General features: G+C 49.7%; 2 protein-coding genes across 7 annotated transcripts; both read left to right on the top strand.

The window, feature by feature from the left end:
* The first annotated feature begins 1013 nt into the window (after positions 1-1013).
* LOC116952937 (monocarboxylate transporter 10-like) lies at positions 1014-18584 on the top strand. The gene is given in 9 exon segments (XM_032972679.2): positions 1014-1122; positions 1735-2143; positions 2146-2286; positions 8347-8491; positions 8979-9245; positions 10595-10751; positions 11660-11809; positions 11982-12210; positions 12920-18584. Coding segments are annotated over 9 exon segments (1770 nt in total). The 5' UTR covers positions 1014-1110; the 3' UTR covers positions 13180-18584.
* A 3437-nt stretch (positions 18585-22021) lies between these two features.
* On the top strand, positions 22022-45694 carry FIG4 (FIG4 phosphoinositide 5-phosphatase). Of its 6 annotated transcripts, none has more exons than XM_032972666.2 (24): positions 22022-22120; positions 23203-23273; positions 24456-24554; positions 27395-27530; positions 27781-27937; positions 29086-29136; positions 29430-29608; positions 30064-30195; positions 30656-30756; positions 30889-31051; positions 31445-31542; positions 33130-33263; positions 33430-33546; positions 33658-33703; positions 34052-34200; positions 36644-36810; positions 37731-37869; positions 39925-39983; positions 40592-40760; positions 41226-41315; positions 43410-43611; positions 44471-44553; positions 44688-44768; positions 44962-45694. In XM_032972666.2, exons 2-24 carry the CDS (start codon positions 23211-23213, stop codon positions 45137-45139), a joined length of 2793 nt encoding a protein of 930 aa, XP_032828557.1. In that variant the 5' UTR covers positions 22022-22120; positions 23203-23210; the 3' UTR covers positions 45140-45694. The 6 variants fall into 6 exon arrangements, with proteins under 6 accessions (XP_032828557.1, XP_075930735.1, XP_032828556.1 ...); XM_076074620.1 differs by having other exon boundaries at positions 22045-22160; positions 44492-44553; XM_032972665.2 differs by having other exon boundaries at positions 22045-22160.
* The last annotated feature ends 15983 nt before the right edge of the window (positions 45695-61677 follow it).

The following is a 61677-nucleotide window of genomic DNA, read 5'->3' as shown; positions in this document are numbered from 1 at the left end:
GCCGCCCGGCGCGCTACACCCGTACACCGACACCCACTCGCCCAACACCATTACCGAGCTCCAGTGCTGCTGCAGGAGCTACTAGCACGCGACTGTCCCCCGCTCCGTCTCCGTCCCCCTCCCCCCGTCTCCCTGTCCCCCCCCGTCTCCCTGTCCCCCCCCCTCGTCTCCCTGTCCCCCCCCCTCTCCCTGTCCCCCCTCCGTCTCCCTGTCCCCCCCCCGTCCCCCCCGTCTCCCTGTCCCCCCCCCGTCTCCCTGTCCCCCCTCCGTCTCCCTGTCCCCCCCCCGTCCCCCCCCCCGTCTCCCTGTCCCCCCCCGCCCCCCCCGTCTCCCTGTCCCCCCCCCGTCTCCCTGTCCCCCCTCCGTCTCCCCGTCCCCCCCCCGTCTCCCTGTCCCCCCCCCGTCTCCCTGTCCCCCCCCCCCGTCTCCCCCCCCGTCTCCCTGCCCCCCCCGTCTCCCTGTCCCCCCCCGCCCCCCCCGTCTCCCTGTCCCCCCCCCCCGTCTCCCCCCCCCGTCTCCCTGTCCCCCCCCCCGTCTCCCTGTCCCCCCCCGCCCCCCCGTCTCCCTGTCCCCCCCCCCGTCTCCCCCCCGTCTCCCTGTCCCCCCCCCGTCTCCCTGTCCCCCCCCGCCCCCCCGTCTCCCTGCCCCCCCCCCCGTCTCCCTGCCCCCCCCCCCGTCTCCCTGCCCCCCCCCGTCTCCCTGTCCCCCCCCGTCTCCCCCCCCGTCTCCCCCCCCCGTCTCCCTGCCCCCCCCCGTCCCCCCCCCCCCGTCTCCCTGTCCCCCCCCCGTCTCCCTGTCCCCCCCCCCCGTCTCCCCTGTCCCCCTCCCCCCGTCTCCCTGCCCCCCCCCCCCCCCCGTCTCCCCCCCCGTCTCCCTGTCCCCGTCTCCCCCCCCCGTCTCTCCCCCGTCTCCCTGCCCCCCCCCGTCTCCCTCCCCCCTCCCACGCCCCTCCCCCCCACCCCGCGCGCCGATCCCCCCACGTGGAGCCCCTCACTTCGGAAGTAACCTGTCGCGCGCGCGCGCCCACGTGACTCGGCGCGACCAGTGGCGGCGCGCGCTGCCTCCTCGCTGCGGCTGCGTGGTGGAGCGAGTCGCGGGGTCGCAGTCGCGATGTCGGCCGCGGTGAGCTGCGGTCTCTCTCGGACCCCCTCCTCCCCTCTCCTCCCCTCGAGCCTAACAACTTATTTGGGCCTCCTTCCTGCCCGATTAAAGACAATGTGAATGTTCCTTCCCTCTAGTTTGTCACTGCGTGCCCCCTACCCCACCTCATCTCCCACCCCCGTCTTTCCCCGTCTCTCCTCGCCTCTCCCCTCCGTCCCCGTGTGAGTCCACGAAGCCCCCCCACCACCACCACCCCCCCCGGCTCGGACATCCCTCGAGCAGGCCGATCGCTGTCAGACGAGGAGCGGAGCTTTTTGTGCCGTGGTTATAATTAGTTGGCGCTCGTGCGTGCGATAGACGATCATTAATTAAGTGTCATGGAACGTGGCAATGCACTGGCACGGCTCGAGGGGTTTTGCAGCCTGCGGTGGCGGCGGCGGCGGCGGCGGCGCCACCGACTCCCCCGCTCCCCGTCTCGCCGTGTCGCCCCACACTGCGCTTTGCGCTTCTCTCCAGCGTGTCTCCCAAAGTGATCTCAACCCCCCACCACACCACCACCACCCCCATCGCTCCCCTTCTCCATCCCCGTACTCTCCCAGTGACTCTGCCCCCATGCCCCCCTCACTCCGCCAGGACTGCCCGGCACACGTTGGTGGCCGTGCCCCCGGCGAGCACGCCCCGGAGACCGTGGCTGCTCGCCAGTCGGAGCTGCCCCGCCGCCCTGCGGCTGACGACGACGACGGCGGCGACCCGAAGGAGGACATCGATGCCGAGCAGTCGCCAGGCAACGGGAGATGCCCGGCGAAGATGACGAGCCCGTGCCGTCGTCGAAGACGACCGCGTCCAGGTGGCCGGCGTCTACCTCGAGGAAGTCGACGGCGGCCGCCAGCAGCAGCAGCAGCCGCAGCCGCCGGGCGCGGATCGTGCAGAAGACGCCTGGACGTTGAGGGGAGTAGCAGGAGCAGGAGTAGCAGCAGGAGGAGGAGGAGGAGCAGCAGGGGAGGCGATGAGCAGCCTGGGGGGGCCTGCGACTTCCAGCCTCCGGAGGGGGGTTTGGCTGGGTGGTCATGGTCGCCTCCATGTGGTGCAACGGAGCCATCTTCGGGATCCACAACTCGTTCGGGATCCTCTTCCTCGCCCTGCTACAGTTCGGGGACGACAGCGGCAGCAGCAGCAGCAAGGCGTGTGAGTGGTGGGGGGTGGTGGTGGGGGGGGGGCGGTGGTGGTGGGGGGGGGTGGTGGTGGGGGGTGGGGGCGCGGTGAGTGGTGGAGGGGGTTGGTGGGGGTCGCTCACTTGGGGGGGGGTGTGTGAGTGGTGGGGGCGGTGGTGGGGGTGAGTGATGGGGGTGTCCACTCATTGGGGGGTCGCTCACATGGTGGGGGTGTGAGAGTGGTGGGGGTCATCCCCTGGGTGGGGGTGTGTGTGGGGGCGGTGAAGATGGTGGGGGGTGGTGATGGGGGCATTGGGGGGGGGGGGTCGCTCACATGGTGGGGGTGTGAGAGTAGTGGGGGTCGCTCACGGGGGGGGTGAGTGGTGGGGGTCGCTCTCTCCTGCCTGTGTGTGGTGTTCATCGTCGGTACAGCTGGGTGCAATGCGAATCAGAATCTGTATTTATACAGGAGGAATCCGATGAGCTATAAAGCTCTTTTTTCACAGATGTCCAGTCGGGGCGGGTAAGAACGTTACAACAACAAACAATTCAAACACACGATAGTAGTGCAAAGTACAACAAAGTTAAACAAATCACCCGAACACATCCCAATAAAACTAAACCATCCCCATCCTACCAGACAAACCCCAACTGAGGTATTATTAACTTATTTTTTTTTAAAGGAAGCTGGCCGCACATGATAGCTCGACAAAGTGGCACCAGCATTTGGACATTCATAGCACATTTATACACGTGTCGCCAGTTCGGTTCTGTCTCCCGGCACGGCAGAGTTAGTGGGTCAAACTCGCGCACGGTCAACTCCGAACAGCTCGACCAGATTCTACCCTCCACGGTGGTGAGATGTTAACTACCTCGCCTTGTATGCAGGAGGTCGTGGGTTCGATCCCGACCCAGACCCCTGCTGCTGTATATTTGGAGTTTCCCCGTGGTGGTCGCGTGGATTTTCCACACGACGATTAGCCACATCGTTGATTCATCATTTGTGGCTAGTTCACGTCTGAAAAAAGAGATGTATAACTCAGTGGGTCTTATCTGGTAAAGCACAAAAAAATTAATTGCGTGGATGCGCCTTGACCACGTTTGGGGGAATGTGCCATCCCAGTGGAATGCGGGAGGTCTCTGCCGCCAAACTGTATTCATAATAATTTTATATTAATGCTGGTGTTTCACATGTGGGACTTTTGTATTGGCTACTGCTGCACTAGACGAGCACACGCCACATGCACCCAGATGTGGTTTTAATTGTTGACTCTGTTAACAGTCAACACGAGCATTGTTCAAGGCTGCAGTCCCGATGTCCGTTCCTTTACACGGGCAGTCCTAATGATGATGAATTGGAGCTGGGCGGGAGTGTGTGATGAGTTGGTTTTGGGAAAACAGAACTTGATGAAAAGCATCTGCATGACAATGTGTCCAAGGTATGTCATCGGCTCATGTTGCCTACTGTGACTTAATAGATCAGATACATGGACATGTATTTGCAAGGTGAAAGAAACGTGTACCAACAAGAGTGGAGAGATGCACACTTGGAAATTGTGCGAAACAAAGAGGGAGGTCTGGATTAGAGGATATCCACTGTTTTTTGATATAATTCTAACTGCAGGATACATCGCTAGGAGGGACGGTTGGGTGGGAGATATTATTCACGAAATGGCAAAGCACGAACTCGCCCGAAAGAACGTTCCACTGCAGAGATGGAGCAATGAAGTCGGCCCGTGAGCAGGAGCTAAATGGACTTTTGCATCACAATACTGTGATTATATGGCGACGGCTTGGGGGGCACCAACAGTGGATAGATCATGGCTGAGGTTGAATGTCATGAAGAGCCCATTGAGACCAGATGTCTCTTCCGCACGGCAGACTTGGGGAAAATTGGAACATTTAAGGTTGTAGAGTAAAAAATAAAAGTGCAGCGTTAAACAACTTAACAGCACTGTACATGGGTTCTGAACACGTTTTTGAGGTTATTTTATCTTTAACCAGGTGGGAACTCTCGAAACAAGGATAGTCCGATTTGCAAGCAAGTGGTGACGCTTAACAATGCAGATTGCAGCAATGTAAGAACGAAGGAAAATGTATTTGAACTCATAGATGTCCCACAGTGTGTGGACCTGGCTTTGGCTGTCGTGCGGCTGGGTGCATGAGGGTGTTCCGGGCTCACTCGGGTCACGCCAGGGCTTTCGGTGGAACTGGGAGCTGGGTTGGGCGAGATTCGGCTGGATGTCGGGTTGAGAGACGATTCAACCCCCCCCCCCCCCACTGTAACCAACAAAGCCGCTGTTATGTTTTTTTAGCGCCTTTTTAAGTGGTGGTGGACAGAGGAATGTTTCGTTAAGTTAAAGTGTAACGAGAGATTTTTGTCATTGTGCAGTGGTCTGCACCACATGTGCCTTATTGCCAATTACTGTGCATGGCTCTGTCGACAGTGAGTGATTGTTTGGAAATTATGTTTTTAATTGGGTTAAATTCCTGAGTACATTACTCACATTAAGCAACTTCCAGTCGCAGTGAGTGGCAGTGGATTTTGGGAGATTAGGGGGCTTTTGCATGCCAACGTTGTGCAGTTCCACGGCTACGTTGGACCCTGGCCAATGCCTGGGGACCCAGAGGGAAGCCATCGGCTTGTGATAAAGGGAGGAAGACGCCATCCTGTTTTACTGTGCAGGTATCCCTCGATTTACGAACGTTTAGCTTTTACGGCATTTTCATGTTTTACACAATTGACAAACCACGAACACTTTGCGATTTGACGAAATCGAATTTCCACGTGAATTAAATTTCACGTGACAGGCGCTGTGAGGTCAAACAAGAACGACCCAGGAGGCTGTGTAGTTTACCCGCGACAGTGTCGCGGTATCCCTGCAGTACAACAACAACAACGCCTCCACATCGCCTTGCCAGTCCATTACAACATGCATATCGTTTGTTGAGTTCGAAAATACTGATTATTCAGTTGTTTTAATAATTGTTGTTTTATTATTTTTTATTGTGAAAAGTACGGGTGTAACGGTGGCGAGATGTTAACTACCTCGACTAGTATACAGGAGGTCGTGGGTTTGATCCCTACCCTGAAGCCTGCTTTATAATTGGAGTTTGCATGTTCTCCCCGTGGTCACGTGGTGTTTTGTCTGGGTCCTCCCGTTTTTCCCTCCGCATTTATAAACTTGCGTTCAGAGTATTTGGCTGCTAGAAATTTCCACGTGATAAGCCACTTTCGTTGAGCTATAATTTGTGATAGTCAGGTCGCTTCTGCAGAAAGAGTCATATCGCAGTTCGGTGGGCGTTACCCGGTAAAATAAAAAAGTAGTTGGGTGTTTCTTTTTTGATACAGATGTATATTTTTAGGTTAGGAGTAGCGTTTGAATGACTCTCTGAACTCTGAAACATCTCCTTAATTTTCTGTATAAAATATAATTTTTCATGAAATTTCGTTTTACGCGTTTTTTTAACCTACGCATCCCTATTTGTAAATGGAGGGTTATCTGTGTTTCACAGGGCCTCAGTAACCACAAGTATGCGTCGCAACAATTCTGGCATCATTTGAAAACCGTCTGGCTACTCCAAAATCCAGAGGAAATTTTGAAAAATGTTCTGGTTAAGAAAAGAACCATTTTTTTTATACATATAAAACAAAAAAATCTGTTAAACTCTATTCCTATTTGTGCGACAAACCCCCGAGAATTTTCTTCAGAACGGTGTTCCAGTTTATTTATGGAGCCAGTGGGCGGGCCCACAAGGGGGAATTGACACGAAACGTAAGCCGAAGCAGCGCACGAAGATGAGTGGGGGAGATGGCAGCTTGGATTGAGTGGCACTGAGATAGAGAAAAAAAGGGGTCACGTGGGCCAGAGAATGGAGAACAGAGAGCAGAGCTCGATGTGGCGTTGTCAAGAAAAGGAACCGGGCTTGCAAAGATGGCACAAGAAGAGAATGTTGGCCGCTAGTCGGGACCAAGGATGACACGAGGGAAAAATGGCCAATAACGGCAAACGTCGGTACAATAGAATACAATGAGTAAAAAACAATACAGGGTAAACACAAACAATGCAAGTAAGCTGTGCATATACAGGGTGCTTCAAAAAAAATGTTAACGCTTCCGAGAATTTGCAGCAATACCGGGCTCTAGAGACCACCTGGAGAAGATTCCAGGCACGTGTTGACTGATGGCGAACAAGTGGAGACTCGACTTTTTGAAGCGATTAACATTACATTTGTTATCATGTTACAGTGTATTATCCGTTTTCCACTAAAAACGATAGTCCCGTATACAGTGAGGGAGAAAAGTATTTGATCCCCTGCTGATTTTGTACGTTTGCCCACTGACAAAGAAATGGTCAGTCTATAATTTTAATGGTAGGTTTATTTGAACAGTGAGAGACAGAATAACAACAACAAAATCCAGAAAAACGCATGTCAAAAATGTTATGAATTGATTTGCATTTTAATGAAGGAAACAAGTATTTGACCCCTCTGCAAAACATGACTTAGTACTTGGTGGCAAAACCCTTGTTGGCAATCCCAGCGGTCAGACGTTTCTTGTAGTTGGCCACCAGGTTTGCACATATCTCAGGAGGGATTTTGTCCCACTCTTTGCAGATCTTCTCCAAGTCATTAAGATTTCGAGGCTGACGTTTGGCAACTCGAACCTTCAGCTCCCTCCACAGATTTTTTATGGGATTAAGGTCTGGAGACTGGCTAGGCCACTCCAGGACCTTAATGTGCTTCTTCTTCTTGAGCCACTCCTTTGTTGCCTTGGCCGTGTGTTTTGGGTCATTGTCATGCTGGAATACCCATCCACGACCCATTTTCAATGCCCTGGCTGAGGGAAGGAGGTTCTCACCCAAGATTTGATGGTACATGGCCCCGTCTATCGTCCCTTTGATGCGGTGAAGTTGTCCTGTCCCCTTAGCAGAAAAACACCCCCAAAGCATAATGTTTTCACCTCCATGTTTGACGGTGGGGATGGTGTTCTTGGGGTCATAGGCAGCATTCCTCCTCCTCCAAACACGGCGAGTTGAGTTGATGCCAAAGAGCTCCATTTTGGTCTCATCTGACCACAACACTTTCACCCAGTTGTCCTCTGAATCATTCAGATGTTCATTGGCAAACTTCTGACTGGCATGTATATGTGCTTTCTTGAGCAGGGGGACCTTGCGGGCGCTGCAGGATTTCAGTCCTTCACGGCGTAGTGTGTTACCAATTGTTTTCTTGGTGACTATGGTCCCAGCTGCCTTGAGATCATTGACAAGATCCTCCCGTGTAGTTCTGGGCTGATTCCTCACCGTTCTCATGATCATTGCAACTCCACGGGGTGAGATTTTGCATGGAGCCCCAGGCCGAGGGAGATTGACAGTTCTTTTGTGTTTCTTCCATTTGCGAATAATCGCACCAACTGTTGTCACCTTCTCACCAAGCTGCTTGGAAATGGTCTTGTAGCCCATTCCAGCCTTGTGTAGGTCTACAATCCTGTCCCTGACATCCTTGGAGAGCTCTTTGGTCTTGGCCATGGTGGAGAGTTTGGAATCTGATTGATTGCTTCTGTGGACAGGTGTCTTTTATACAGGTAACAAGCTGAGATTAGGAGCACTCCCTTTAAGAGTGTGCTCCTAATCTCAGCTCGTTACCTGTATAAAAGACACCTGGGAGCCAGAAATCTTTCTGATTGAGAGGGGGTCAAATACTTATTTCCCTCATTAAAATGCAAATCAATTTATAACATTTTTGACATGCATTTTTCTGGATTTTCTTGTTGTTATTCTGTCTCTTAATGTTCAAATAAACCTACCATTAAAATTATAGACTGATCATTTCTTTGTCAGTGGGCAAACGTACAAATTCAGCAGGGGATCAAATACTTTTTCCCTCACTGTAAGTGTTATTATTTTTTCAAGCACCCTGCACATAAAAAGGTTGTTTAATGTTAGAGACAACAGTCTTAGCCTGCTCGCTGTGTGCTGAGCTCTCTACGGATAGCCCTGTGTGGTTTGTGTGTGCGCGCCGTTAGTTGTGCCGTGCATTGCTGGTGCCGTGCGCTCTATAACCGCATGTGCTGTGGGTGGTGGTGTGCCGGCAGCGTTTGTGGGCGCGCTGGCCATGGGCATGCTCTTCCTGTGCGCGCCGGTCGTGAGTTTGTTCACCGGCCGCTTCGGCTGCCGCATCACGGCCGTGGGTGGGGCCACCGTGGCCTTCGCTGGGCTCCTGTGCAGCTCCTTTGTGAAGTGAGTTCACGCGCATCGCCCCGTCCGTGCGCTTCACGCTCGCACGTGCCTACAGCCTGCTGCCTCAATGTGCTTTAATGTAAGGCTTCTTTCCCGGGTCCGTATGTCTGACGTGTCTGGATTTCATTTTCCTTTCTCAATAGTGGGAAGCCCATGGTTCCCTCTGCCTCCACATTCACCCCTCTCCAATGGCACGTGCCTGTTTTGTTGTATTATCAAAAAGGGGGATCAGATCACGCATCAGGTTTATCGGAGGTGCTAGAGCGGATAAGCACCACTGTGGCCAATAAGCCACGTGATTGAGTCAAAGATCAAGAGTTCCGTATTATTAGCATCGTTCACATAAACTGCGCAGGCTTTCTAAAACGACTTCGGCAGATGTAGCCCGACTCTAAAGCCTTCTTACCCGGCGGTGCGGAGGTTGCTGTTTGTCGACATCTGTGAGATGTGGTTAAAGATTGTGGCTTTCTGTGGTCACGGCCTGCAGGCAGCTGGACCTGCTGTACCTCACCTACGGGGTGGTGTTCGCCGTGGGTGCCGCCTTCGCGTTCCAGCCCTCGCTCGTCATCCTCGGCCACTACTTCAAGCGCCGGCTGGGGCTGGTGAACGGCATAGTAATGGCGGGCAGCAGCGTGTTCACCGTGGCGCTGTCCTACATCATGAAGCACATGCTGGTCTCGTTTGGGCTGGTGCTCACTCTGCAGGCGCTCGCCGCGCTCATGCTGCCGCTCATCGTTGCGGGTTTCGCTTACCGGCACGACCCCCACCCCCCACCCCCCACTCCCCGCCCTTCCCCGTCGCCACGTGCGTCTCCTCGTGCTTTGTGCCCCAACGGGCCTCGAATGATTCCGATCGCTACCGTCCAGCCCACAGTACGGTGGGGACTGTCACGATTTAAGAATCTATTTATGTTTTATGTTATCGTAGGGGCCTGTTTACAAATCCATGTTCGACTCATGACCAGGCGGTTCATCACTCTCCCGGTAATTGCCTGGCAGAACAATCTGAAGGTTAAAGTTTAACAAACCGGCGGGACTTTCTTCCCACTTTCAGGAAATATATTCACGAAAATTTCAAATATCAATGTCTTTGCTTCAAGTGCTGTGTTTGAACAGTTGCTGTGCACTGTTTGCACCATGATTGTCCTAACCGTCCCACTTGTTGACTGACGTACTTAGAGTGGTCGTGGCCCAACGGTCAGCGCACTGGAATTTCAATCCAGAGGTCGCAGGTCTGATTCCGTCTCTGCACGGAAGTGGAAACAATGGGGGCAAGCTTCTTACAACCACCCCCCTGTCCACCCATCAATGTACCTGCAGAAACCACGTTGGATCAGTTTAACACGTAGGCTTTCGCGACCAATATTATCCACAATAGAGGTTCAATCAATAGGTCGCACGTTGTGGCGCAAAGAGCGGGTCCTCCCACCACCTCCAAATACAACCACTGGTCGAGGAAGAGTAGACCAAATGCCCGCTCGAGATCACATTAGTCGAGGCCGTTCCTCCGGCATAGGCATGAGCACATGGTTGGTTATGTACGGTGCGAAATAAGTTATACATACATACAGCTGCAGTTGCAGGGCTGCACTTTTACCTGTTATGTTTAAAGTAATGCATTTAGTAGCTGCAGAGAGCATAGAAAAATGTAATATGTACAACGTATACAAATCTCAAATGTTCAGTTCTTACACATACAATTCAGTGACTGTGTCGTGAGTTTAAGTGTGACACTTAAGCAGCCTGGTTTTCGAGAGGATTACTGCACAAGCAATAATGTGTCAAATGTTCTCTTTAGTAAACTGGATAAAGGCCACTATTGCTGTGCACTATTCCTCGACTTTTCAAAAGCCTCTGATACTGTAGATCATGATAGTCTTCTTAAAACACTTGGTCAACTAACATTTTCAGACAGTACGATGAACTGGTTTGAGAGTAACCTATCAATTCGGCTGGCATTTATGCGCTTATGCAATTTGTACTTCTGTACTTTATATTTAGTTATTTATTTTGAGTGACTTGCTTTCCTTGTTCTCTATCATACACTTGTATTTTCATGTTGCTGTAAATCTCTCTCTCCCCCCCCGCCCCTGTCTGTGTTCAGGCCCCTGATGCCCAGGCTGGGTGTGGAAGGGGCTCGGACCAGTGCCGCCCCCTCTGGCTGTGGCCGCTGCCCTCCTTTGAGAATAAAGACGTTCTGCGTCTGGGTCTCCGGGGTCCCCATTGCCCTCTTCGGATATTTTGTGCCGTACGTCCACCTCGTGAGTTCTTGGGGATTCTTTTTGTTGCTCGTCCGACGAGTAATTTATGACGCTCAAATGAACCCTGGGGCCCGAGTGCAGAGCAGCTTGTGCAATTGTCAGGGTAAAATAAAGTCAACTGATAATTCGTAATAAAAATTAACAAATGTATATTAAATTTTGATTTAAAGCTTTCGTGACTGCAGGGATTCATATTCTTGGTTCTTTTGGTAAAGTCACGTAGAAGGGAAACAATAAAATAAAAATATAAAAAAATTTCTTGCTCTGGTATTCACACCTGATGATGATTGCTTGTGTTGCAGTCGAAACGTCGTGAGAATTGTATTGTTTTATATTTTTATTATTTTATTGTTTCCCTTCTACGTGACTTTACCGAAAGAACCAATAATATAAATGTATATTAATTTTATAACACTAATAATAACATTAATAGTGAATAAAGTTATCGTTACAAATGAATATACTTATCGGTGCCGCAGACCGGCTGAATTGCACGAAGCGATGATGTCATGGCAGCAGGCCATGTTGCTTGGGGGTTATCTTCCTGGCTTCTGATTGGTTGGTGCAGTGTGAGTGGCGACGTCATCCCTAGCAACCGCTGCCACTCCCATCGTGGTGCGATCTCACTGAGATCCCCATATTTCCTTTGAATTATTATACGTTTCTTCCGAAGGCATTGCGGATCTTACCGCAATCGCTTCCTGCCGATGCAAATTTTTACAGGCACCTTCTGTACTCGGGATCATCCCCTGTTCTGCATTGCCGAGGATTCATGTGGCGAGCCGTGGGGCGTGCCGTGGGGCGTGCCGTGGGGCGTGCCGTGGGGCGTGCCGTGGGGCGTGCCGTGGGGCGTGCCGTGGGGCGTGCCGTGTGACAGTCCGTGCGCTGTACCGTACCGGCGACTGCAGATGAACTACGTGAAGGAAAACCTGGATAAGGAGGCTGCGCAGCATGATTACGTGCTCATCATCTGCATCGCGGTGTCTTCTGGGCTGGGCCGCCTCGGCTTCGGTTGGCTGGCGGACATCATTCCCGGGGTCAAGAAGGTCTACTTGCAGGTGCGGCGTCTCGATCGCACTGTGAGCCAGCAGAGGGATCGTGTTGCGGCGGTGGTGCGGTGTCGTTTACGGGTGCCGATGAGGAATCTGGCGCCGCGCATTCGCCGGGCACGCTTCGCGTAGCCGTGCGCGCGCGCTCGCGTGACCTGAACGCGTGTCCCGGGCCGCGCAGATCGTCGCTTTCCTGGCGGTGGGCCTCATGTCGGCGCTCATCCCCATGTGCTCCTCGCTGGGTTCCCTGGTGGCGGTGTGCATCGTCATGGGCCTGTTTGATGGCTGCATCACGTCGCTCATGGCCCCCATCGCCTTCGAGCTCGTGGGGCCGCACCACGCCTCGCAGGCCATCGGCATCGTGCTGGGCCTAATGTCTGTGCCTATGACCGTTGGGCCTACGGTGGCAGGTGAGGTGTGCGTTGTGTGTGTGTGCTCATGTGTGCGTGTGGTAGTATAGTGGTGAGCTCACAAACACAATGACCAGAGTTTGATTCCCGCTCTGGAGAATATTTGAACTGTTCCTGGGCCTCCCTGAGGTTGACTCAACCGTGATTGAGTATCTGGTGTGGTGTGTAAACATCAGCACTTGGGAGATGAAGGCAGCCGGGCGTGGTGTTGGCCACTCACCCTCGCGTGTGCTGTGACGGCCTTCATAGATGCTGCTAAAAGCACTTGCCCCCATCAGTCTGTTAAAGGCTCCATGGGGGATCTCCATATTTGTGCGATTACATTGACAGCAGTGAAATCTTACTTTGATCTTGATCTTTATTTGATTCCTGATGACTGGCTAACATCAGTGGCAGATATCGGATTTGGTTCTGGGCCTCCCTTAGATCGACTTCGCTTGAGCTTTTTTGTGCGGTATGTAAATTGGGCGTGGTACTGGCCACACTATCCCTCGTTGCGCCTTGCTGGCATTAATGGACGGTTGCTAACAGCACTTGCCCTGACAATCTGTTAAAGGCTACACGGAGGATTTTTGTCTTTGTGCTTATATATACGTGTGCACTCAAGTAAGTATGCGAGTGAGTGCGCGAACAAGCAAGAGCGTGTGGGGTTTGTGAGTGGAGAGAGTGAGCGGGCGAGGGTCCGGTAACTAGACCTTGCTGTCTCTAGGTCTCCTCCGGGACTGGACGGGCTCCTACGACATCCCCTTCTACCTGGCGGGCGTGCCGCCGCTGGTCGGCAGCGGCGTGCTCTTTTTTGTGCCGTATGTGACCGCGCGCGCGCCCAAGGAGGAGCAGTGCCCCGAGGTGGGGGGGGCGCGGGGGACTCCGCTGACTCCCGGGGGCGCGGGCGACACGGCGGGGTCAAGGGGGCAGCTCCTGCTCAGATCCCCGGCCGAGGACAACGCTCCGCTGGCCACCGGCCTGTGAAATCAATCCGAGCTCTGTTAAGAAAGCAGCGCGAAATGTCATCGTCGGTAATAGGAAGTGTTTTATTTTTTTTGTCGTGGAGTTAAACGTTCCGAGTAGAACACTAACCGTTTGACCTCTTTTTAAATGTTCATCCCACATTGTTGTTTTGGAATCATCTTGTACGGCCTAAAAATTCCACGGTGTTGGCTTCTTGACATCCCGAATATACCTGCAGGCCCATACTGTGGGTATCCGGTCGAGTTGTTCAGTGCAGGAGCTCGACCTGGGAACGCGAGAGCAGAAGCCGCGATGTTTTTTAAATGAGCCGATGTTTTGTGGGATCGTCGCTCCGAGTCCAGGCTGATCGCAAGGAGCGCCGGGCAAGTAGCATCCTGCGCACAAATGCGCGTGTCGTTCCCCTCGCGATGATGTAACACTACGTTGCTCCGGGCCCTAGTTGGCTCGCAGCGCGACGCTGATTTTTCTTTTTTTAAGCATGAAATTTTTAGACGCACTGTGAGCTTAAGGCCCTTTTTGTATTTTTAAATGGATTGCATTTTTGTAGTAGATTCAGCTGTAGGTAGGTTTGGTTTACAAGTCTCTACACCGGTGACTGTAGTGTAGAGCTTCGTGTATACGTTAGGTTCGTCCGCACAGTGTTATACTTAGTCGCCAGGAAATCCTCAATCGAGCTGCAGACTCTACTAGGTCCAGCTCCTCCTCGCTCAATTGATGCAGGGCCAACTCATCAATAAGATGACCGCTGTGATTTCCTATCAAGTGGTACTGTATACATGTTATCGACCTACGGAGGGGATGATAGGCCGAGTTGACCCTTGACTGTGATTTGAACTCGACACCTCATGATTGCGAGGTATGCGCTCTTAATCGAGCGCGAGGGATTGGCCGTTATGAATTGAGGATCGCCTTAATTCCTGCCGAGTTATGCTTGCAGTATTCCCTTATTATTTGCCAAGGATACGTTCCGACGATGCTCGTGATTCTCAAATTTGTGAATTACCTTAAATAAATACATCAATGAGCTAATAAATACGTTAAAATTATCATAACAAAAAAAAAATTGGTAGTTAAAAAGAAAGATCAAATATAAAGAAATGTGAAAGTAACTCATCACTTTATCTCTCATCACCTTATCTCTTCACTTAATCTCTTCACTTTCTCGCATCACATTCTCTCTCACCACTCTCTCTCATCACTTCCTTCTTCCCTCTCTATCTCTTGATGGTGTCCGTGCAGAGTTTCAGATGCGATTCGTGGATAGCCAAAATCGCGGATAGCTAGTTCATGAATAACAAGGGAATACTGTACAAGTAGCAAAGTGGGGGTCTCATGCCCCCCCATCCCCACCCCTTCCCCCCTCAATAGTTTCCTACCTCAAAGCACGTCTGAGCAGCCTACCATGCACCTGGACCCGCTTGTCACTCGCGATGCACTCAACTCTGCAAGTCGCCGGGTGCGTGTCTCAACTAGGTAGCCGCGATGCTCCGTCAAACCGTGTTCTGCGCTTGGTAGATGTTTTTTTTGTATTGGTATAAATGCTGTTAAACGTTAGAATCGGTCAATTTGATATGTTTAAATAACAATACCTCCTTTATTACATTACGTTATGTTTTGTTTACCCATGGGCGATATGTTGCCGTTTCCCAATTGTGTAATTTGCAAGTACGTTTTGTTTTTATTTTGGCAAATCTTGACCATGATGACATTGCGCCCATAACCTACTCTTCTTTTGAATTATGTCACGGGATCTTTAACTTACACTGGTTAATACATCCTGTTAAGCCACATCGCATCTATAACTGTACAGTGAGGGAAAAAAAGTATCTGATCCCCTGCTGATTTTGTACGTTTGCCCACTGACAAAGAAATGATCAGTCTATAATTTTAATGGTAGGTTTATTTGAACAGTGAGAGACAAATAACAACAACAAAAATCCAGAAAAACGCATGTCAAAAATGTTAAAAAATTTATTTGCATTTTAATGAGGCGAAATACGTATTTCACCCCCTCTCAATCAGAAAGATTTCTGGCTCCCAGGTGTCTTTTATACAGGTAACGAGCTAAGATTAGGAGCACACTCTTAAAGGGAGTGCTTCTAATCTCAGCTTGTTACCTGTATAAAAGACACCTGTCCACAAAAGCAATCAATCAATCAGATTCCAAACTCTCCACCATGGCCAAGACCAAAGAGCTCTACAAGGATGTCAGGGACAAGATTGTAGACCTAGACAAGGCTGGAATGGGCTACAAGACCATTGCCAAGCAGCTTGGTGAGAAGGTGACAACAGTCGGTGCGATTATTCGCAAATGGAAGAAACACAAAAGAACTGTCAATTTCCCTCGGCCTGGGGCTCCATGCAAGATCTCACCTCGTGGAGTTGCAATGATCATGAGAACGGTGAGGAATCGGCCCAGAACTACACGGGAGGATCTTGTCAATGATCTCAAGGCAGCTGGGACCATAGTCACCAAGAAAACAATTGGTAACACACTACGCCGTGAAGGACTGAAATCCTGCAGCGCCCGCAAGGTCCCCCTGCTCAAGAAAGCACATACATGCCAGTCAGAAGTTTGCCAATGAACATCTGAATGATTCAGAGGACAACTGGGTGAAAGTGTTGTGGTCAGATGAGACCAAAATGGAGCCCTTTGGCATCAACTCAACTCGCCGTGTTTGGAGGAGGAGGAATGCTGCCTATGACCCCAAGAACACCATCCCTACCGTCAAACATGGAGGTGGAAACATGCTTTGGGGGTGTTTTTCTGCTAAGGGGACAGGACAACTTCACCGCCTCAAAGGGACGATGGACGGGGCCATGTACCATCAAATCTTGGGTGAGAACCTCCTTCCCTCAGCCAGGGCATTGAAAATGGATCGTGGATGGGTATTCCAGCATGACAATGACCCAAAACACACGGCCAAGTCAACAAAGGAGTGGCTCAAGTAGAAGCACATTAAGGTCCTGGAGTGGCCTAGCCAGTCTCCAGACCTTAATCCCATAGAAAATCTGTGGAGGGAGCTGAAGGTTCGAGTTGCCAAACGTCAGCCTCGAAACCTTAATAACTTGGAGAAGATCTGCAAAGAGAAGTGGGACAAAATCCCTCCTGGTGGCCAACTACAAGAAACGTCTGACCTCTGATTGCCAACAAGGGTTTTGCCACCAAGTACTAAGTCATGTTTTGCAGAGGGGTCAAATACTTATTTCCCTCATAATGCAAATTAATTTATAACATTTTTGACATGCGTTTTTTCTGCATTTTGTTGTTATTCTGTCTCTCACTGTTCAAATAAACCTACCATTAAAATTATAGACTGATCATTTCTTTGTCAGTGGGCAAACGTACAAAATCAGCAGGGGATCAAATACTTTTTTCCCTCACTGTATAACCATTCAGTTCCATCGTGAATATCCACACCTCTGTTCTGTTTTCTTTTCGTTTCAATGATTTTCATCGGGGAGCTGTGGGTTGAGGAGTGTCTGTTCTTGTGCGTTGAGTCGTTTCTACGACTATCATAAAACCGTGATCTCTCTCTGTGCCATGCAGACACACACGAGAAGCAGCAATAAATGGGCTGTTCTGTGCAGCAACCGATACAGGGTTCTTACACAGAGATTTCAGTTTGGTCCATGGACTTGTGTACACGCTTTCTACCGCTGTGTACAAGATGTGAAAAGCCACGTGGCATGTACCTTATTAAGCACCGTTCCTCCATCTCTCAACACTGCTGCCATCACTGTCATTCTGAAAAACCCCAACATTGGATCCCACCATCTCTAACCTGCGTTTCCTTGTATTCATCATCAAGCCCCTTGGGAGAATCTAATGCTGGACAAAGGCTTCCCCGCACCCCTCTTCACATCCTACACCACCCAGTCCACTCCCGTGTCCTCCAGAGCCATTCCACAGACTACCCTCCTGAATGTCACTTCTGTCTCCCCTCGAGTGCCGTCGAATTACGCACGTGGCTGGTAATTATTCCCTGGTTCTATTCTAATCAAACTGCTGCTGCTTCTCTGCATCTGTATACAAGCGGTGTCTTCTCAGAAACCTCTCTGCGCTATTGTTCCACGAGGTTGCCATTGGATTTTCTCAATGTGTCCGTCCATCCACTTGGAAACAACCATCCCTGGTTCAACACTGCCCAGCTTTGCTATGGTACTTATACCCAGCTATACCGCCCGCCAACTCCCCAGACCATGCTGGCGTATCCTGATGTGGTCTCACCTTGGACTGGTTTGTGCTTTTTCCAGGTTCAATATTCCTCAAAAAGTGGAAATATCTTATGCAACAAGTCTCCACTTGGTGAAACGTGGAATTCAAGCCAAAAACTCGAGCCTTAAACTTCGTAAATAAATGTAAAACAGATTGATTGTAAACGGATTACGTTGTTATTACGGTAACTGTTCTTCGGTGCAATTCAGAATGAAAAACGCAACAAATTGTGTCCGGCACATTCTGTATGAAAATTAAATGAAATCATGGCGTCGTATACCTGTACATGGCGCGAAAGAAAAAAAAGTTTACATGACTTATGCTGTTTGTCCACATGCTTGCAAAGCTAAACATTCAAAATCCTACAAAAACGGAAATGAAGGAAAGAAAACGGCGGATATACAGGAGACCCTCAACAGTGGCACGATCGGCGTCGCCTGACGCCACTCCAGAGTCCCCGTACATCGACGAAGCTACCAACAAGTGACGCGTGCCACTCCGTCGGCAGGGAGAAATATTCTTGGCAGTAATTTTTTTTTTTACGCTTGCTAAGAAACAGCACGAATTGGTACTACCACCTAGGCTAACAAAGCTTTTAGTGGCACCAATGTTTTTTTTTAAATCTAAGAGTGAGTTTTTTTCCCCCCTCTTCAAATAGCCCACTCGTACTCTCTCTTTGGTTCTATTCAGAAGGTTCTGTTCCTTCACCTGAAGAAGGCTACTTGTGTTGTGGCCGAAACGTCGTGATTTTTGTTTTATTTTTTACCTACGTGACTTTACCGAATAGAACCAAAGAGTATGGATCCTTGCAGTCACGAAAGCTTCAAATCTAGAATAGCCCACTCGCTTGAAATGGTTGTATAACGTTGTTCACTGTTACTTGCCACGTAAAGAAATTTGAAGCACTCAAAGCGATCCCACCTCGGGTGGTAACGACACGTGAGATGTCTGGCCTCGTGGACGTCTGCATGGCTGGCTGTGTTCAGGCTGTTGCTCGCTTGGCCGCATTATTCCCACGTTCGTAATGTTACCTTCAACCCCTCCTTGTCATGTGCACGCAGTGGATCGTTACACTTTAGCTGCGGGCGTTTACGTGATGATGTTCTTAAAGGAGCTCATTTATAACATCTTGTACTTTTGCTAGAAATGTGAAAATCATTTGACAATAAATTTCATTTGAAACCCACCAATGTTCTCGGCGTGTTGAATATAATGCAACACGTTGGGCAGTGCCGGATTAAGATAGTGCGGGGCCTGTAGCCTATGTTATAAAGGGGCCCTAAAAATTTAATATTAAAGCACCATTTTTTTACTTGCACGGTAAAGTAATTGTATTTTTTAATTTGCTATACATCCAGATAATACGACAAATCACTAATCTTAAACACCCAGTCGTTCATAAAAGTTGAAGGCAGTATAGTACTATAGTGATAGAGCAAGTGCAGAATCACTGAACCGGAATTGATAGCTTGAAAGCATTTAGCGCGCGGCTCTTAATAGTGCGGGGCCCGTAGCGTGTGTCGCTACTTTCGCTACTAGGATCATTGACGTTGGGCCCTAAATACCCCGAAGTAGCTGATTTCACATCGTCATGGACGGTGAGCCACGGGCTAAAGCGGGTTCCGTGAGTGACCACGGAGACGATCGTAGAAGGCGTCACGAGACGGCGCTCTCCGAAGACGCGAGATGTCATCGGCAAGACGATCGTGTGTGTGTGTGAATGCGTCTGTCCGAGATCTACATCGTCGCAACCTCCTGACTGGACGTTCACTCCTCGAAGACGCGGGCGGTAACCGCGAACCGCACCAGAACGCCAACGGGGCGATGCGCACGTCCCCATTCGTTGCTGGACAACAAGACGAGACGGAGTGGTGCGACTGGGGCCACACAACCCAAACTATGGACCGTGTAGGAGGTAAACCACCGTAGTATGCACTCCTTTAAGGGAGGAGTAGCAAGACCGCACGGAACTCTGTGCCGAAGCCCTGTGGGTCGTGGCTATCAGACCTCAACATTGACATTTAGCTCACGAAATTGATCGTCATGTTTCTGGAGAAACACCGCCAAATGCGGTTTGGCCAGGAGACGTCGTAGACGCCTGTTGCCCATGGGGCCTCCAGCACAATCATATTTTTATTTTATTGCCCCCTTCCCCATACCCCCCTTTGTAAGATTTGTGGTCGTTGAGTTGGAGGGGCTCACCAGCCCCTCGCACCCTTCCGGAGTCCACGTTTGCCACTGCGGTGGCTGCGATGATACCAGGAGGGCAACAACTGATTTTTGTCAGCCTCCCACACCCGCAATGGCACTTACTCACTGCACACCACAGCTTCAGCAAATTGGCAACCGCCGGGGAGGTGGGGGTTGTTTTATTGCCAGGATGAGTTCCAATTTGGCATCAGAGGTCTCTCACTCCAAGTTAGTCGAGCCGCGTTCATTTTTAATCGGCTGCATAGTGCTGAGGAAGCTACCTGGCCTGTCGCTTTATACGAAGCTTCAGGTCTTCGCGGCCACAGTTATTCCCTCTATTTTCTAATCATGCAAAACATGGAACCCTTTGAAGTTTTAAAGGACTTCTGTGCCAGATTTTCTTTTACATTCAGGATGGCCTGCCTAGGATCCATCCTGAGCTTAACCAGACTGGATTGTGTGAGGAGCTCACGGATGCTTTAAAGATCTGGACACAGTCCCATCGGTGGGCACTTCCGACAGGCGAGGCTGCGTTGACTGCGTCATGTAGCCCGCATGCCCAAGCAGCTTTTGTTTAGCTGGATAGAGGGGGCTAAACGCGGCGCGGCACGGACTAGACAAGAGATGGACTGATGTGGTGGTACAGGAGGCATGTGGAGCAAGCTTCGTAAACTTGCCGATGGCCGGTACCAGCGGCGTTGAGATCGGCCTCTGTGGAGGAGGCTCGTAAAGGACGCCGCTGCTACTGGGCAGTTGGGAGGCAGTCGCCCTCCAACAACAGTGGAGGACAGAGGAGCGACGGCTCACAATAATGTGCAGAATGCCGGGCAAATAAAATGGTAACAAGTTGACAAAATTGGGGATCACAGTTAGTGCATATGCCAGCCATCTCAGTCAACCCATAGTACCTGGAGTCTGCCCTGCCATTCAGCCTTCGACATAATACGTTTTTGGGTTAGGTCAGTCAATGTAAATGTGTCGTTAAACCCGCCGCCACCCGACACAGCCAATCAGTAAGGTTTGTCACGTAAACAAAACATGCCAATTCGTTACTAGTACGGGACACGGGTGTGTTGGAGAGTAAACCCACTACAACATTTACAATTCGAGTACCGTAACGTTTCGCGGGTAATCACAACCAGCATCATCAGGCAACAGCCACAGAGCTGCGGAGAAATCCTCCTCCTGTTTCGGTCTTAAATAGAGGTGGGGGGGGATACATGTGACGTCGCCATTTGTGAGCCAATCAGGTGCGAAGACCAGAGAGAGAGAGGTTGGTGCGTAGCTGTCAACCCATTCGGTTTAACCCGTAATCTTGTACAGGGAAAATCGAGTTTTCAGGTCCATACGGCGTACAGCCGTTTCAATACGGGCAATACATGTTTTGTGTCTATTTGTTTGTGTTTCTCCGTTGCGATGGGACTCTGTAGGATGAACGTTGAGATTTATAAGGGGCACGGGGTGACCAATAAGGGGCCGTCCATAAATGACGTCACGCTATTTTGGCCGATTTTTGACCCCCCCTCTCCCCCCCTCGTCACACGGCGTCACAAAAAGTCAGACCCCCCTCAAATATGACGTCACAAAGCTCTGCCCCCCCCCAAAAACATATTTCCATTTTGAAAATAAAACATGCTTCAAATCGCTTTAAACTATTGTCATTGTAGTGCGTATTTAATGTGGCGATGCACTCTCATGTTGTAGGCGAAAACATTTATTAAAAAGGAGGCGTTGGAAAGCTGAAAATTAGCATAAAATTCACTTATATTCATCGTCTGACTATAACTGCAGATGTTCAGAATATTATATTGAAATTCTCTTATAATTATAAAATATTAAAAGTAATTATAACTATAAAAAATACATGAAACTTTTGTAGTAGAACGAAGCAAAATGGAGAGTAAAATTATAACAATCACATTCATTTCACAGAATGAAAAGCCCTGGCAGAATCATTAAAATCAAAATGTTTAATAACAAACATTAAAAACTTTTGCAAAACGTATGCGTCTCCATTCTCCCATGGAGAAGCAAAATGCTCCTTCATGGAATAAATAAAAGGTGACCTTAGTACATTTAAATAATCAAATAGTTGATAATAAAAATAAAAAAATTAGTGTTGTTATAACAATTATATTCAATTAATATTTATTTAAAGTTGCGCATTTTGATGTGACGTCACATTTCTCAAACCCCCCCTCCCCCCCTCGTCACACATCATTTATGGACGGCCCTAAGGTCTGAATTGGTCTGTAATAAGGTAGGCACTGATAAGGGGTTGACAGGTTTGTCAATGTATTCATATAAATTGCAATGGATATCCATTACCAGTCACCCTTCGACAATTCACGTGGCCTCAAAGTGCACCTAGCCTGGCACAAGCGCCGCGGTGTTGCAAGCACGTGTCAGGGTATTCCTCCCCCCACCGTCCCCACGTGGTTTCTGCGCACGTGGTGTTGGTCACGTGGGGTGACATCACGCTCAACAGGAAGTTTGGGTCTTGGCAGCTCAGCGTCGGCTTGCGCGCCGCCGGTGAGGGGTGAGGAGGGCGGTGAGGGTGACGATTATTCTGGTGAGGAGGGTGAGGAGGGTGAGGAGGGTGAAGGTGACGATTATTCTGGTGAGGAGGGTGAGGGTGAGGAGGGCGGTGAGGGTGAAGATTATTCTGGTGAGGAGGGTGAGGGTGAGGAGGGCGGTGAGGGTGAAGATTATTCTGGTGAGGAGGGTGAGGGGGGTGAGGGTGAGGAGGGTGAGGAGGGTGAAGATTATTCTGGTGAGGGTGAGGAGGGTGAGGGTGAGGAGGGTGAGGGGAGTGAGGAGGGTGAGGAGGGTGAAGGGGGTGAGGGGGGTGAAGGGGGTGAGGAGAGTGAAGGGGGGTGAGGAGGGTGAAGGGGGTGAAGGGGGTGAGGAGGGTGAGGGGGGTGAGGGGAGTGAGGAGGGTGAGGAGGGTGAAGGGGGTGAGGGGGGTGAAGGGGGTGAGGAGAGTGAAGGGGGGTGAGGAGGGTGAAGGGGGTGAAGGGGGTGAGGAGGGTGCGGGGGGGTGAGGGGGGTCAAAATGCTACCGAACACAGCTGCTGCATTGTCTGATGTTGCTGGCCAATGCCGTTGACCAATGAGTAGTGAAGTGACACTGCGTTGACAGACATTGCCTTACGATAATAATCATTTTTATCGGCAGCAGCGCCCGAGAGGGCGTCTCGGAATCTGTCACCGTGTGGTTTCCCGCCCTGTTGGATTCCCCTCGGCTGCGCGGCAATGTGGGTCTCTCGTTTCGTGACCCGGGCCAGCACGGCTCTCTTTGTTTCGTGACCCGGGCCAGCACGGCTCTCTTCGTTTCGTGACCCGGGCCAGCACGGCTCTCTTCGTTTAGTGACCCGGGCCAGCACGGCTCTCTTCGTTTAGTGACCCGGGCCAGCACGGCTCTCTTCGTTTCGTGACCCGGGCCAGCACGGCTCTCTTCGTTTCGTGACCCGGGCCAGCACGGCTCCCGGCGGTCACGGAAACACCGGCTGAACACGCCTCTAGTGCTCGGTGAAAAGCGCCCAAGGCAGGTTCTTTCCACCCCAGCAGTAGATAGATCATCGTGGGCTGATGCTGCCGCTTTGTCCCTCCAGGTGGCGTCATGGCAGACGCCTGTCCGATCATCAGCTCGGTGCAAAAACTGGTGCTATACGAAACTCGCGCGGTGAGTGGTGGACCACACGCCCTGTCATCATTAGTAGCCTTGTGTTGTCTCGCGACGTGCAGTGGACACGAAGAGACACACACACACACGCGCGCACTTGGTTCCAATGCCAACACTTGGTTCCAGTGCAGATCAAATGTCGGACTGAGTATAAGATCACTGTGACTGTCTTCAGAGTTCTTCGTGGGCTGGTGCCCGAGTTAATTACTCCACACGTCAACTCTTCACACAAAGATCCCCCGTGTAGCCTTAACAGACTGTTGGGGCAAGTGCTGTTAGCGAGCGCCTATGAAGGCAGGCACGGCACACGAGGGGGTGAGTGGTCAGCACCACGCCCGGCCGCCTTTGTCTCCCCAGTGGCGATGTTTACACACCGCATCAGGTACTCATTTGAGGCTGAGTCGACCTAGGGGAGGCCCGTGACTGGTTCAGATAATCGTCACTGTGTGTTGGCCGTGAGCGGGATTCGAACTCGGCTCGCCGGGTTCGTAGCGCAGCGCGCTAACCGCTACACCATTGCTCCCCACTTCGCACAAAGACAAAGATCCCCCGTATAGCCTTAACATAATGTTGGGGCAAGTGCTGTTAGCGAGCACCTCTGAAATTTTTATCACACACATCACACTTTGCTGCCCTGCAACACCCCCTTTGCTCTGCAAATCGAAATTTGGAAAATTCTAAACCTTATCATTTTTATTACTGTATATATTTTTTATATAATGTACATACATTTTTTTCCTCTCAAAATCGGAAGTTTATTAAAAAAGTTTCTGGAAATGCAGCTGCAAAATCGATAGTATATAATTGGAGACTGTATTGTATAATTGACAGGTACGTGGCCACGAATTGAACCTGGGAAAGTGGACTTGTAGCACGGGTATAGCAAGTGCCACGCTCTCCTTTGCACATTCATCTACAAACACACGGACACAATAACGTGTACAGTCGTGCACAGACACGCGGGGGCATTTGAACGTATGTTAGTAGATCACACAGACTGCGGACATTCATTTTGACAAGCACTGATTTTGAGGAAAACGGTCGTAGGGCATTGGAAACAAAATGCGGACACGTGGCAGAATTTGCTGGGCCGGATAAACGTTGCGACAGGAAAGCGATGCTATCCGAGAGCTGCATTGGTATGTTGCGTTGACAGGCGCGGTGGGACTCGGTTTGTTTCAGAGGTTCTTCCTCGTGGGCTCCAACGACGCAGGTTCCAAGTTCCGAGTGCTCAAGATTGACCGCACTGAGCCACGTGAGCTGAGCCTCAGTGATGACAAGGTGCCTTTCATGTACTCTAGACTCAGCACGTGTGTTCCCTCCGTGTGCACTGCATACTCTACACGTGTGTTCTCTCTCTGTGTACTGCGTACTCTACACGTGTGTTCTCTCCCTGTGTACTGCGTACTCTACACGTCTGTTATCTCCCTGTGTACTGTGTACTCTACACGTGTGTACTGTGTACTCTACACGTGTGTTCCCTCCGTGTGCACTGCGTACTCTACACGTGTGTTCTCTCCCTGTGTACTCTACACATGTGTTCTCTCCCTGTGTACTGTGTACTCTACACATGTGTTCTCTCCCAGTGTACTGTGTACTCTACACGTGTGTGCTCTCCCTGTGTACTGTGTACTCTACACGTGTGTTCTCTCCCTGTGCACTGTGTACTCTACACGTGTGTACTGTGTACTCTACACGTGTGTTCTCTCCCTGTGTACTGTGTACTCTACACGTGTGTTCTCTCCCTGTGTATTGTGTACTCTACACGTGTGTTCTCTCCCTGTCTACTGTGTACTCTACACGTGTGTTCTCTCCCAGTGTACTGTGTACTCTACACGTGTGTACTGTCTACTGTGTACTGTGTACTCTACACGTGTGTTCTCTCCCAGTGTACTGTGTACTCTACACCTGTGTACTGTGTACTCTACACGTGTGTACTGTGTACTCTACACGTGTGTTCTCTCCCTGTGTACTCTACACGTGTGTTCTCTCCCTGTGTACTGTGTACTCTACACGTGTGTTCTCTCCCAGTGTACTGTGTACTCTACACGTGTGTTCTCTCCCTGTGTACTGTGTACTCTACACGTGTGTTCTCTCCCAGTGTACTGTGTACTCTACACGTGTGTTCTCTCCCTGTCTACTGTGTACTCTACACGTGTGTTCTCTCCCTGTCTACTGTGTACTCTACACGTGTGTACTGTGTACTCTACACGTGTGTTCTCTCCCTGTGTACTGTGTACTCTACACGTGTGTACTGTGTACTCTACACGTGTGTTCTCTCCCTGTGTACTCTACACGTGTGTTCTCTCCCTGTGTACTGTGTACTCTACACGTGTGTTCTCTCCCTGTCTACTGTGTACTCTACACATGTGTTCTCTCCCCGTGCACTGCGTACTCTACACTTGTGTTCCATCCCCATATACTAAATATTTTACACCTTCTTGTCCTGTGTACTGTGTACTCTTCATGTGTTCCCCTCCCCGTGTACTGTGTACCATACACGTGTTGATCCCGCTCCCTGTGTACTGCGTACCTTACACGCACGTGTAATCCCGCTCCCTGTGTACTGCGTACCGTACACGTGTTGATCCTGCTCCCTGTGTACTGCGTACCTTACACGTGTGATCCCGCTCCCTGTGTACTGCGTACCATACACGTGTGATCCCGCTCCCCGTGTACTGCGTACCTTACACGTGTGATCCTGCTCCCTGTGTACTGCGTACCATACACGTGTGACTCCGCTCCCTGTGTACTGCGTACCATACACATGTGATCCCGCTCCCCGTGTACTGCGTACCGTACACGTGTTGATCCTGCTCCCTGTGTACTGCGTACCATACACGTGTGATCCCGCTCCCTGTGTACTGCGTACCATACACGTGTGACTCCGCTCCCTGTGTACTGCGTACCATACACATGTGATCCCGCTCCCCGTGTACTGCGTACCGTACACGTGTTGATCCTGCTCCCTGTGTACTGCGTACCATACACGTGTGATCCCGCTCCCCGTGTACTGCGTACCATACACGTGTGATCCCGCTCCCCGTGTACTGCATACCATACACGTGTTGATCCCTCGGTGTGTCCTGCACACTCTGTGACATGTGTTCCCCGCTTGTGACTGTGCACACACGTGACCTATTTGCTTGCTGTATAAATGCTGCCTGCTCACGCGCCGTGTACACGCCAGTGGACGTCGTGCATTTTGACCTCCGGCAACCTGCTGAGCGGCACAATGCATATTGTGTCCAGTGTTTTGAGTTTCACATCGGATGCAGTGGCCCACACGTTCATGTGGATTTGTAATGCTGTTCGAAAATATCTACGATGCTCACTGTACCACTCCAGCACGCCGCCAGACTTCAATAAACATGACCTGTGCTGCGTTCCCATGAACGCACAGAGCCCGGTGGGCCTAGTTCAGACATGGGAAAAGTACGGCCCGTTGGGCTTTTTAATCCGGCCCGCCGAACTTGTCCAAATATTATTATTAAATTAAATTAAATTTTCCCCTTCTCCTGTAATGCCCCCATTTCCCCATTAGATGGTGCACTTTGACCGGAAGTTACGACATGTTTTTGTATTGTTCATGTTCGTGCAATTTTTTTAATTGCCTTGCAAATAAATGCTTTGCTACCTGTTAAAGGCCAAATCCTTTCATGTAATGATTTTTACACGTCATTTATATTAGTTCACACAAACACTCCAGCCATCTGTTCCTGGCCCGGCCCCTCTGTCAAATTTTAGAACCCATTGTGGCCCGCGAGTCAAGAAATTTGCCCACCCCTGGCCTAGTTCGAGATGCAGGCGAGTGAGCTCTGCCTGCATTTTTCCAAGCAACCCTATGGGACCAGGTGAAGCTGTAGGAAAAGCCGTGTAGCTTGCTGCGTGATCTGCTCAGTGGCTCACTTTGCCAGCGGAGCTACCTACTAAATGGAGATTGATTCAGATTGTGAAAATGCAAAATTCTTTGCATGCTGTTCAGTTTATTTACTTATTTATTTGTACATTTTAATAATTTTAATTTTTTTTTATATATATACGGGGCACGGTTTTACCCACCCACGTGATTTCAAAGGACACTGACGCTCGCTGTTGTGTGTGACTTGTGTTTCATGCAGCACGTATATAGCGAGGCAGAGGTGCGTGATCTGTTGAGTCGCCTCGACCTGGGCAACCGTGCTCGCTCCGGCGCAAGAGGGCCCCTACTCGGCCTCCCGGGCCTTTCTCGTGCCACAACTGCGCACGGTATCGTCGGTAAGACTCGGCGCTATGGTGCGAGCATTTACCGTTGTGTGTCTTGCGTCGTTCGCCGTGTTGCTAGCCGAGTTGTAGTTGCGTTGACGCTGTGTTGCGTGGTGTTCAGTGCGTTGCGTTGTGCTGCGTCGGTTTGCTATGTTGGGAGCTTCATTGCGGTGTGTTTCGTTGTGCACTGTGTGCCGTGGCGAGTGCTCTACTGAGCTCGTGTTCCGCAGTTGTGTGCTGCATTGTGCGCTGCCTCCTTAAGGGTTTGTGCGCTTCCTGGAGGGCTACTACATGGTGCTCATCACTAAGCGTCGCAAGGTGGCCGATATCGGGGGCCACAGCATCTACAAGATTGAGGACACCGTAATGACGTACATCCCCCACGAATCTGTGCGCGTCAGCCACCCAGATGAAGCCAGGTACCTCTGCATTCCCCCTTTTTTCATTCAAGCGCTGAACCCCCCTCTCTTACGTCTATAACTGAGTCGAAAGCTGTCTTTCAGTTTGAGGTGCTAAGCTAGCAGGGTATGGCAGCGTATTTTTTGTCGCTGCTGCTGTGGGACCGCAGGCAAGTTCAGAAAAGCCCCAGCCCTGGTTGTTCCCTCTCACGAGAAGGAGAACTGCTTTACATTGGAGGTGCTCTTTTTTTCTTGAGCAACAACAGAAGCAAAGTCGACGCTTCTAGGGTGAGCTGCTCACCGAAAAATGCATTGAGCCGTGCGCCTTCGTCAGCCAGTGCAAAGAGACAAGTTGTTAATTGTGATGGAACAAAAAAAAACAATCTGTAAACTACTACAGGGAAGAAAAACAATTGACACTGGATGTCATTGAATCTATAAGCCTGTGTTTAGCTTTAATGTTTGGTGTAATGAAATGCATTATATTAGGAGTGTTACTCTCTGCTTAAAAAAAAAATCAAACATAATTTCAAAGCGACAGGCTCACTTGTGGTTTGTGCGCCAAGAGCGCTTTCACTGAGTTTATGGAATCTCAGCTGTGCAGTGGGTGAAACCTGTGACGCGTTATGAAATGGGTGTTCTCACACACTTCACTTTTATTGCACACGTGCGGATTATCGGTACCTCTGAATCGGGTCAAAATCACGAGTAAATTTTGGTTTTCACACCATTAAGTGCAAGGCTATCATGAAGGCACTGTGCTTCACGTAGTCTGCAGTAGTTTTGCAGTAGGGGAGAGCGAGGTTACATTTTCACCATGTCGACACACAATGGCCTGCTCTTTGAATGACTTCGCGGGATCTTTACCAGCCACTGTGAAGCGGACAATGTGTATTTTATGGTTACTATGCTCGCACTATTAACCAGGGCGGCCCGTGGGATCCTGAACCGCAAACCTCTAACAAGCAGAAAAACGTGTTACCGCTGGGCCACGTCACTAAGATCTACCCACCCCAGGTAGCACCATCAAGCAAAGCGTCTGGTCCGGTCCCATGGACTAAGTACAGCTGCAGGAAGCATGGTCATGCTCTGAGCAGAGTTTGTGATGCTCAGGTGGGAGTGTTTCATACAGGAATAGAATCGCTAACATGGTTCTTGTTGTGTTTCAGATATGTGAAGATTTTCCAAAATGTGGATCTCTCAAGCAACTTCTATTTTAGGTAATGCACTTGTATGTCGAGAACAAGGACATAGTTTACAAATACAACGGTAAATAAGAGTTACAAATTCTAAAGCTTACTCATGACTCCAGCATTGCTGTATTTCATGTCAGCATATGCAGTACCTTTTTTGACTGTGCATTGCAATGGCTTATTGAGAAAAGCACCCTTTGTTATTGTATTTTAAATTATGGCTGTTTGCCAGTGATGTGAAAGCTCCCACAATACCTTGTGAATAATGACCACGTCTACTGATTTTCTGTAATAGCCCTTGCGCGTCTTTTTCACCACAGCTACAGCTACAACCTCACGCACTCGCTCCAGTACAATCTCACGATGATGGGTACGGCGCGAGACACCACCCCCTCCACATCCACAGCCCAAGCGTCCGTCCTCCCACTGAGCCACCGCGCCCCGCCCAGCAGCTTTGACATCTTCGAGGAAGAGGGATCGGCCCCACACCACTCGCATGGTACGGGGGGGGTCACTCACTCCCTATCACACGGGGTGTGTCACCTCCCCAGCGTCTGTCCCTGTGTGGTGTGTCACCTGCCTAGCATTCGTCCCTGTGTGGTGTGTCACCTCTCCAGCGTCCGTCCCTGTGCTGTGTGTCACCTCGCCAGCGTCCTTCCGTGTGGTGTGTCACCTCCCTAGCATCCGTCCCTGTGTGGTGTGTCACCTCCAAGCGTGTGTCCCTGTGTGGTGTGTCACCTCTCCAGCGTTCGTCCCTGTGCTGTGCGTCACCTCGCCAGCGTCCTTTCGTGTGTTGTGTCACCTCCCCAGCGTTCGTCCCTGTGTGCTGTGTGTCACCTCGCCAGCGTCCTCCCGTGTGCTGTGTGTCACCTCGCCAGCGTCCTCCCGTGTGCTGTGTGTCACTTCGCCAGCGTCCGTCCCCGTCTGGTGTGTGTCACTGTGTGGGGTGTGCAGGCAGCAGGTGCGGCGTGCGCTGCGCTTCGTGCGAGAAGTTTGTGTGGAACAGTTTTCTGCTCGAGCCCTTCCAAGGGAGCGTCCATCCAGATTGGGTCCTGCACATCACACATGGATTTTGTGCACAATCCAGTATCCTGTCCTACCCCGTCCCTCTCCCCTGCAATCAATCGATACAGTCTCCTGTGGAACTTCAACGGCATGTCGAGCACTCTGCGGCGCTTGTATCCGAGCATTTTGTAAGCGTAACCGGCCAAGTTTTTTGGAGCAGGTCGCAGTCGGAAGGTTGCAAGTTAATATCCTGGTTGGGAGTTGACTCAGCTCATCCTACCTCCAAAAGCAGTGCCACTTGGTTGGGACATCAATAGTGGTTGTCCTATGGATAGGCTCACCCCCGCCACAGGAATGTGGAATTGCCATTACTGGCTCTAAATTGGAGATGAACACCACATTTTTGTTGATATGAGACGGTGTGGTGGAGTGGAATTAACACGGTTGGCTACGTACGGTGCAAAGGAAGTTCAACGTTTGTGTGTGGCAGGTGTAAGTCGTGCAGAGACTTTGTGTGTTTCCCTTGACCTCCGACCTTCAGAGCTTGTTGTGTATGGACGGCCAGTCTACATAACCCTCATTGCGCGCCGCTCTGCTCGCTTTGCCGGGACCAGATTTCTCAAGAGGGGAGCAAACTCCGAGGTGCCGGAAACTTTTTTTTCCACTGCGTCGCGTCTAATCGTTCGCCAACTGGGTTTAAGTCGCTCCGCGGAAGGCGTGTGCCACGGTGACACCTGTGATGGCGACGATTTTGTCACGGCGCGGCGTGGCCAGGGGGATGTGGCGAACGAGGTGGAGACGGAGCAGATCGTGCAGGACGCCTCGGTGATGACCTTCGCCCACGGCCGCTTCTCCTCCTACGTGCAGCTGCGTGGCTCCGTGCCGCTGCACTGGTCCCAGGATATCTCCTCCATGATCCCCAAGCCGCCCATCACGCGTGGGTTCTGCCTGCGCACTTACTCTTGACCGCCCGCATCTTGTCCCCGGCGATACCTCGCCGCAGTTTCAAGAGAAACGTATCAAACCGCGAGATCGCGTTTGTGGGCATTGTTCGCCAGCTCGCCGATGGGCTGAAGCGATGATGATGATAGGCGAGTTTAAAACCGGTTGCGTCCATGGGACGATCTGTTTGGCTGTGTCCGGTGATAGAGGTTTCTTAATGACACAGATATAGTCATGAGATCATTCGGTGGTCTCACCCAAAATCAATTACCCATCATAATAATGACTGAAAAAGCTACTTTGTTAAGTTATGTCAACTGTGATTGCCGCTGCTGTTTTTTTAAAGCAAATATTCAATGCTAGCTGCTGTCTTGCAATTGTTTTTCAGTGGATCAGGCGGACCCGTACATGCTGGTGGCCGGGCTGCATTTTGATCAGATGCTGCAGCGATTTGGTTCCCCCATCGTCATCCTCAACCTGGTCAAGGTGATCCTGGAGGCATTTGTGCGCGGAGCACCGTACACCTTGTACATTTCAAGTTTTCAAGTTTCATTTATTTGGTATATCCCTGTGAGCCATGCGGCTCTTAAGTCGGTGTGCAACCGCAACAAACAAAACATGAACAGAGAAACCTCTTAAAGCGACGACGCGCAAGAGAAACATCCTGGGATAAACCAGCAAATCTTCCAGAAAGAAAAAAAACCGCCGTATTACAACGCTGTGTGCAAAAATGCCATGACAGTGGGAGTCACACCTGTGCATGGAGGTGTGCTAAACTAAACAATTTTTTATTTTAGCAGGTGAGGCCCACTGAGCTGTATAGCTTTTTTTCAGAAACAACCTGGCCACAAATGAAGTCGCTGAGCATGTGGAAATCTATAGTAGCCAATATTCTAAACGCATGTTTCTAAATGTGGAGGGCAAACCCGTAAGACCACAGGGAGAACATTCAAACTCCAAATATACAAGAGTCAGGGTCGGGATCGAACCCATGACCTCCTGTATACCAGGCGAGCTAGTTAACATCTGGCCACCGTGTGCATGTGTGCGTGGAACCCAGCAAACCCCAGTCCGATTTCCACTCACGACCAATAATAAAAGTGGTGGATATTTGAATCGGTCTTGGGCCTCTTCTATGTCAACTCAGCCTTAAATTAATACCTGGTCTGGTGTGCATCAACTCTGGGGAGACAAAGGTTGTTGAACGTCGTTCCGGCCACCCACCCCTTCGCGTGCCGTGCCTGCCTTCGTATCTGCTCGCTTACAGCACTTGTCCCAAAATTTTGTTAAGGCTATACAGGGGTTCTTTGTATATTTATAGAGGTGTGTGTGTGTGGTGTGGCATCATGTGTAAGTGCACGTGTATACATCTGTGTGTGTGTGGGGAGCGGTGGCGTAGTGGTTAACGCTCAGCGCTACTAACCCGGGGACCCGAGTTCGATTCCCACTCAAGTCCAACACCAGTGACGATCTGAAACGGTTCTTGGGCCTCCCCTAGGTAGACTCGGCCTCAAATGAGTAAACATCGCCACATTAGAGAGAAAGGCGGCCGGGCGTGGTGCTGGCCACCCACCCCCTCGTGTGCCGTTCCGGTTTTCATAGGTGCTTGCAAACAGCACTTCACCCGACAGTATGTTCAGGCTCTACGGGGGATCTGTGTCTTTGCATGCTGGTGTGCGTGCGTCCTTGACACTTCCACCGACAGTATGTTCAGGCTCTACGGGGCATCTTTGTCCTTGCATGCTGGTGTGCGTGCGTCCTTGACACTTCCCCCGACAGTATGTTCAGGCTCTACGGGGGATCTGTGTCTTTGCATGCTGGTGTGCGTGCGTCCTTGACACTTCCTCCGACAGTATGTTCAGGCTCTACGGGGCATCTGTGTCTTTGCATGCTGGTGTGCGTGCGTCCTTGACACTTCCACCGACAGTATGTTCAGGCTCTACGGGGGATCTGTGTCTTTGCATGCTGGTGTGCGTGCGTCCTTGACACTTCCTCCGACAGTATGTTCAGGCTCTACGGGGCATCTGTGTCTTTGCATGCTGGTGTGCGTGCGTCCTTGGCTTGCGCGGGAAGCGTCACGAGAAGCGTCGCCATGAGAGCCTGCTGAGCGAGGAGCTGCTGGCGGCCGTTGGCTACCTGAACCTCTTCCTCCCCCCCGAGCACCACATCCACTACATCGCGTGGGACATGGCCAAGTACAGCAAGAGGTGGAGGCCACGCGCACAGCTCACAGTGACAGCTTTTACAATGTGTACGGGACGCGCACACAAACTCGCGCGCCCGGTTGTGGTCGCGTTCGTTTCGGCGATCGTTGTGGATGTGCCGTTTAGGTTTGCTGTTGTTTGTTGTCGATATTTTTGTTGTGTGCTGCAGGAAGCACGTGAACGTGCTGGACAAGCTGAGTGACATTGCAGAGGGAGTTCTCAGGAAGACGGGTTTCTTCATGAACAAGCGGAGCTACTATTGCAACGCTCTGCACCTCGAGGAGAGGTGAGGGCAACCAGGAACACACCCCGCACCTGGTGGAGGAGGTGAGTCTCGTGAGTTTAGTATTTAACTGCGTCTCTGAATCGCTGTGTGTGTGTGTGTGTCGGTGAGCAGATTGGATGAGATCGGGGGACTAAGGATGGCTGGGCGACAGTTACAGGTGCTCGTCCATAACCCTGTTGTCAGCTCTCTACACAACATTGAGAGAGCAGTGGAGCTATTGGAATTGTTTAACACGTGAGCACATGGTGCTGGATTTATTGTTGCACCGCAAGATCACGATAGGTGGTGGCGGTGGTATGGGGGTGGCTTCGTCCAGCTATGGATTAATCATGGCTGTTGATGATAAGATAAGGACATGCTGTGGATAGTGTTGAATAAGACCGTAAACTGAAAGCTTTATATAGGAGTCTTTTACGCTAGTTTTGTGTGTGTTTTTTATGCAAGTTTTCAAACGTTCCCTATGAAGGCATGCGCAATGTAATATTGTGTTATCGTGCGTAATCAGACAGGAGTACTACGGACTAACTGCGTCGACTGTCTGGACCGCACCAACACTGCACAGTTCATGGTTGGAAAGTGTGCGCTCGCATATCAACTGTACGCTCTGGGAGTGCTTGGCAGTCCCCAACTGGAGCTGGACACCGACGCTGCCAGGCATGGAGTGCGCACACGAGCTACCATGCACATGCACAGCTACTTATGGAACTGCACACAAATCTTGACTTAGAGCTTTCGTGACTGCAGGAATTCATATTCTTTGGGTCTTTCGGTAAAGCCACGTAGATAGAAAAATGATAAAATTATCACGACGTTTCGATCGCCACACAAGCAGTCATCAGCAAGTGAAAAAATATAGCGAGAGAGCTGCCTGATGACGATTGCTTGTGTTGCGATCGAAACGTCGTGATAATTTTATCATTTTTCTATCTACGTGGCTTTACCGAAAGACCCAAAGAACAATGCACACACTTTCAGTGCATACACCTACACGCATGTGTACATAGCATCTGCGGCTATGGGGTTGGCATTTTCAAGATCAAGATGTCAACACACCTCTGCAATGCTCTCAGCCGCTGCAGATCCTGCAGCTGCTGCACAGTTGAAAACGTGACCTTCAGGATCTGCCATAATAGTATCCCAGCGCCTGCTCTTAGGTCTTTCATTTGGTCAGTGGACTCATGGAGACCACTCCACTTCCTTGAATAATTATCAAATAGAGCAAGTCAAGATCTATCAGTATCTTGGGGTCATCCTGGATTCAAAACTTAGTTTTGAAGATCACATTGATTATATTGGTAAAAAGACAAAAATAAAAATTGGTTTTCTGTATCGACACAAGCACTGCTTCCCCCCAATGTTCCGTTTGGAATTGATAAAAGCTACCATACTGCCTCTACTTGACTACTGTGACATCGTGTATAAATCAGCTCCAAGTACTGTACTGAAGAAGCTTGATTCCATCTATCACTCGGCCTTAAGATTTGCATTGAACTGCCCATATAGAACTCACCACTGTGATCTCTACATTGGGTCAAACTTAACATCTCTTAATGTTCGACGGCTTGTGCACCAGATCTTATTTATTCACGATGTACTTACAAAAAATTCCGCAGACTACCTACTGGATCTCCTCTCTGTTTCAAAGAACAAATTTGACCTCAGGTCTTTGCTCATTTACCAGCTTCACATTCCCTATTGCCGTACAAAAACTGGAGGAAGGGCCTTTGCTATTGATGCCCCCAGGGTCTGGAATGCTATTGCCAATAAACTGCAACTTGAATCACTACCTATGAGATCTTAACTCAAAACTGCTCTAGAGGAGTTGTACACCCCTATCTGCCACTGCTATTCAGTGGCCTAAAATATGGCTCTAGATTTTGGTGTTATAATTTATTTACATAGTGTATTGTTAAAAATTCGGTCACAGTCCCTATGATCACTGTTACCTTGCATTTATGGCTTTTATTTTGGTGATTTCGAAAAGTTTTTTTGTTTTGGCCATGTTTTTGTTTATTGTAGTACGGAGTTAGACTGATGGCCTTAATCTTAGTTGTCTTGTGGTTGTTGTTGTTGTTTGACTTGCATCCCACTGGCATTTTTGCACACAGCGTTGGTGTACGGTGCTATTTCAGGAATATTTTGATGTTTTTTTTCCTGGATTTTTCTGTTTGCACAGTCACACACAGTCACTTTAAGATGTTTTCTTGTTCATGTTTTTGTTTGTTGCGGTTGCACCTGATTCAAGAGCCGAATGGCTCACAGGGCTATACCAAATAAATGAACTATGAACTCTTGGCAATTAGCCCTTGCCTATCTTGCACATGTGCCCCTACCGAGCGCAAACCACTGCTGCCTCATCATATCTACCAAGCTATGCTAGTGTAATTCTTTATTTTAACTTGGAAAGCTTGCCTTGGAAAACATCGTAGGCAGGTGGGCCCCTGCCTATGATGTTTTTTTTATTTTTTTTATTTCTGTTGTTGAACTTCTTTCGCAGCATTGCATGTGGGAAGAAACAGGAGTGCCCAAAGAAATCCCACACGCCGAGAAAGGGCGGACACTCAAAGCTGCCGCAGCCTGCCATAAATATGCTCGCCATAGCACCAATGGCTCCAATCTCGCGTGATCCACCTCACTGGATTAAGGGCGCATGCCTTAACACTTCAATCTTCTTTGTCTTGCGCTCAGGTTAGCAATGACATCGAGCACAGCAAAGATGTCAAATTGTGACCTCAAGTTGGATGCTGTTCTAGAGAGGAAGGCAGTATGCGAGCACAGTGTTCGTACACAAACAGCACCAACGGCGTCACCACATCGCAGAGATCAAATCCACTCGAGTCATTCACCCTGCATTGAGATTTGGGCATACAATTGAGGTTTTGTCTTTATAATAATCATAAATAATTAGATTTATCTATATCGCTTTTAATCAAGGATCTCAAAGCTTTGCACAGGACACAAGCAGTAGCAGACACTCAGCATAAACATTCTATTATAAGTACATTAAAAAAATAATTGATGTGACCAGCATGGACACAAAACTGTAGCCTCTGCATTGAGACGTTCCTCGTGGCTATTGAATGTTGTCATTTTACAGGATACTGGAGGAGTTGTATGAAGACCACGGTGACACGCTGGCCCTGCAGTACGGAGGCTCCCAGCTGGTGCACCGTGTCAAGACTTACCGCAAGCTCACGCCGTGGACCTCGCACTCGCGGGACATAATGCAGACGCTCTCCCGCTACTACAGCAACGCCTTTTCAGGTAATGCGAATCGCAATGCACTTGGCTAGACGCTTCGCCGTGTGTGTGGGGCCTGCTTTGCATTCTTGTGCATGTGCCCTGCAGGAGTATATGATGCATATCTGTCAACCCCTTATCAGTGCCGTACCTTATTACAGACCAATTCAGACCTTATTGGTCCCCCGTGCCCTTATAAATCTCAACGTTCATCCTACAAAGACAATAAAAAATGGTGCCCGTATTGAAACGGGCTGCATGCCATGTGGACCTGAAAACTCAATTTCCCTGTACAAGAATACAGGTAAACCGTATGGGATGATAGGTATGGGATGATAGGTATGTGATGCGAATCCATGCAACGTTTTCTCGCAAACTGGACTTTTGGCTCCTCGTTAAACTGATACAAAACTGCGTGGTTTTATTCTTGGTTCTTTCGGTAAAGTCACGTAGAAGGGAAATAATAAAAATAAAACATAATCAAATTATCATGACGTTTCGGCCACAACGCAAGCAACCGTCCTCAGGTGAAGAACAGAGCTGTCTTTCCGACAGCTCTGTTCTGTCTTTCCGACAGCTCTGTTTCTTCACCTGAGGACGGCTGCTTCCCTTGTGGCCGAAACGTCGTGAGAATTCTATTGTTTCATTTAATTTTTTTATTCCCCTTCTACGTGGTGACTTTACCGAAAGAACCAAGAATATGAATCTCTGCAGTCACGAAAGCTTTAAATCGAAACTGTGTGGTTGTGCATGTACGAAATCGCCGACGATGCATTGCGCGCAATCCACCCACGTGACTGCTGCAGCCACGCGTAGCGTCGCGATGCGCTGCAATCCTTGAATGCAACCACGACTGCAAATTGTTTCGTACTCCTCGCGTGCGTGGACTCGCATGCGGGTTGTGCTCGTGACCCGACCCCCCGCCCCTCTCCCCCGCTGCGCAGACGCTGAGAAGCAGGATGCAATGAACCTGTTCCTGGGGATGTTTGTGCCTCGGGATGGGCGGCTGCACCTGTGGGAGCTCACGACGGATTACTACCTCCACCACACGGACGCCACCCGCCTCCCTTCCGCGCTACGCAGGTGTGTGCCCTTCCGCTGAATCCGCATCTTGAATGGTTGAAGCAGATAGGTGACCTCTGCAAATGAGGGGATTCTAGTCTATTTTGTCCACGATTCTCATGGCCTGGGTCTTGTGCAGGCTGTCGAATTAGATTTTTTTGTTGTGCCCCCTAATCCCACGGCATCTTCTCCTGTATGCGTCCATCGATGTGCGTGTTTTCTCCGTCTCGGCTGATTTTCAGTCACAGGATCTATTCATTCATAGGAATGTATTCTCGTCACACGTTTCTAGCTGATGTTCACTTGCTTTTATTTGTAGTGATTTGCGATGCCTCCTGTTTATACTGTTAAGTCCACATGATGCAATTTCACATTTCGTCTCAAGACTGCGGCTATGCAGTCTTGTGTGCCATAGTGGAGGCGGCTGCCCATGACATCAGCGTATGCGTTGGCACTGGTTGGCAGGGCATGTCCTTGTGACAGAGAGGATATGTCCCTTCTGTATGGAATAGAGTGTTGCCCCCTTGCATGTGTGGGTTTTCTCCAAGTGCTCCGGTTTCCTTCCGCATGTATGAAGGCTCACTAATTGGTTGAAAACACCTTATTATGTAGAGAACTGCAGAGCAAGTGTTGGTGTTGCCTGGAAACCTTCCGGCTTTGTCCGTGGTTCCTCTGAGCCTGTGAGACCCAATCTGTATGAATGCCGCTGCATCAAGTTAATCATGACAATCATTAGATTATATATTTTTGCAGATGTGAAGGTGTGTTAGCACTACAAAAGAGTGCATTTTATGTTGGATCCCACAGCCGAAATGGTAGAAGATGTTAACGCAGTGTGATAGTCCTAGTACAGGGTTTTACAGCACTTGGGGTTCTGTTGTGCGTTACACAGACCCTGCACGTATTAGTAATAATATGAATGATATTTTCCCAGAACACTTCACTGAGTCTCAAGACAATTATTCAGGAGGTTTCTGTGTTCGGTTGTTTGGCCGCTTCCTTTAAGGAATGTTTGCCTTGTGGGAGGAAACCATATACAGTAGACTCTTGTATAAGAATAATTTTTACCCTTTCTGGCAACATAACAGGTGTTAAGATGTTAAAACACCAGACATAAACCTTTTGCAAGGAATCATGTCTGCATTAACCACACTTGTGGTGAACATGCACACAAAAACATGCTCTTGTAGTACATGATGATGCATTGTCTTTGAAACTGATTGGTCCACACCAGAGACGGCCTTCTTTAGAGCCTCGTCTCAAGCAGTGTTAGACCAGAGGACAACGCCAAAAGGCGAACAGCACAAAGACCATGCCACTATCAGGACATTGAGAGCTCGGGGTGAGCAGCTACACCATGGGACCGCCCTTGTCAGTATCAAAACACAACTGTTTTATTGCCAGAAAGGGTTAAACCTATTCTTATATTTTGATGCTGGCAAGGGAGGTCCCATGAAGTAGACTCTCGATTATCCGCGCGTGTGGTTTATCCGATTTTGCGGATTAACCGTGCACCTGAGATTTTTACTTGAATTAATAGCTCGTGGATTTTCCCTGAAGCCCAAATTAATCGTCTAAAAACAGTTAATACGTCGTTATTCTCGGACATGTGTATCACAAGTCACGTGCTTAAACCGAGAAAATATGCTGCTACGGTTAATCCGAAATGCACGTGATCGCCTCTACAGTCCAGTAGTTGCCATATCTTTACAACAGTGGAGGCAGTTTTATTGATGTTGTTTGGCATGGCTCTGCTATCCACTTAATGGGGCCGAGTTGTCTGCTTGGGCAAATATGTTTTTTGGCATAGAGATCCGTGGAAAATTTATATTTTTGGATTATCCGGAGATTTTGAATTATCCGCGGCCATCCTCCCCGTCATTAGCACGGATAATCGAGAGTTCTACTGGATACTCAAAAGCTCAGCACAGATGAGTTTATTCCATCTCCTGGCCACCGAGTAGCTTAATCCTGCAACATCTGGTACTTCCAGAAACTAGGATTTTACATCCGCTCAGCTTCCGAGATCTGGCGGGAACGGGAGCATTCAGCGAAATGTGCGTTTTTCTGTGGCAGCTACACCCGTTGGTGGTCTCCGGTGCTACTCTCATGTCTTCCACTGCCCTACGTTCCACGTGAGTTTTCCCCGCTCGTCACCGGCATCTCGGGAAGCTGAGAGTTGGTTTCATGGGATAAGGTCAACATGTTATTGTGGCCAAAACCGTCAAAGTCCGCCACCCCTACACACGAAATTGCCAACGCTCTCTCCCCTCCGCCAGATCCCCCAGCTGCTGCGCAGTATACTGACACGCAGCCATCTCAAAGATCTGCCCTCGCAGTAATCCCACCTTCCATAGCCTTAGGTCTTCCCTTCGTCGCCACACCTGTGGGTACCACTCCAATGTCTGTGTTGGCAATTTTCCATCCCTCATCTTTCCTGCGTCCCACCCAGCGCGACCATTTTGCATAATTACATTTACAACACTTACCTGCCTCTCTTCTGGATTTATATCTTGCCACAAGATATAAATCCAGAAATATTTTTTTTCATCGGTGTACATTTGCTCCCGATGACATTGATGATAAACATGGACATTGATCGAAAATATTTATTGACAGCTGTAAAGTGGTGCAAAGAACCATGAAGAGGTGCACTTGGCAAAAAACTAAGAGCAGCTGCAGGGAAGATAGGGAGGGGTTGAACTGACGTAAGATAATTGACGTTGAGCCCGGCCTCCTGCAGGTGCAGGACAAGAGGCGGGTTATCGGCCCGCGGGGTCCGATTGCCTTGGTGAGGGCGCCGAGGATGAGGAGGAGGAGGAGGAGACGGACGTTTACACCGAATTCTTCCAGCCTCATCAGCTCACCAGCCTCGAGGAAACCTTCGCCTTCACGATGCCTTGCTCCACCCGGTGAGTGGCCTGCACCACCACCTCGGCCCGGAATGATGTTTAGAGTTCTAAAATGATTTTGGTTTCACCAAGTGAGAACTCCAGAGACCCGGGATGAGTCTCATTTTCGAGCGTTACCTGGGGAATTAGTCTGCCAGCAGGGGGGGGGGGGGTGATGTTTGCTGCTATGTATAATTCCAGTTGAGAAAATTTGTGGGTGATCATTGATTTTTGCCATATTTGGATTCTGACGCCAGCATACAATGGCCTACTCTTGCGAGTGACGTCAACAGTAATAGCCAGGGCAGCCGCTGGTTTCGAACTGTGAACATCTGCAACAAGTAGCTAACGTGTTGCCACTAGGCCACGTCACTGCCTAAGGTAAGCAGGTTATCTTGGCCAATGCTGTTGATTCGAATTAAAGTTGTTACTGTGTGAGTTGAGGTTGCGGTGTCGGTCTGAATGGATGTTGCTGTGTTGTTTCAGAGACTTCATGCCCAAGGGGGCATCCATAAATCCAAGCCCATTCATTGTGCGGAAGCCTGAAGAGACCAGCAAGAGCTCTCCTTCGCTGAGGTGTACTGTTTTTTACGCTTAAAGGATGCGTTTACCGTGTACACACGTGACTTGCATGTGTGTTGTGCGGTTATCAAATCAATCTCGATCAAAATGTTATCGTGGCCAAGCCATCGATTGCCAACACACCTTGGCAATGCTTATCAACCCTTCGCCAGATCCAGCAGCTGCTGCACAGTAAACAATCGACCCTCAAAATGCGCCCTAAACATTATCCCACCATCTGTGCTTAGGCCTTGTGCTTAGGCCTTACTCTTTGGTCTTTGAAATCGGCCCTCCCCATCCCGCACGTACCACACAGTGCAGCCCTTGTTCCTCATCACATCTACAAATCTTGGTCTGCCATGCACTCATCCAGACTACTGTGTTGCATATCCTATCTTGCCACGATATGGCATTTGAGACACCTGTGCTCAAATGCCAAAGACTTTTATTTTTAAGCTCCTTGGGGTCCAGGGGGCCCTGGTACGGAACAGCTTACGCAATTCTACCCAGTTCTATAAATTGCGTCACGAGAATTTGTCCCAATTCCGATTCCCTACGGGATTTACACGTGGGGATTGCTTAAATTTCCATGAAAACATAGGGGCGGTTACTTGCGTCCACACACACACACTATTGCGTCCACACACACGCACACGCACGTGCGTGCTCACAAAGACAAAGATTCCCCGTATAGCCTCAACAAACTGTTGAGGTGAGTGCTGTTCGCGAGCGCCTATGAAGGCTGGCATGGCACACGAGGCAGTGGGTGGTCAGCACAACGCCCGGCCGCCTTTGTCTGCCTAGTTCCGATGTTTTACATATCACACCGGAGAGTTATTTGAGGCTGAGTGGCCCGAGGTGAGGCCCAGCACCGGTTCACATATTCCATCACCGATGTTGGCCGGGAGTTGGAGTCGAACTCGGGTCGCCTGGTTCTTAGCTTCGATGCGCTAATATAGCCCCTACACGACCGCTCTCCTAAATGCACAAACACAAATACACACCCAGACACATGCACACATCCACACTCTTACACACTCAACATAGAAACACATAGGTGCGAATCACGTACAAATACTCTCCCCGCACAGACACGCACTGTCACAAATCGAAAGGCGATATCTCCATATCGCCTTTTAACAGGTTGTTCACCAACACCTATTAAGGTCGGGCATTGCACACAATAGATGCATAAAAAACCCACACAAAAACACTTCTCTGCCACACAAGCACATGAACACATTCCTACTCACTCGATTGCACACACACACACACATGCTCATACACTCCCACATATAAAGCGCATGCAAAATCACAGAATAAAAAAAACATTAACCTTTGTACAATGTACAACTTACCTCAGTAACAGACTGAAGCGGTGAAACCAGGGTGGCCATGTTGCATAGGGACTTGATGCGCCGATGTCGGCCATTTTACATCAGGATCGCTTCTCCTTGCAGCTGATTGGGTGACGTTAGTGGGAGTGATGGCAATCCCCCCGGCGACCGGGATGCGCACACAGATGCTCAACGTTTCGGGCGACGCAATGTCACAGCCGACACAAAATCGCTGCCCGGTTGACCTTGTGCAAATTTTCTGTGCTCAGGCCCCTCAGCTCTGTGATCCACAGAGTAATACAGACAGCGCTCGTGTCTTAAAAAAAACCTTTTCCTTACACTCGTTTCTGTGTTTCTCTGCTCTCTTCCAAAATGGTTTGCTTAGCCCATCAAAAACCTGCACTGCTAAAGCAATGTGTCTCTTTGACCTCTTCCTCACAACTTTCTGCATAATGAACATTGCTGCCTCAGTATACAAAGTCCCCCACCACCGCTGTGGTTATGGATAAGAATTGTGCGTAGATGTTATGTTCGTCTTTTTAGCACAAAGAATGTTGTAACAAAAATATACACCGTATGCAATGGCTTACTTTAGTGGTGTGTTGCCAATTCACCGAAACCATTCTAACTTGATCCCTGCTGGGGCGGTGCTGACTACGCCCCCCCCCCTCCCCCCCCCGCCAATGTGCTACGTAGCATTGCGAGCACCTGGCAATGTGCTTTGACAAACCACGCAGGCTAAGGGGGTGGTCCTCTGTTGGTGTGTCTGCAGTAAAGCACGTGAGGAAGGGGTGGGGGCTGTGCAGCGCAAGACGGTGGCGAGCGCGCCGCCCCCGGCCCCCCTGGAGGACACTCCGTCCAGCAGCTCGGGGGACGACTCGGCGTCGGACGCCGACGATGAAAACTCCGCGTCCGCGCGCGGCTCCCCGGCCCGCCCCAACCGGCATCCCGGAGAATGTGTGGATCCACGCCAGGTCAGAGTCGCCATCCTCCGCGCGGCCTCTTGTGTAGATCGTGTGGAGGGTGTCGGCGGGGAGCGTGCGACGGACGAGGAAGATTTGAGCCACTCGCACGTCGGTGACTTATGGCGTGCGTGGCCTGTGTAATGGATCGATTCCTATCCCAATATCACTCGGGGAGACTGGTTCATGCTTTTGTGTTCGCCCGACTTGATCAGGCGACAGCCAAATCTGTCTGTCGCCTGATGAAGCTGGTTGTAATTACTGGCGAAACGTTGTACTGAGTTTGTAAATGTTGTGGCTTGGCTCTCCAACACACTGGTGTGCTGTGCCAGTGACGAATTGGCCACGTTCTGTTCACGTGACAACCCTTACTAGTTAGCCGTGGCGGGTTTTAACGACACGATCTGACCCAAAAATCTCTATTAGGGATTTATTTCCATTTGTACTGGAATTTAATAATATATTCCCCCGCCTCCCACATGTATAAATAGCCATAATTGGAGTTGTGACCACACATCGCAATCGAAGCCCACCAGGACCTTGGGCAACTGTTGGGGCCCGTTCTAGCAGCCCTCCTGCTCGTCTTTGGCTTCCTGCGCCTCTTGAGTGGACAAAAAGCTGTGCATTACTAATTCTACATTTTTATTACAGAAACATTGGGGAAAGATAAAAGGGTAGCAGGGCTTGATGTCGAGATCTGGCGTCCGTCGCAAATCAATCATGCATCTCCAATAGCTTGGAGCTGTAGTTTACAGATTCGCGTACAAATCCTGTGTTTTTGCAGCGGAGAGGTTCGTTAACCTGGGTACTTCATTGAAAAAGCCATTGCCGAATGTGAAGTGCAGCGATTGTCTTTGACTTTCCTAAGCAGGTGATATACCCTTCGGCGCAGAGTGTCTACGGAGTCGACATCACAAAGCAGCTCAGTCTGCAAGACCAAGAGCTGTATGCCAAGTGAGTTCACCATCTTATTGAATGAGAACCAAGTCTCGCGACTTGATACGGAATTGACGTAAATGTATAAAAAACGTGCAGAGTCTGCTTGCTTTTGCACGTTTTTTTATCCCTGCTGTATTTTTCGTTGCAAGGTTTGTGAAGCTGGGCGTTGACCACAAGTCGACGGAGCCGAGCGTGCGTGTGGCCTCCTTCCTGGATGTCTCCAAGCTGCTGTGGGTCACCCACTCGGCACTCGTTTGCACTAAGCCCGTGTCACCCTCTGTGTTTATCCTTCATTCTTTGTATCGTAAAAGTTAACGCTAACGTAATTGCATAGCCGAAGTGGCTTGAGCGTGACCACTTTGGGTTACACTAAAACAGTCGGAGCGATGGAGACGGTACGTTATGCGCGTGTGTGGCACGCAGGACTCCGCTATCGGTCTTCCCCCCCGCGAGCGTGCGCCGCGTGTCTCCTCCGCGCGTCTCCGCGCCTGCGCTGGACGTGTACGAGGCGCACGTCCGCGCCGCGCGAGGTCACGCGCTGGAGCCCCGCAGGCACGACCTGGTGCTGTACCGACAGCACGTGCGGAACCGCTACATGTGACGCGCCCTCTACATGCCGCTGCTACACGTGATTACGCACTGCACGCAACTGCTGCATGTGACGCACACGTCACGTGCACTCTGCATGCATCTGGTGCGTTTGACATGCACTCTACATGCAGCCGCTACATGTGACGCGCACGCTACATCCAGCTGCTACATGCGACATGCAATTTACATACAACCACTACACGTGACGTGAACTTGACGTCCAACCGCTACGTCATGCGCACTCTCCATGCAGCTGCTACATGCGACGCACACTCTACATGCAGCCCGTATATGTGACACGCACGTGACATGCATTCTTCATGCAGCTGCTACATGTTACGCACACTCTTCACGCAGCTGCTTCATGTGACGTGCAACCTACATGCAACCGCGACATGATGCGCAATCCACATGCAGGTGCTGCATGTGGTGTACATTGTACATGTAGCCACTGAATGTGACACACTTGACTTTGTTTTTTTGCACATCCTCTTGGCCGCACTGTCTCCTTGGAGTGTGTATACATTTCCGCAGCATTTAATCAATACAGCACAAGTAAACCCTGGACCCGTTTCAGCATTCATTGTTTCTTAAGCAGTCAGGCTTAAACGAATACTGATAAAATTCCAGATCTTTCTAGGCAATGACTCTCTCTGTTAGATATGGGTCCTGAATTATATAAAATGTCAATTGAACCGACAGCCAATCGGGGTGAGGGTGGAGCCAGGGCTAGTCATCTCACCGCCGTATGACACGCCAGACATGAGGATAACATCGTGTTTCAAAAGTGACGTGAACACGTTTTTTGTCACGCAAGACACGCGACGTTGCGCTGAACGCAAGTCGGAGGTCCAGTGCGAACCCACCCGCCCCCATTGTCGTGATTGTCAACACCATATTGATTTTTTTAAGGCATCTCACTTGCAGACCTAAGGAGTCTTAATTCCATTGCTGGGAGTCCCAAAACCGCACTGGAGAGACCCAATTTAAAAGCGGGGAGTCCCAATTCCAAATCAAGCAGTCCAAATTCCACATCCGCAAGTCCGAATTACGCCGAGGAATCGGGACTCCAGAAATGGAATTAGGACTCCTGTAACCAAGGGACGGACTCGGATTAGAAATCGGCGCCCGGCATTTTGTAAAAACAGCGGGGCCCAAATTGCTGTGCAATCATTGGAAAGATGTTCTAAATCATACCAAACATTAAACTAATTTCAATGGTACAGTATATTTATCCAAGTAGCGATATACCAAACTTTCACAGCAGCTTATTTCCCTTCAAGACAACGTTTGCATTGTCAAATTCCCCTCCCCCGTGTTAAGTGTTCCATCAGCACTTTATGCTAATTCCTTTGTCAAAGCAAGACAATGCTTGCATTGTCAAATTCCCCACCTCCTCCCCCCGTGTTAAGTGTTCTATCAGCACTTTAAGTGTTCTATCAGCACTTTAGGCTAATTCCTTTATCAAAGCGTTTGGTTTCTTCCCACACAGCTTAAAGGACGCGACCTGGCTTGACTTTCTTTATTCCAACGCTAAGTGACAGCACGGTCCCCTTCACCTGATGAAGGCCACTTGTGTTGTGGCCGAAACGTCGTGATTTTTGTTGTTTTATTTTTTACCTACGTGACTTTACCGAATAGAACCAAAGAGTATGGATCCTTGCAGTCACGAAAGCTTCAAATCTAGAAGAGAATCTAAACGTTGAGCGCGATGCTGAGGGGTGGGAACTTCTCATCTGTCCCACCGAAAAACCCAAGCACCTACCCCCCGGGTACTCTCTGTTATCGGAGAACCCTCGACTCTCCGTGGCTATCTGCAGTGACGGAACTGGGACAAAAAACAAAATCGGTCCAGGTACTTATAAAAAAAGACACCGGCCCAATTTGGGGCTATGGGCAATTGTTTAACATTTTTTTTAAATGGAGTTGTGCGAGAGACTGCGTAGTACTGGTAGCCAGACGGTGCGACGTGACGACACGTGTGAGTGATTTTTGCCGAACGATCTCATCGGGCCCCTTTTTGGCTGGGTCCACAACAGCAAATGGGGCCGGTGGGGAAGCATCTTCTTTGGGGCTGCCTGATATGGTGGGGACTTTATGGCAACCAGAGAGCGGAAATAAGCAATGAAGCCTGCACATTAGAGGTAATACAATATTTAAAAAAAACAATATATATAAAGCATTAAAATAATTATCTTTGGTTCTTTCGGTAAAGTCATGTAGAAATAAAAGAAATAATAGAATACGACGTTTTGATTGCAACACAAGCAACCGTCATCAGGTACGGATGAATGAGAAAACAAACCGAGTAAACTTAGAAAGCTAATGCAATGCAAACACAGAGAATCGGCTAACACAACAGTTAACACTTTACCTGGTTGATTACGTTCTTCCAAAGATTGATGAATTTGAAGTTAAGTGTGAGTGAGAGACGCAGACACGGAGAGAGACACACACAGAGATTTTAATGATCATTTTTAATAAAACAATTATTTTAATTGCATTTAAAGTAATTAAAACATTTTATTGAATTTTTTTATGAAAGTCTATTTTTAAAATATATATTTAAAATTGTAAATATATATTTTCAAATAGATCTATTTTTTTTTGCTCCGATCACATTTTACAATTTCCCTACACGGAGAGCCCCCCCCCACACCGGCCTTTGGAATGGACCGGTCCACCCGGCCATTGACCCCTACGGACTGCTGCCCTATGGCCAGGCCGGGCCTGCCTGTAGCCCCAATTAGTATTAGGCTTTAGGGTTATGGCTATAGGGTTAGGGCAATAGGGTTAGGGGCAATAGGATTGAGGTGGCTTTATGTGCACTGTAGGTTACGGTCAGGACTATCGGGTTAGAGCTATGGGATCAATGCTATAAGGCTGTTGTGGACATGTGCACTAAAGGTTGTGGTCAGGGCTAAATGGTTAGAGCTTTCGGGTCATTGATTTCAGGTTGTGGTGGTTATATGTGCACTGTAGGCTCTACACACGCCACGCGATTCCCTCTTGTGGACAAATGCACAACTACAGCTGCTGCATTGCAAGGAACAAAATAAAAGAGCGGGACAACAGCCTCCCACACCGCCGTCTCTCCACATGGACAATGCGGGTGGGAGCTGGGGGAGTAACGAGGTTGGGTGCTAGGGGGTGAGGTCGGTGGGGTGGAGGGTAGCTGGGTGTTGGGTAGTTGGGGGGAGGGTAGATAGCTAGGGGATTAGGTAGTTGGGGGGGTAGTAGTTAGGGGATTAGGTATATGGGGGTGAGTCGGTAGCTAGGGGGTTAGGAAGGTGGCGGGAGGGTAGGTGCCTAAGGTTTTAGGTAGGTGGGGGTGTTACGTGTGGAAGGGCAAATCTGGGTTTAAGCATGAGGTGGGAGCTTTCACCCCCCCCCTCCCCCATGCCTACCCCCATGAGCTACCCTCTTCCCCATCTACCTACAGTGAGGGAAAAAAGTATTTGATCCCCTGCTGATTTTGTACGTTTGCCCACTGACAAAGAAATGATCAGTCTATAATTTTAATGGTAGGTTTATTTGAACAGTGAGAGACAAAATAACAACAAAAAAAATCCGGAAAAACGCATGTCAAAAATGTTATAAATTGATTTGCATTTTAATGAGGGAAATAAGTATTTGACCCCCTCTCAATCATAAAGATTTCTGGCTCCCAGGTGTCTTTTATACAGGTAACAAGCTGAGATTAGGAACACTCCCTTTAATAGTGTGCTCCTAATCTCAGCTCGTTACCTGTATAAAAGACACCTGTCCACAGAAGCAACCAATCAGATTCCAAACTCTCCACCATGGCCAAGACCAAAAAGATCTCCAAGAATGCCAGAGACAAGATTGTAGACCTACACAAGGCTGGAATGGGCTACACGACCTTTGCCAAGCAGCTTGATGAGAAGGTGACAACAGTTGGTGCGATTATTCGCAAATGGAAGAAACACAAAAGAACTGTCAATCTCCCTCGGCCTGGGGCTCCATGCAAGATCTCATCTCGTGGAGTTGCAATGATCATGAGAACGGTGAGGAATCAGCCCAGAACTACACGGGAGGATCTTGTCAATGATCTCAAGGCATCTGGCACCATAGTCACCAAGAAAACAATTGGTAACACACTACGCCGTGAAGGACTGAAATCCTGCAGCGCCCGCAAGGTCCCCCTGCTCAAGAAAGCACATATACATGCCCGTCTGAAGTTTGCCAATGAACATCTGAATGATTCAGAGGACAACTGGGTGAAAGTGTTGTGGTCAGATGAGATCAAAATGTAGCTCTTTGGCATCAACTCAACTCGCCGTGTTTGGAGGAAGAGGAATGCTGCCTATGATCCCAAGAACACCATCCCCACCGTCAAACATGGAGGTGGAAACATTATGCTTTGGGGGTGTTTTTTCTGCTAAGGGGACAGGACAACTTCATCGCATCAAAGGAACGATGGACGGGGCCATGTACTGTCAAATCTTGGGTGAGAACCTCCTTCCCTCAGCCAGGGCATTGAAAATGGGTCGTGGATGGGTATTCCAGCTTGACAATGACCCAAAACACACGGCCAAGGCAACAAAGGAGTGGCTCAGGAAGAAGCACATTAAGGTCCTGGAGTGGCCTAGCCAGTCTCCAGACCTTAATCCCATAGAAAATATGTGGAGGGAGCTGACGGTTCGAGTTGCCAAACGTCAGCCTCGAAACCTTAATGACTTGGAGAAGATCTGCAAAGAGGAGTGGGACAAAATCCCTCCTGAGATGTGTGCAAACCTGGTGGCCAACTACAAGAAACGTCTGACCTCTGTGATTGCTAACAAGGGTTTTGCCACCAAGTACTAAGTCATGTTTTGCAGAGGGGTCAAATACTTATTTCCCTCATTAAAATGCAAATCAATTTATAACATTTTTTACATGCGTTTTTCTGGATTTTTGTTGCTATTCTGTCTCTCACTGTTCAAATAAACCTACCATTAAATTATAGACTGATCATTTCTTTGTCAGTGGGCAAACGTACAAAATCAGCAGGGGATCAAATACTTTTTTCCCTCACTGTAACCCCCTAGCTACCCTCCCCCACCTACCTAACCCCCTAGCTACCTACCCTCGTGGTGCGGGATGGACTCTCAACTCGAGACGCGGTCTCCGGACTCCCGGGGAGAGACCGAGACTCGTGTCAAACGTGGCGACAGAGAGAGAGGGACACACGAACACACAGGACGATGGCAGAGACGAGACTGGCAGGGTACACGGAGACACTCGAGGGACAAAAGCGGCAGGGAGACTGGAGAGACTCGGCGTGAGAAGCGATGAGGGGTGGTGGTTGATGGCCCTGCTCGTGTTGGCTGGTTCACGAGTGGTGATGGGGTGATGGGAATGAGTCTTCGTGTTGTGTGGTCGTTGCATGGGTGGTGATAGCGGTGGCGGTAATGGGTGATGTGCTGAGCGTTGGTGGTGGACGCTGGTAATGGTGGTGGTAGGGTTGTGATCATTCGAGGCGGTGACGGTGGTAATGGATATTGGTGGTGTTGGTGGCGGTGCCGTGGGATGGGTGGTGTATTGTGATTGAGGTGGCGTTGGGGGGGAGGGGTGGTTAGATCGAGTGAGGCTGCAAGACAAATCGACTCCGCCTCGGGAGTTAAAGACTTGGGTCAGTGGCTGCGAGACGAACAGGAGACGAGAACTCTTGAGACAGAAGCAACGCGACAGCTTGAAACAGGAGGCAAAACTTTGACGAAGATCTTGACGTGCCCGATCTCGGAAGCTTGGCAAAGTCGAGCCTGGATCTGCTTGAATGGGCGAACCCCGCCTTCGCTAGCCCACACTGACCAGCGTGGTGAAGTATGGCTTAACAACCTCCGTTTAAGAACGGGTGGGGGTGGGAGGGGAGAGGCTGTCATGATCCAAGAGACGACGAGATGGGGCCAGGTGACGGTGGAAGCCGTTGCGAGACAATGGAGGGCAGACAGTGCCGGATGAAGCGAGTGCGGGGCCTGTAGCATTACGAATAGAATGAGCCAAAAATGTAATTAATATTCATGAGCGGGTGGATTTTTACACTCAGGAGCGGATTTTTTTCGCAAATTCGCTTTAAGTTTGACGTTTCTTTATTGAAAGTGAATCTAATAAATAATTATACGCAGCAACAAAGTGTATTTGGTGTCTTTATTTCTTCAGCACTTGAGACAAAAGGTAAGTCTAATTAATGCTTCTACATTATGGTAAAATATACATTTCTCGGTGATTTTCCAGATATTGTATCGATTTCCAATTTATTTCAACCGAAAGCAGAAGAGAATAAAGTATCAGAGCAGTGAATTTGAACAAATTGAAGGTCAGTTACATAGTGCTAGTGATATGAAGTGAGGTGTTTTGTTTTATGACTTCGTTTTGTGCAAGAATCACTGCTATTAATACAGCGCTACAGTGAAATACAGTGAAGTGTTTGATGGCATAGTTTGTGTAAGATTCACTGCCATTAAATTTACACAAGATACAATTATACTCTGCTCAGTTTTTTGTAAATATTACAGCTTCCGTCCTAGGATGGAAAAAGAAGCTGGTTTGTTATAAAGGGGCCCTAAATTAAAATAATAAAGCTTAAACTCAAGATTACAGCACAAATTGTTTACTTGCACAGTAAAGTAATTGTATTTTTTCATTTGCTATACAGCCAGATAATAGACAAATCGCGCTAACCTTAAACACCCAGTCGTTCATAAAAGCTGAAGGCGGTATAGTACTATAGTAATAGAACAAGTGCAGAATCGCTGAACCGGAATTGATAGTTTGAAAGCATTTAGCGCGGGGCCCTTGAAAGTGCGGGGCCCGTAGCATTTGTAGCTACTTTTGCGACTTGGATAATACTGGTAGGAACCTCCTGGTTACACCAGCCCACAGGGGATTATTGTGTCCGTCCGTCGTGCATCCAAAAATAGGAGGGGTGGGGCTGGGTGGAGAGGGGACGGTGGGGAGGGGCTGGGTGGGGAGGGTGGGGCTGGGTGGGGAGGGGAGGGTGGGGAGGGGCTGGGTGGGTAGGGTGGGGAGAGTGGTGAGGGGAGGGTGGGGAGGGGCTGGGTGGGGAGGGTGGGGCTGTGTGGGGAGGGTAGGGAGGGGCTGGGTGGGGAGAGTGGGGCTTGGTGGGGGGTGGGAGGGGTGGGGCTGGGTGGAGAGGGGCTGGTCACCCCGTGGTGCCCTTATAAAACTCAACGTTTAACCTACTCACGCCGGCTTGTGCCCACACTCACAGTCGGGCATATTTGCGGAATACACCACGCCGCCGTTGACCCTGGCCATTGACCGAGCAACCCAACGTTCCTACCAGCTCCCTCCACAGGAATGTATTCCGGCACCGAGACCAGAGGAGTACAAACCGCTAGAGACTGGAGAAAAGCTGCCAGCAAGAGGAGTTCGGCTGCAAGGACGTGGACAGAGCGGAGCGAAGCTGGTGGAGGATGGAGACGAGAGTTGAGTTGGTTGAACACGTAAGGAGGCTTTCGCGACAAATTATCCCATGATAGAGGTTTTTTTTGGCTTTAGATCGCGTAAATACAAACGTGTCGTTAAACTTGCCACCACCCGACAGCCAATTGGTGAGGTTTGTCACGTAAACAAAACATGCCAAATTCGTTACTAGTACAGCACACCGGTTGTGTGTTGGGGGGTTATTCTCCAACACACGGGGGTGCTGTACTAGTAACAAATTGTTTTTTTTATTTACGTGACACAATAATTGGTTGTGTCGGGTGGTGGCGGGTTTAATGACACATTTAGATTTACACGAAATACCCCACCCCCCCCCCCAAAAAAAATCGCTGTTTTGGAAGAGTTTAATTGTCATTTGTCGACCATTGCCAGGCCAAGCCCTCGTGAGTTTACATCTCACGATGACCATTGTCTCCTTGCTCGAGTGAACGTCTTGCTCGTTAAAACATAAAAATCCACTCTACCCCGTATTGTTTCCGTGCAACAATTCACACTTCCAGCCAACCCTATATGCATTCAGGATTAAGGTCGTCTGTACGGCCAAGCCCCTGCTTAAGACACGGATCCTTATCCGTGGATCTTAACACTGGAATTGTTGAGGCACTTGGAAGCGCATTTGGCTTGGTGTCACTTGGGACTGATCCCAGGCAAAGCCATACCTGTTAACCCATACGGTTTACCCCGTATTCTTGTACAGGGAGATTGCATTTTCAGGTCAATACGGCGTACAGCCGTTTCAATACAGGAAACAAAACAATGTTTGTCTATTTGTGTTGCTTCCTTGTGATGGGACTTTGTTGGATGGACGTTGAGATTTATAAAGGCACGGGGTGACCAAAAAGGTCTGAATTGGTCTAATAAGGTAAAGCACTGATAAGGGGTTGACAGGTATGCACCGCTGTGGGTCCACCCTGTGGACAGAGGCTGACGTTCCAATGGCAAAAGGGTCTCTGTCATTGTTGAAACACATTCTCCTGCGGAGGGAGCTGGTAGCAACGTTGGGTTGCTCGGTCAATGGCCAGGGTCAACGGCACCACCACGTGGTGTATTCCGCAAATATGCCCGACTGTGAGGGCGGGCACAAGCCGGCGTGAGTAGGTTAAACGTTGAGTTTTATAAGGGCACCACGGGGTGACCAGCCCCTCCCCACCCAGCCCTCCCCACCCAGCCCCAGCCCTCCCACCCCCCACCCAGCCCCTCCCCACCCTCCCCTCCCATAGACTTCAATGTTGAAGGCTCCAAAAGCAGCTTCAGCGAGATTGACGGCTCTTCAACAACGGGGCCATTGGAATTCACTCTGCAGTGTTGGCGATGGGGCTCCAGAATGTTCCTCGGGCGGCGAGAAGTCGACTCTCCTCGCATTAAAATTCGACGTCAAACTTCCGCGACTGCAGGAATTCATATTCTGTGGTTATTTCGGTAAAGTCACGTGGATAGAAAAATAAATAAAAGCAAATGAAATAAAAACTACGACGTTTCGATCACAACACGAGCGATTGTCATCAGGAAGAAAAAAAACGTCGTAGTTTTTATTTTATTTACTTTAAATTGTTTTATGTCTACGTGACTTTACCGAAAGAACCAAAGAATCTGCTCGCATTGTTCGCTGTATTTGGCAGAAGGAAGGAAGTGATCGCCACGTGCGGCGGCGTTGTCGCTGCACCTTTGGCCTCCGTGAGATTTGGAGGCTTTTGGTTGTGGTGGTTATCCTGAAAGCCCATTGCAGAAGCTCTGTAGATCTGCAGGAATGCATACGTGCGGTAAACGTGCAGTACACTGCGTCTATCCTGTATAGTGCAGTATACGTGCAGTACACTGCGTCTATCCTGTATAGTGCAGTATACTTGCAGTACACTGTGTATATCCTGTATAGTGCAGTATACGTGCAGTACACTGTGTATATCCTGTATAGTGCAGTATACGTGCAGTACACTGCGTATATTCTGTATAGTGCAGTATATGTGCAGTACACTGTATATCCTGTATAGTAAAGTATACGTGCAGTACACTGCGTCTATCCTGTATAGTGTAGTATACGTGCAGTGCACTGTATATCCTGTATAGTGCAGTATACGTGCAGTGCATACTGTGTATATCCTGTATAGTGCAGTATACGTGCAGTGCACACTGTGTATATCCTGTATAGTGCAGTATACGTGCAGTACACTGTGTATATCCTGTATAGTGCAGTATACGTGCAGTACACTGCGTCTATCCTGTATAGTGCAGTATACGTGCAGTGCACTGTGTATATTCTGTATAGTGCAGTATACGTGCAGTGCACTGTGTATATTCTGTATAGTGCAGTATACGTGCAGTACACTGTGTCTATCCTGTATAGTGCAGTATACGTGCAGTGCACTGTGTATATTCTGTATAGTGCAGTATACGTGCAGTACACTGTGTCTATCCTGTATAGTGCAGTATACGTGCAGTGCACTGTATATTCTGTATAGTGCAGTATACGTGCAGTACACTGTGTATATCCTGTATAGTGCAGTATACGTGCAGTACACTGTGTATATCCTGTATAGTGCAGTATACGTGCAGTACACTGCGTCTATCCTGTATAGTGCAGTATACGTGCAGTGCACTGTGTCTATCCTGTATAGTGCAGTATACGTGCAGTGCACTGTGTATATCCTGTATAGTGCAGTATACGTGCAGTGCACTGTGTATATCCTGTATAGTGCAGTATACGTGCAGTGCACTGTGTATATCCTGTATAGTGCAGTATACGTGCAGTGCACTGTGTATATCCTGTATAGTGCAGTATACGTGCAGTACACTGTGTATATCCTGTATAGTGCAGTATACGTGCAGTACACTGTGTATATCCTGTATACTGCAGTATACGTGCAGTGCACTGTGTATATCCTGTATACTGCAGTATACGTGCAGTGCATACATTTCCTGTGTGAATCTCGAAGCTGGGAGTTTAAACTCCCAGTACTAGGGGCGGGGGTGGGGGGCAACTCGGCCCATCTCCTCTCCTGGGTCAGCGGAACGGTCGCGACACTCGTCTGGAAGCCAACAGCGGCCGTCTTACGGGTGGGCGGAACATCGTCCTCCGTCGGAGGAACGTGGAATTTCCTACCGATCGGTCCAGAGAACCGATCGGTGGGGAGAGATGTGCGCGCCACCCCAGGAGCTCGCGAAAGAGGCGCTGCACTTGTTTTTCCTCCCCCAACACCACCCACCCACCTCGTGCTACCGCTCCCCTCCCTCCCTCCGATTTCAAGGCGCTGTTACGAGCCGTCAAATCTCTCGCCAGAAATAGCAACAACGCCGCGCTATTTCCGTCCACGTAAGCGGGCCACACCAACAAGCCTCCCGTGACATTTCCCTCTCCTCCTCTGCCTCCTCCCCCCGCCTCCCCCTTGCCTCCTCCTCTGCTCGGGAGAGGTGCGTGGCGCGCCTGTTGGCGCATTGCGTTTTCGTGTTCCGACCACGTTGCGAAGTCGCAATGTGCGGGGAACTGGCCATCTTCCTCCCCCCCCCCCCACTGCGCATGAAACAAAAACAAATCCTGAGCTGTTTCTCAGTCAGCCCCTTTGGGTCTACGGCCGAGGGTCGGCACCCTCTGTCGGCTCCGGACTCGCTTGCGGCTCTTTAAACGACTGCATTGCGGCTTTTGAAATATTGAGGCGGGGGGGGGTTACCGATTACGAAAAAAAATATGGATCTTCTTGTTACGTTGGTTGCTGACCCCTGACCATGGGAGTCCAGTTTACCATGGGAGTCCAGTTTACCATGGGAGTCCAGTTTACCATGGGAGTCCAGTTTACCATGGGCAGGAGTAGGCAGACTGCGGCTCCGGAGCCGCATGCGACACAATAACCAGCGACCACGTCACGGCACGAATAAATCCTTGGCGCGCATCGCGGCTGGTCCACTCGCGGGTTTTCATTTGGCCGATGATTCTCGCGCCTGAAGATCCCTTGACGCAATTGCGTCGCGATAGGAAGGGCTTAGCTGGCGCTCACCTCCGTTGGCGAGCCACAGCCAGCGGTGGACATTCCACATTAGCATGGCAAGGGTTAGTTGACACGTGACCACTTCGTTTCACCAGGACGCACGCGCGTTTAATTGACTTCCACCTGTGCGTACGTTGAACTTCTTTCGCACGGTATGCAGCCAACCGTGCTAATCGCAGCAACAGCAGGAACGAACTGTTAGGGTTAGTTTATTGGAATGTTTTCACGAGGCACGTGGGAGGGAACACATCGAGACGGACGTCGTTAACGAAGGCCGCAGGTCATTTGAAAGCGATGCACCATCATGATCATCATCAGCGGGTGAGTGCGCGCGCGTGAACACAAGTCAGGCGCCGAGTCCTCAATTCCCCCTGCACGGTTCACCTGGTTCTGTACGGAAATAACTAAAACTAAACACATTTTTTCCTTCATATTATCAGGTATATAGCTCTTTTTCAGAAGCGGCCTGGCCACAAATGATAGCTCAACGAATGGGCTTATCATCGTCACGTGGAAATGTATAGCAGCCAAAAACGCGTAAAGTTGATTCTGAATATGGAGGGGGAAAAAACACACCGGAGCACCCGGAGAAAAATCCACGCGCAACCACGGGGAGAGAGACACGCAAACTCCAAATATACAGCAGCAGCAGGCGTCAGGGTCGGCATCGAACCCACGGTTCCTGTACACCAGGCAAGGTAGTTAACATCTCCTAGCCACCGTGATGATGATGAGAGAGAGACACGCAAACTCCAAATATACAGCAGCAGCAGGCGTCAGGGTCGGCATCGAGCCCACGACCTCCTGCATACCAGGCGAGGTAGTTAACATCTCCTAGCCACCGTGATGATGAGAGAGACACGCAAACTCCAAATATACAGCAGCAGCAGGCGTCAGGGTCGGCATCGAACCCACGACCTCCTGTACACCAGGCGAAGTAGTTAACATCTCCTAGCCACCGTGATGATGATGAGAGAGAGACACAGACCTCCTGTACACCAGGCGAGGTAGTTAACATCTCCTAGCCACCGTGATGATGATGAGAGAGAGACACAGACCTCCTGTACACAAGGCGAGGTAGTTAACATCTCCTAGCCACCGTGATGATGATGAGAGAGAGACACAGACCTCCTGTACACCAGGCGAGGTAGTTAACATCTCCTAGCCACCGTGATGATGATGAGAGAGAGACACAGACCTCCTGTACACCAGGCGAGGTAGTTAACATATCCTAGCCACCGCGGCGCCCACGGGGGTTTCCGCCTCATTTTTTTGCTGCGGAATTAAAAGTCCACAATGTTGCTGTCGCCTCTCCGCCAATATTGGTGGGCGCTGCTACATCCGTCAGCGACTCGGACCCAACGACAGTGAGAGACGAGGGAGAAGTGCGCGGGAGAGGAGGAGGAGGGAGGGGGTTGGTTGGGGGGGGGGGTATTAACAACCAGAGACCACGCCGGGCTGCAGTGGCACATCGCGAACCGATTCATTGATTGTTACGCACAACAGAAGCTAAAGTGAATACAAAATAAATGTGAAATTTACAGTGTTCGTGGTGTTGATGAAACCCGTTGCTTTTTGTCTAAAGAGAGAGAGAGTTAGTATTTATTTATGTATCTGCGCACACACGTAGAGGAGTGTCGTTGTACACGGCATGGCACGTGCGACGACTTGACAGATGCAACCCGAACGCGTTCCGCTCTTTGACGTGCAACGCAGCGCGTCGTCGCCTCCGTCGACGCTTGCGCGATAGTTTGCCTTAACACGTAGGCTTTCGCAACCAATATCCATAATTATACTTTTTTGGGTTAGATCTCGTATAAATATAAACGGCAGTTTTTCTCCACAAATATGACTGTTCGCCTGCTGTTGCAGAGTTGTAATTACTGGCGAAACGTCGTACTCGAATTGTTGATGTTGTGGCTTTGCTCTCCAACACACCGGAGTGCTGTGCTAATAACGAATTGGCCACGTTCTGTTTATGCGACAAACCTGACTAATTGGCTGTGTCGGGTGGTGGCGGGTTTAACGACACATTTATACATTTACGCGATCTGACCCCCCAAAAAACACCTGTATTTATGGATTTTAGTTTGTATACTGCGGCGCGTGCAAACATGAACCGTAAGAACGCTAAGCGTCGTCTGCCTTCACGCCAGCGGACGTCACAGATCCCCTGACATCATTCGCAAGAGGAGACCACCGCGTGACGCTGTCGAGGATCCAAATTTGGCAAATTCGTGAGAGTAGTAGCAGCAATCACCACCCACCCCCCCGCCCGCCGACTGGCAACAGGTCGAATGCCGCAGGGTCACACTCGCAAAAAATGCGACATCTTTAATGTCCATCAGAGGTTTTTGGGGTTAGATCGCGTAAATGTATAAATGTGTCGTTAAAACCGCCACCACCCGACACAGCCAACTAGTAAGGTTTTGTCGCGTAAACAGAACGTGGCAATTGATGACTCGTTCAGCACACCGGTTGTGTGTTGGAGAGTGAAGCCACAACGTTTATAATTCCAGTACCGTGACGTTTCACCGGTAATCACAACCAGCATCCTCAGGCGACAGCCAGAGGTGTGGAGAAATCCTCATCATGTTTCGATGGTAAATCGTGGGGATAAATGCGATGTCGTCATTTTGCGAGCTAATTCGGTGCGAAGACCAAAGCGAGATGGGAGGGGGTGGGTTAATTTATTCATATAAATTACAATGGATATCTATTATTGGTTGGGTTAATTATGGTTAATCAACATACATGACGTATGGATGAGAATAGGTTTTTACCATTTCTTTGACGAAAACAGATGTTGAAACACCAAACAGAAGCCCTTTGCAAGGAAACATGTCTGCATTAACCACAAATAGTTGTGGTGAACATGCAAACAAAAAACATGCTCTGGTAGTACTAGTACATGATGATGCATTGCCTTTGAAACTGATTGGTCCACACTAGAGACGGCTTTCTTTAGAGCCTCGTCTCAAGCAGTGTTAAACCAGAGGACAACGCCAAAAGGCGAACAGCACAAAGACAATGCCACTATCAGGACATGGAGGGCTCTGGGTGACAGGCTTCATTCTCATTCTCATATTTTTATACTGGCAAGGGAGGTCCTACGATGATGGACGTACATCACGCATGCACATTGTGTACGTCTCATCCTGGTCTCTGGACTTCTCACGCCACTTAACAGAATACAACCTCTTCTTCCGCATGGCTACAATTTCACATCCAGGTGGTCAAGTCCAGGTAGCCGCGTCGGCTGGCGCAGCAGCGGAGTCGTATCATCCTCACCATCATCGTCGTCGCTGTGATGTCTTCCTTCTTCGTGTCTGTGGATCGGGGGCATTGCGTCGTTGCACGCTGTTTTGGATGACCGCAGTCGCCAACACTGCAGCCGGGGAGTTTTCGAAACCCTTCGAGACTTATTGACTGTCTCATGGAGTCACGTGGCTTGAGCAGGGATGGGAAATGGGATAAAATGAGTGGGGGGGTCTCATTAATGAGCCCCCCCCCCCCCACCCGACATCCGCCACCGCTCTATAGATCTGGACCGTACCGAGACTGACTGCAAGGGGTGAGACACGAGGGTTGACACGTGAATTAGCGTTGTGTTTGTTGACGGTTTCAGCACTGCAGTAATTTCTGTGCACGTGCTGCGTCTATTCATAGCGGTGCGTGCGTTCCCCTCGCTACACGTGGAAGCGGCGGCGTAGCGGTCAGCGCTGCGCTGCGCTACGAACCCGGCGACCCGAGTTCGATTCTCGCTCACGGCCAACACCGGTGATGAGTATCTGAACCGGTCATGGGCCTCCCCTAGGTCGACTCGGCCTCAAATGAGTACCTGGTGCTGTGTGTAAGCATCGCCACTGGGGAGACAAAGGCGGCCAGGTGTGGTGTCGGCCACCCACCTCCTCGTGTGCCGTGCCGACCTTCAAAGGTGCACGCGAACAGCACTTGACCCAACAGTCTGTTCAGGCTATACGGGGGATCTTTGTCTTTGTTTGTCTCCTGCGAAGTACACCTCGACACACGGGCACGACTTGCCCTGCTACTGCACTCGTCCCTGGGTCCCGTCCGGAACGACGTGGATAGTCCGGTTCGGATTTTGACTCCCATCACCACCACCACCACCACCAACTTACTCATCACGGCCGGACCCTTCCCGCTGGAGTTCCACCTCCCAGTGTTGGGACGAACGCAAATCTGTCAACCCATACGGTTTACCCGTATCCTTGTCGAGGGAAATTCAGTAAACAAATATGGGACTTTTGTAGGACGAACGTTGAAATTTATAAGTGCACGGGGTTACCAATGAGGTCTGCATTTGGTCCGCAATATAAGCTAGGCACTGATCAGGGGTTGAAAGTGATGCGAACGCGTTCCCAAGGGTGGAACTGCCGCGCCAGGGAATCGCGCCCCGCGAATCTCCGTCCGTGTGCTTAGAAGTGAATTCACTGTCGCGGTCGTTTCATTCGTCTGTGATGACGCAATCCAATGGTTGTATTAGACGGCACTTAGTTGGCAGAATTGAATAAATGCTTTTTTTGTTCATTCTTCAGCTTGAGTTGCCTGTATGAATACATAATGTTAACACGTGCTATGAAGTAGGGCCATTGTCCGAACCGTCGCCTCACGTTTTTTTTTATATTTACCGTTGTATAGGGTCGTCCATAATTAACGTCACGCGATTTTGGGCGATTTTGGGCGATTTTTGACCCCCCCCCCCTTCGTCACAAAAAGTCAGACCCCCCTTCAAATATGACGTCACAAAGCTCTCTCCCCCCCCCCCCCCCCAAATCGCTTGAAACTATTGACAATTTATTGCATTTCTATTTAAAGCTTTCGTGACTGCAGGGATTCATCTTCTTGGTTCTTTCGGTAAAGTCACCACCACGTAGAATGGAAACAATAAAATAATAAAAATAAAACATAACGTTTTATTTTTTTTACCGAAAGAACCAAAGAGATTGTATTGCATATTTAATGTACCGCTAGCACTCTGATGTTGTAGGCGAAAACATTTATACTGGTAGGAACGAAGTTGTAAACTGAGTGTACCTGCCTGCAATAGATTAATGTGTCCGTCCGTCCGGCCGTTCCC

Source organism: Petromyzon marinus, chromosome 49 (assembly GCF_048934315.1).
Source record: "Petromyzon marinus isolate PM22_M1 ecotype Great Lakes invasive population chromosome 49, UKy_Petmar_22M1.pri1.0, whole genome shotgun sequence".
Lineage (NCBI taxonomy): Eukaryota > Metazoa > Chordata > Hyperoartia > Petromyzontiformes > Petromyzontidae > Petromyzon > Petromyzon marinus.
This window is presented reverse-complemented; position numbering and strand designations above follow the sequence as displayed.

Bases quoted from the DNA above. Each gene is read 5' to 3' on its own strand.
- FIG4 (XM_032972666.2), top strand. From the start codon at position 23,211: ATGGCAGACGCCTGTCCGATCATCAGCTCGGTGCAAAAACTGGTGCTA. The intron at 37,870-39,924 runs GTGTGTGCCCTT...TTTCTGTGGCAG, and splicing joins CTCCCTTCCGCGCTACGCAG to CTACACCCGTTGGTGGTCTC. The intron at 40,761-41,225 runs GTGAGTGGCCTG...GTGTTGTTTCAG, and splicing joins ACGATGCCTTGCTCCACCCG to AGACTTCATGCCCAAGGGGG.